The following is a 72,089-nucleotide window of genomic DNA, read 5'->3' as shown; positions in this document are numbered from 1 at the left end:
ATATAGTAATATATATATTATATATATATATTACAACAAACATGGTGCAGACTGTGCAGGTGTATTTGAGAGTATTGTGATTAATTTAAAAACTTTTGACGTTTACAGCACCTACCGTTTGACGTGAAATATTGTTTTTTAAAACGTATTACGAAACTGTGTATAAAAAACATATTATAATGAGAAACACCAAATCGATAAATGAAAATATTATACTAAACAAACACCGCGAGATTTTGGGCGTATCTATGTTTGTATATTATATTACATTGAACACGCGGAGGACAGGTCTTCGCACTGAAGCAAAATACGTATTGGACGACCCGGCGGCGTGTGATTCGTTATGCGATCGTTGGATATGTTTGTATTCCTCGCCACCTATTTTAATGTTATACTCTAAATGTATTTTCTCGGGGAAATCAGTCGAAGATACCCATATAGATATGATATTATACAGATACCCTATAGGTATTGTATAAAGGTCATTCCAGCGGTGCACGAAACCCTAGCGACGACCCGCGTGGAAAAAAACACAAAATGTGTGTTAACCCGCGAGCACTGGTCCTGTTTTTTTCCGCTTTCAAAATCACCCAGTTTTTTCGTAATAATTCCAAATAGACGCTGCCGCGGCACAAATTCAGTGTGGCACGCGCGGGCACATAAATCTGTAAGCGAACCTATATTATATATAAATATATGTGTGTGTGTGTGTGTGTGTGTGTGTGTGTGTGTGTATAAGTGATGTAAATTTTCGCTTCTAAACCTCACGGGCACAGGTGGACGAGATAATATTGGACGTATTTGTGGTATAATACGAGCTGAGTAAGTACAAAATAACGAAAAGAAATAAAGAGAAAAACAAAAAACGAAAACGTCACGCGATCGTTACACACATATAATATATATATATATATATATATATTGTAGGCGTCCCGTATCATAAAATTATATAATAATATACGATATAATATTATTATATTATTATTATTATGTTTATACGTATATACATAATAATATATATTTTTTATATTTCTATATGTGTATACGGTGTGTTTGACGTCTGATGTTAAGTGTCGCGGGCACGCACCGTCCACGACGACGCGGTATATATTATAACATTAACACGGCAGTCTTTTATTTTCGTTTTTATATTTATTATTATTTTTTACACATATATATTTTATTTTGGGGCCCACGCGCGACTGTTTTTTTTTTTTATAGTATCCACCAGCAGATAACTTCCCATTACGTGTGGCGGACGACCAGACGGGCCGGCGGCGGCATTTTATATTTTTATTTCGTTTTTTTTTTTTATTATTATTATTATTATTATTCTCTCTCCGCCGCCGCCACTGATTTTACTACCAATAATTCCACCTCGCGGCTGCCTGAGTGTCTGCCCGCTCTCAAAACGCGCCACTGCTGCAATATAATATATAAATGCGCGCATTATTATATATACATATATATATGTGGCATAGTATTATATAAATCGGTGCGTATGGGTCTCGTTTTCTACACGATCACAGCAGCCTCTGGGTCCGACCACTTAGGGCCACGACCGTTTATAACAACATTTATGTAAATATCGCACAATACGAAAATTATTATTATATTATTATTGGCGCGTGTTCCGTCTCCTCCCTCTGCTGCCCCGCACCCGCTACTCGGTCCTCGTACTCTTACCTACATACCTACCCATAATATAATATTATAACAAATGCCACGGCAAAATCTATAGACGTCTGACGTGTTTAACTACAATATATTTATACATTATAATATTATAATTCACACGAAATTGCGTTTTAATAATATATGCAATATAATATGCGCGTGCGAGAATAATATCTCTTCGATATACTTTCAAATCATATATTATTAACCACTTGACAGCTGCTGCTTTTAAACGTTTTTTGCATATACGATTATTGTTATTACATTTTTTTTTTTTTATAATTTTCAGTACGCTCCAAATACAAACTAGGTATATACTAAATGGTTTTTTTCCTCTTACGCGCACATTATGCTAAGTTTCGAATTCTTTATTCCGTCTAATTTACAACTAGGCATATAATATTTTCTTATAAAAGTCACGTACAGGGTTGCTACTCATTTTTTTTTTTATTTTTAAATAGTAAGTATTATTTTCAACTAAGTAAGTAATATTCTAGTAAAAAGTGCAGAGTATCATTTTCATTTAAGTGAGTTTTTTTAATCAAAAATAAAAAAAAACAGCTATCATATTTTTACTTGTTTTTTAAACTGTTTATTACTTACAATTTCTAAAATAATATTAATAAAAACAATTTTTATAAATATTTACAATAATAGTGCTATGATAATGTGGTAATTATTAAAGCGTATTCCATAATAATAGTTGTAATATATAGTCGTAGCCCATACGTGTTCATAATGATAATAAGATACTAAATTATTTATATCACATGATAAGGTTTTTTAATTTAGCATTTACTTTCCAATAAATATAGACTTTAGTCCCAAAACATAATTAGTTATAAAAACTTTGAATACTTAATACAGACACTTCACACTTATTTACTTACTATATCAAATAAGTGAGAAAAAGTGAGCACATTAAAAAGAAAGTGAGAATAGTGATAAATAGCAAATGCGTAAAAATCTCCAATAATTCAAACATCATAATATTAAGTTTATCCGCAGTCGGTTTTTGTTGTCTATATTGTATTGTTGTTGAATTTTTTTTTTAGATAAAATCAAACTGATATAAGAACAATAAAATAAAATACCTACGTGTACAAATTAAATTGATTACTTGGTTAATTAACCTCGTATCGAACTTATAGCTATTGTGCAGGTGGAGTAAGTGAGTTACAATGGTTCAAAAGAAAACTACAACTAATGCATATATTATGTTAATATGCATAAACGTAAAATTAATATCTTATATAGGTATTTTATAATTAGTAATTTGCCTAGCAAATTCTAAATTCTAAACAATTTTATTCTCTTGGATAAATGGCTAATTTTTTAATTGACATTATATTGAAATGATTTGTTTTATGCAAAGACATTTAATATAAAATATAATTATTTTAGACGGTCTTTAATACCAATTTAAGATTTTATTATTGATTTGTGGTTTTAAAGTAAGTATTCCGTATTGTGTGTAGCTATAATCTGCTAATATTATTTTCTATTTCGTATTGTATTTTAAAAACATCAACAAATTGAATGGACACCGGCATATCGATACCGGTACAAATACTGCACAGTGCACACCGTTCCGAAGACGTAAACAGCTTTAAAACCGCAGCGTTCGCTAATTTATTATCGTAGGTATCATTTTAACGGTATTTAGGTGTTTATACTGTTTGTAGTTATAATATATTTTAAAATGGTAAAATGCAAATATCTAAAGAATAAAACATTGGGAATCGCGGACCACGATTCCGCCACATTGGTCATTACTGATTTAAAATGTTGTAATCCATAAATTCATATTATGAGTTTTATGAACTGACGGCGGACATTTACTTTTGGCACCAGAACATAGACCAACCGGTAATCCATACAATCGATACAGTATATAGACGCACAAAATATATAATATTATGTTTATACAGGTTTAACCGTTTAATGTGATTATTTAAAACGTATATTGAAACGAACTATAATAATATACTATAATATTACATAGGCAATTAAATCATTTTCCGTTAACGATGTACCTATATGATTCGTGAACCGGCGACGATTAAAGTGATTAACGTACTCGGACAACAAACGCCAAACGGATGGCCAGATAATAATAATTTAAAAAAAAAAACATTCTTTGTATTTTACGCTGTTAAAAAATTTATCACAACAATAGATTTCTCGTACGCGCCAATATGTACAGTTATGCCACGTACTTACTCATTTCAAGGCTGCAACTCGCCACAAAAATCAACAATATTGATAATAATAATTTAAACGGATCAGATAGAAATTTTATTATTTTCCACACTTTGTCCGTTGCACTTATAATTTTACGAATCAACTATACTTATCAATGTGTACACGTGCAGGTTCTTTATAAGGGAAGTTATTCGTTCCCGCCGAAATGGTTGGTTTTCGTTTCCGGCAAATCTAGTCTCTTCTAAATATTATACTTTGATAACCATTTAGTTATTACCCAAGGCCCACCTCGAGGAGGTTGTTTTCTAAAATAGTTTTTTTTTTCATTATTGATTTTACGTATCGGCAGCTATGGCCACTAGCATTTTCTTAGGGGGTTATGGTTGGCTGAGGAACACGTGCATGTGGGGCGAAGAATCGTCACTAATCCCCGTCGGAAACTAGAGAAGGTTGGCCGATGCTTGACCGCAGAACACGTTAGTGACTGAGGCCAACCACCGAGCCACACCAGGCCCCTCACTTGTTTTTATCTGTTGATTTAATTATATCGTATGCGTCTATATTATTAGTTGTCTAGTCTTAATAATGCCATATTATTACAATTATAATTTACATAGGTGCTGCTTTCAAAAATTCCATACGAGTTATAGCTTTAGTTTTACACTTTTTTACTGCAGTTGACGTATGTTAATTAATTTGTTTTGAGTATTTGATTTAAAACTGTTTATCCGTCTACATTAGTTTGAACACTTGAAATTAAAATGTTTAAAAATATATTAATATTAGGATGCGATTTGTAGAACCGTTCGTTGAATTGTGCGTGCAATGATTCGCAAATTATATGTTGTTCTGCATAATATGAATTATCATTGACATTGGACCACACTATAAATACAGGTGGAAACGTACTATTTTCGGAATTATAATTTTTCTTTACAAGTCATGACGATTCTATCTTGGGGAGCACCTAAAATTCGGCTATTATTTATATAGTCGTAAAATATAATATTATATATTAATAATATAATAATATATAATATTTATGCGATTAACGGATTGAATGTGTATAAACGATAAGATTATAATATTATTCTTAACGTGGGGCAATAACATACTACGCCTGTTTGAAATGTCCTATCACTATTGAATTGCACAAATTCAACATGTCTGTTGTTTGTCGATCGAACGGAGAACAAAAATAAAAGAATAACATACGACCAATACAGTTAATTTCCGGAAAAAATAAATAAAAGCAAATCACAATAAGACTAATCATTGTTCGATATAAAAAAATGCAATTAATAAACTATTTAAATCTATTGATTATCGGATACCTGTACACTAATAATTGTGTCAAATTCTATGGCACGCGTATCCTCGTATTAATCACGCTATTCTCTAAGTCTTAAATACTATTGTTTCCTCATTCGACTTCTCGGAATTGCGATAATTATACATATTGCAGTTTCACCGTCTCTCTGCGTGTCCTGCTGATGTTGAACGTTATTGAAGTTACTGTACATTATATTATATTATTATGTCGTCGTGCGGACAGGGGCGGAGAGTTTCTCTCACACGCGCGACTTTACAGGTTTCATTATGGTTTTGTCACTGGCAGGTTCGAGCGCACATCTGCGCATAATATATTACCTATATTATTGTTGTTAAACAGAAATAATAATAATAATATATTCGACTGTAGATCGTCAAAGGTATATAGGTAGCCAATTAGACTGCAATTCTTGCGCGTACAGTTTCAACAGGTGGATCTGCACAGGCATACTTCGGTGCAGTGACATTATTACACCACGACTGTATAATATATTATACCTCGCACCGAACATCAGGTTTTACAGGAAAAAATGATAATAGCTCACGGTTTCACGTCCTACCCCTCCCCCCCCCCCACACTTCCCCTACTCGACACCGCTCATCTGCCACGTGTTTTCGCAATAAAATAACTACAGTCCGCCATTGATCATTATCGACGGACCCAACTGCGGCAGAGTATTTGACTGCTTCATTATTATATAGACGTTCAGTAGGTAATTATTTACTGCAGACGTACAGCACAAAACTAAATGTCATCTCGAATTGACCTAATGACCGGAACTCCGATAAAGCAATACAAACATCCTGGTTGATTCGGGTAAACGTTACAGGCGAATCCCCGATAAATAAACCTGGACAAAACACGGACAAATGGACTGATAGGAAATACCACGACGTCCAACTCAATTATCCAACGTGATCTACCTAGTACCTACACGTACCAATATTAATTCGTTTTGCCCTTGACGACAAACTAAATGTGTAACGAACTGATACGAAATTGTTCGTTTAAACAAATTTCGTACAACACAAAATGTCACAGTTCGACATTAATGTATACCAAACGTGTTGCAATAAATAATTTAAACCAACTTTTGTATTTCGTTGTTGTATTTAACCTATATTTAAGTTTGAAAAATCGGTATCTGTATATTTTGAAATCTGAAGGTCAAAAAAAATCAAAAAAAATACTAAATATTTATACCTACCTATTGTTTTTATTTATTCAAATTACGAGTGTAATATATTATAAATGTAGATCGGATTTCAACATTTGCACTATCATTAGGGGATATTGAAACTTGAGTACATCTCAATTTTACGAATTTTCAGAATTAACCGTAACCTAGTACGATTATATTTATCGCATTATTATAATATATTCGGCCTGCATAGGATATGCTTTTTCTACAAATATGCAAAGGAAGTATGAGTTTTTCCTGTAATAAAGTTTAAAATCAATAATTCATATTTATATGAGCGTATGCACCATGGTCCATAATCCCGTAGGTATATACACTTTTCACCTCAATTATTCATATTATTTCACGAAGTTAAACAGCTTAATATCTGTCTTAGGAATTACTCTGTTCACACGAATGCACATGGCACACGGCCACATTTGGTTGTAATATTAGAATATCCATTTTCAATAATGGATAAATTAATGACGTTTTATTGGTTTTACCTTCTACACCCAATCTTTGGCGGCGTGTCAAAGAATAATAACTTGTGATTCAATATATCTATGTAGTATATATACATATAGTATTTTTAAATTGAATTTAAATAAAACAAATAATAGTTAACTATCTATTAAATTTACTAAAAAAAAATTCTAAAATCAAAACATATAAGTAAGATTTGTTTTAAAACGTCAATAATTTATGTACCTAGTACTTACAGTCGAATAAAATTTCAGTTTGTATTAAGTCCACAGCACTTTTTAATGGAAATTTACATCAAATCTACGTGTAACCATAATCAATTACCTATATGACTAGAATCGGGTTTTATAAACTTAAGATTGTTTAGCATAAAACTAACTAATCACTTAATAAAGAATAGAGTAGGTACAAAATAATAATAATAATATCAAAACTGAATTGCCGAAAATGAAATTAGCATGCGTATTTGAAAGGACAGTAAGAGAAACACTCATTGCAGCAATTATTCAATATAGTCATATTATTATAATAGCATATTCAACAAACGATTATAATTATTATTCGAGTTCAATTTCTGAGATTTTGTCAATATTTTGTACGGTGATTTGTACTTCTTATTAATTCCCGATGTTGTAATACAGCTGCAATTTTCACGAATATGTAATATTGAATACTATATACGCTTAGAATATTTCTGTTGGAGCAGAGGCTATCGTAAGGAGTATTATATAGGCAATTCGTCATAAATTGTGTGATTTGTGATCTTTTAATGTTATAATATTATGTGGGAGAAGTGAAAATACAAAATTGTATTCAGCGTCACTGTCATTGCAAATCACACATTATCGTGACGTTATAGAGTGTTATTATTATATACGCATATTATACTTACAAGTTAAATATGTATCGTATCGGAGAGAAAATAAATATTCTAAGATTTTGATCTATTTATCGGACGAAGTATAGAAACGGTATCAGATATACGCGTACCTATATACAGATAATAGTGGTATATACCAGCTAGGTACACTATTTTGTTACAATCGCGGATCACCGCGCGCCGGCGCCGCTTGCAGATGACAGGGAAAACAATATATATTACTATCTTTGGCGTTTATTCAAACGTCGATTGTTGATTAATAATTAGTCTGAATTCGTACCTATACGTCAAATAATATAATGTATTATAATTTAATATAATAATAATATGTCAACGAAACGTTTATAATATGTTTACGCGCAGCAGCTCGCAACGACACTCGCTATAAATGTATACAGATAGATAATGTGCACACTCAACCTCGGTATCTGCACTTTGTCACAACTGTCAACTGTTATATACGCGTATATATGTATATACAGTACTATTCTCACCAGGGAATCACAAAACTGGTTGGTCGCGATTTCGTTCTTAGATTACACACGCCGCGACGTATGTGCAACGTCCCGTCCGTCCGACCAACCGACCGACCGACGCGCGACGATAGTGTCGGAGGGACCTACCTCGCATTCCGATTTTTTTATATCTTAAATTCCGTTTTTTTTCTCCGTTTTCGGCGACCACCGGATCACGTGAGCATATATTCAAAATGTAAATATCCCAAGAGCTTATATTATATTATGCCTATAATTTGACGTGTATGGTGTATAATATTATTGTATTGTCTGCAGCCTACATAATAATATTATATTATTATACCTAAATTATTATTGTTTATTATATTTAGGTTAAAATGATTCGTCTCCGCGCACGAGTCAGGTGTATACGCCGTATACTATTTATTTATTTACGGGCTTAATATAATATTGGCAAAAATGTATTTTAAAACCTAGTAGGAGTTACACATACCCAGTTTTTACAATTTGTTGTTTAGTTATATATTATGATTCAGCTATGATAAAAATAAAGCATACAAGCATTGAATAAAAAATTATATCATAGTTACTAGAATAAGTGTGGGTGCTCACTTCCAAGACCGCTAATCATCGTCCTATCAATCTGGTGGTGTCTATACCGTAATTTGTATTGTCAGCGGATTTGTTAAAAAGGAGCTGCAGACGGGAAGGAACTTAAAAATTTACTTGTAATATATCTATTGATAAAATATTTTATTTACTTATTTTATTCGTTCGAAAACATAACGGCCCCCGCTGAACAGGTTCGTGTGGGGGCCATATACGTTTACGGCCGCCGTTCTTATATTAATATGTATATTACACACAGGTGAGGTAAAATAATAATTGCAGTATACAGGTAAATAGAGTTTATAACCTATACGCGGAATGACGGTAGTGAAAAAATATTATAACGATGATAACGGAAACACGCGATTATTTTTACGGCAGCGGTGTATTACAATAATTTTCCGTCTTAAGCACATATGGGATAGGCACATAGCCCCATATATAGGTATAGTATGACATGCGTATAAGGTCTGCGAAAAATTACAGTGATTACGCCTTTATGTATAATACCTACCCATTTAATATTATGTATTACGTTCACAGTGGAAATAGGTTTTTAAAAACCACTCGTGCAGATCACGGGCCGTCTAGAAATTGCCGGGTAAAAAAAAAAAAAAAAATCGGTGTACACATATTAATTATAGGTGTGTGCGAAGGAGCGTTCTCTGTGCGGTCATCGTCGTCGTCGTGACGGTCGTCGGTCATTCACAAAAAGAATATAACGTATAACATATTATATTATATTGGATCGTTAAACGCATCAACAAACGCTTTTCTCGATCCCGCGGACTCGCGCACCTATATGTACCGGGTGATCCATTATCAACGTAAGACATTTTCATTATTTCAAAAACTATTAATGTTTTCGAAAGTATAAATGTAATTTTAAGCCGTTAAATAACAACATTTTTGCTATATATTTTTTCTATCGTTTTTTTTTTTTTTTTACATATTTTAGTGACGGAAAAACATTTTTAATTTCTTATTTCAAAGCAGAATTATTATTCAGAGTATTGTCCATATACAAAATCAAATTTCTGATAGTTGGTTTATTAGTTCCAAGTTATAAGTTATAATAGATTTAAGTAGGTTAGTTTAACTAACCTATTTAAAGTTTGTACGAGCGGAGCAGTGGAACAACGTTTGGCGGGGTACTGTAATAATATTGTACTACTCTACTTCACTGGTCTATAAACTTAAAATACTTATTATATGTAACTCATAAAACAATCATCCGAAATTCGATTGTTATACACCGAAGTAGGTACATACTGCGAAATATATTCTTCTCCGGAGTGAGGAATCAAAATGTATGTTAGCAAAAGGTAAAAAAAGTAAAAATTAAATAATTTCTCTAAAAATGTTGTTTTGTAACGATTTAGAATTACGTAAGAGATATTTTTTTCAAAAACGTTCCTAAATAATGAGTGTCTTGCGTTAAATGGATTACCCCGTATATGTAACACCCGCCTACCTGTGTACGAGTAATCGCAGACGTTAACGACTCGTTGATATCGGGTTAATACTTAATTTCAAACTCTATAAATTACGCGCCGTTATAGCAGGCAGGCACTTCCCTTCCGACGAGGTTCTCTCTCGAGAAAAAAATATTATTCATTAGTATACATACGTGACTTGGTCTATACGCGCAGTGTGGGCGAACGGCGGACGGACGTAAGTGTGCACATATTATTCTATTCCATTGGTGTGTTTTTCCTCTTTTGATTTTATCGTGTACGTACATCATGTACACGGTTAATTAATATACGTATGTACCTACCTATATATTAATGTGCCGTGTACGAGCGGTTATAGGTGTAAACGACGAGCGCGCGCGACCGTACGATTGTGGTGGTGATGATGTGGTTGTATTTACAAGTATATAAATTATATAATACATACATATTATTATTACTATTATACATATATTTATATTTGTATATATATATATATGTGTGTGTGCATGTAGATACGCAACCTATATCTGTAAATTAATTGAGTGGAAAAGAAAAACGATTACCGAGCGCGCGGGCTGTCGCGTAGTCTGCAGTCGATGATTATTATTATTATTTATCATTATCATCACTACTATACAATATAATATAATATTATATACCTACTACTACTTCTAGAATCTGCGATGTCTCCTATATACGGTGGCTACGCGTGTTGTCGTCGATGTACGCGCCCCGAAAATATAACATATCATATTATACACACTTTGACATCAAACGGCGGGAGGAATAAGTTGATTTTTAAAAGGCCAATGTTTTCGGAATGTTTACAATAATTATTCACGTCTGTGTTACACGCCACGCCACCACTGGTGTGTATAATATTATATATTATAGTGTGTGTACACATCTAAACCAGAAAACCAGTATCATAATAAAGTATACATAGTAAGTATGCCTGCGTTTGTTTTAAGTATACGCCCGGGGGGTCGGATAATATGTGGTGTGGAGTTGTGACATGGAATATAAGTATTTTTTTTTATATATATATTTCTTCCGGAGACATCGCGCGCGCAACGAAAATAAGAAAAAAATATCATTTCCCAAACGAATAATAATTAAATAGATATACCTCTGCCTATATACATTACACAGACGCCGCATCTGATATTGTATGCGTCGACGGTGTTCCGAAACAAAAACCATGACAACAATCGTATGCATTTGACTATTTGATATGGAAAAACGAGTGACCGTCGTATATATTAAGTAGGTAAAAACCTAACGCTGCGGCAGAATAAAAACTTTTGACCTATTCCGATGTACGCCTACATAGATATTCTTTAGGCGCTAATGCGTTATTATGGGTATACCTGTTACGTAATATTATGGCGTACCGAGTAGAATTTAAATTTATTGACGTTATATGAATTTATATGTCATTATTTTATGCGGGTTTATATATATACCTATGATAATGCGTTGACTGTGTAATTTTTTTTTATAATATCTAAATGTCTAATATACGCTATTACGATGATATTACAATTTTTTCAATAATACGGCTTAGAAAACCTTCAGAGATTGCCCACAACCTATGAAACCATTAATTAATGCTATAAAATTCTATACATTACATAATATGGTTAATTTGCCAAAGACGGATATCAAAACGTATATCATAAATTTTGATAAAAATGTCAAAACACTAAAATTCTGCATGATATAGGCACCGTGCGTCATATCTTCATGAATGTGTCACATATTTTGTAATTCGCAGAATCAATAATGTTATACATATTCCGTGACTTAGTGACAGTTCCTCGTGTAATATTGCAATGTAAGATAGTATATTATAACACCATTCTTAAAAAGAACACGATATAAGAGCGGACAAGGCAATTTAACTCCTCTATTCCGGATCTAAACTCCCTTGCACCTCAAACTCAAGACATTTGTTTCGTGTCTGTTTTTATTTATGAAGTATATTAGAACTTAGAAGTGTATTAAAAACTTCATTATGCATATCAGACACAGATATTAAGTACCTATTGGTGTATTATATATATATATATTATATTAAACGTACCTGATATGTATGCATTGAGTTATCAATTGATATGTATTTATGTGTGATAAAACTTAAGTGATTGTTTTTAATTGTTTTTCAACATCATTCTAACCGAAATGTGTAGGTAATACTCACGTTCAGTAGCGCATTTAGAATGGATGAAAGAGGCAAATTTTTAGAGAATTTGTACATAGACTTGTTTTTTATTTTTTGAATTTGATTGTTCCGTTATTGATACTATATTATTTATTATTGTCATTAATAACAACCACCAGCCACGAATAATTTCATTTGATAAGACCCTATAACTCATTGGCTAATTTATTATTCTTAACAGTTCCTTACGTAATGTTACATAGTATAACATAATACACAAATAGGCGAAAGTTAGCTTAGAGTGTTTTTTTAATTACTTATTAATTGCAATTTCTAAAAAACCAATTTGAAATTGATTTACAAAATATAAGCATAGTTTTAGAATTGATTGGACTAAGTCGGATAGCCAACTTCACGGACACCACTTAATCTGTTGGTAGCAAACGCGTGACTGTTAAAAGACAGCTGCTTTTAGTGTGCGTTTTTCAATGAACTTTTCTAGAGGAAGTAACTATAATTTGTTTTGTCCTGAAATGCAAAAATCTTAAATTATATTTTAGTAAGTTGGTAAAACCGGTATCTCGCGGTATTTGCCCTCGAATCGAATACAACTCGATAAAACTATAGACTTTTCGAAAACAAATATGACGTTTTACACGGATAGGTTGCATTTTAGCTCTCATTATAAACGTTCACAAACACTACACATAACGTATGATGTGGATCGGAGATCGTAACAACGGTGTTATTACAACTACCAATCATCTATAGGTACTATATAGCCGCTGCACGCTACCTATTAAAATACACGCTGACGAATGTTGCAGGACTACGCGCGGGTGCGGCAATCGGCTAAGAAGAAGAAGAAGAAGAAAATTATCATTATTGTGATAATAACTGTGATTGAAAACACGTAGATCTTTTTTTTCCAACCCGAATTTCTACTGCGTTACACGGATTAATAAGCTAGTGTGTCCCACGTATATAGATATTATTTATGTATATATATAGATGTATACCACCGCCTATGTATTAAAATTCATCGTCGTGGGTAAGTACAACGCGTGTAAGCCACTACGTGATATGATGTGAGTTACCATAAATTCGAAAATACGCGCATGGCAGCAACGAATTAATAAAACGATAATACGTCGTCATTAAAATATAAATTATACATTATATAGGTACATTGCTGTGAATATTTGATGCCAAATAATTACAATAACTCATTACGTACAAATGACACGCCCTGCAATGGGTTCTCGACTACCAAAATTTGTTCTCGAAATGTACACACGATATACTTAAAATATACATTATATATGTATGTACACACACCGTATTATATATAGCACGCGGGGATCGAGCTAAAAACGTATAAAACTCGTTTTGCGAAAAATGATTAAGGTGTAGTAAAATATTATTAATATATGGTGGATGACGTTACTCGAGAAGATTATAGACACAAAAAAAAATTTCCGGACCACTGCTGAGCAGCTCTCGTATATGTGTACGATAGAAGTAACGGACGCAAACGCAAAGCGATGTATAACGACCAGACACACGTAGGTACCTACCACCCAATCGCTACCAAACGGTTGCGGATAATAATTGTACTGACATCGCGGTTGCGATAAAGTATAGTATAATGTTATAGGTACGTATAACTTTAATTCGCAAAAGGCCACTTTCGAAAAATAGAAAATCACGGATTCATCGCGTTTTTGTGTTAAACCGATAAAAACACAGTATTATTATACGACGTCGCGACTTGTAGATCCTCGGTGGTGACATATTTCGTATAAACTACAAGGTCACGACCAAAAAAAAAAAAATCGAATGACAATGATAATTTCATTATTATTGCAGCCTCCTCTATACGTCGCGATTTCTCCTTGTAACTGTTATAAGGACTTCAAACATATAATGATTAGGTGTTAGATTATTATTTGACTTTAAACATTACGTTGAACGAATCGGACGCGGAATAACGGATTTATACTCCGTTCAAACCCGCCGGCGTTTGCAGTTCACCGCGGTAAGTGGTAAGTGGTAACTATAATATACTCACACCTGTAATAATTCCAGCTATTGTATATGAAGTCACACGTATTACGGTTACAGCGCTGCTGATTTCAATGTATTGCAAATGTATTACAGACTACAGTGTGTATAGATGGTATAATAATATTATTAAATTGTGATTAAAATGTAATTATTAACATATTGTAAAAGATGACGAACTGGTGTACAGAAATGTATTACGTCATTATATGTATTGGTAGAAAATTATGTAGATTATGCCAAAAACGTAAATGGCGGTGGTGATCCACGGGAAACACCCACCTGGAAAATCGTAACGCTTCACATTAGCTCATAATGATGTTGAACGAAACTACGTGTGACAACAATAAAATACAGTTAAGTATATCTAATTTCGTACCTTTTCGCTAGAACGTTTCGTCAAAAGCTTGAACACACACACAAATAAAAGATTCGATTTAAATCAAAACCACGTTCTTGAATATCTATCTTTTAGTCGAATCAACTACGCAAAGTCAATATTGATTATATTGACTATTATATATACAAAGTACAAACCATAATAAAGCGCTAACTCAAGCGCACGCAATGTTGAGAACTTATGACATCGACTCCCAACTCTCCCATAATGAACTGACTAAATCTTATGATTTTTTTTCAATTTGGTGTTACTGTGTTGTAAAGTCGTTCTATATAATAAGATAAGTTACTGCCGTCTGGCGTCTTCGTTGGAAATCCAGAAAAACAGTAAGAACAAATTGAAAAAAAAATAGTTTGTAAATTGAGTTACTTTCTATCCATTGGGCCATTGGGGAGTTGATATTATTCATAAAAAAACTCAAAATTAGTTGTAGGTATTCAGTATAATAATATAATATTTGAAGTTGATATGACAAAATACTAAAATAGGGAATGTTGTTTTAAAATATGGTTTCAACTAATATTTAGAAATAATCTTGATTTTATTTCGACTCTTAAATAATGTTAAAATTACCCATTCAGAGTGTTATTTTTAAAAAGTATTCAGTTCATTGTTACATTGCCATAATAGTCAATATGACAATATCTAATGTTAACTTTAAGTGTAATTTGTTTTTCAAAACCACGTTAATTTTGTTAAATAAATTTCATACCAAACAATGTACAACTGCAAGTTTAACAATATTTAGATATTTTCCATTCGGATGTCCAGACGTCTAATAACTTACCTTCGCACTAAGGAAGATGCGTACATGGACTCGGTATTCATCGGTGGCTACCATAGCTGACATACTATACTTAATAGTTAATACATATACAACAGTTATTGTATTACAATTTTGTAGGTTTAAGCACTTAAGATGTACTGATACACAGAGGCGGTTATCCTCAAATAAATATGACGTATTGATGAGGATAATTCTGAGGACCCACCCACCTACAAACCCATTTATTAATAAACACGAATTACCAATATTCAATCAGTGGGTCACATATTTTAACTAATTTTTGTGCGTAATCAAAATATAATTTATTAATATTTTTTAATTATTACGGAATTGAAATCAGTATTTAAAACGACATAAACGTCGTTTTACTTTTTTAGAATTTTGTGGTGGAAGGATTTCCGAGCGAACTCCAAAACTAAGCTGGATAGTTTATGGTATAGTTGAGTAACAATTTCAGCAAAAAAAATTGTCAAAAATGTTCGTTCTAACTAGGAAAGGGATTAAACACATTTTCTAAAGGACGTTTATGTTACTTCGATTTTTGAAAGGAAGGAGCTTATTTTGTCGACTTAAACCACGCTATAATATTTATTTAAATGGCAATCTTTACGTTGGTAGAAAAAAAATTTGTAAGATGTTACTTTTTTCAAACATAGGTGATGGCGACATTTGTCATTATGTTTTATAATAATAGTGAACCGTGCAATAAAGTCATTTTAGTGATACATATTATACCAAATACCTAACCTAACCGAAACACTTCCTCGTCTCCCTCCCACCAATGCCCTATACTATTTATGCCACTCGTTGGTATTACTTACTACACTGTGTAAGTTATCAGTATACTTATCACAATAATATGATTTGTGAATAATATGCTTATAAAATGTATAGGGTGTATATCCGTTAATTTTCTAGCCTAGTTATGAAGTTTGATCGTCAATCTTTCCACTGAAAAATTCAAAAACACGTAAATTACATATCCAAATGGTGAGCAACAGGTTTCGCCATCCTCTGGTTTTCTTTTGTGAATAGCAAGGTTGACATTTATATGAATTTAAAATTCCAGTTTTGTAATTCGCACTACATTCGTTTCACCTCAAAATTAAAATTACCTACATAATTGTTGCATCAAACACGAATTTTCATCCCTAATAATGGCGGGTATATTTTATTTGTGTTTGGCCACTCTGGAAATGGTCAGACGCCTAGACCTATGAATTCAAATTGAACAAAACTAATTTTAAAAACTTTTTTATGTGACGAGGGGAGGAGGGAAGAGGGAACTGATATAATTTCATACAAGAAATCTCCAAAAAAAAAAATTACTCTTGTCTAGATCTGGAAAATGTATTCAAAGTGCACGCCTGTATATTATGATTGTATTATTATGCAATCGTTGAGCACACGGAGTGGTCCGAATTCGCAGGTGGGAATATAGTCCATATACAATAGTTAGTGTACTTAAAATTTAGCCGTGGCCCATGGAGGTCCGCTGTGCGGGTTTCGTAATGCAAAATGTAGACGACCTGTATTTATAACATTATAATACGGACGTGTAATCGCCGTCGTCATCATCACCGTCGACGGCGTTTAATATGCACCGCCGCGTAAACGCCCTGCACCGGTGTAGTTTTATCTGGACAGATCATCTGCATCACAGCTCTTGACTATTACACAAAACCTGCACTATACTCTCGATACTATCGCGTACACTGTACGTATACACACACACGATTTTTTTTTTTACACGATAATGATTAGTATGCCTTCATTTATATATAGGTAGGTACATTGTCCATTGCATACTATTTATGTTATTATTTGTATAGGCGTAGTACACGGTAAATGTATTGTACAAAAATCGAAAAACAAATAACAATTATTATGATCTTTTCCTCTCGGTCGATGATTACCCATTGTAATATTATTATATCACGTTGACGATCGCGCGAGCATTGTAAACAAAATATTAATATTAATAAGTGGACATTTCTCCCCAAAACTCGATTTTTTTTCTCTATATCCCCGTACAATATACAACAATAATAATTGTAGTTAATCGATGGTCTTCTCTGCGTGTCGGCGCCATTAACATAAAACCTCCTAACCATCGTATTATATTATTATTATATTATTATGTACCTATACTGCAGCACACAAGCATCCGCACGTATAACGCGGCGCTACCTGCAGCAACCGCCGCCGACAAACCAATTAATATATATTATTATATTATGTTCTGTCGCATGATATTATAAAAAAAACATAAGTAGTAATAATAAATAATAATAATATTATATCGATATTATTATTTTCTAATGGTCGTGTTGTGCGGCGTATCGCTGCGATCCGATCTCGCGCAGGCGGTGGTTATCGATCCGACCGGAAACGATCGGCGGCTGGCCGGTGCTATCGATGCTGCAGTTTGTATACGCACGCGGCGCATAATTATTATTAATATTATTACCTTTATATAAATAATATTATTATTATTATTATCGTGTTTTATTCGACACGCGTTCTATTCCATCGCGTTTTCGGAAATTATCATAACATACGTTGTGCACACAGCACCAGATATGATAGCGGAGTAGTTCACCTGCGCTTTTAATATAATATTATATATTATATACCTAACAGGGCATCTTACTAATAGGTAACATGCAATATTATATTAATTACGATTAGAATGATCAGATAATTTTTTTTTTTTGTAAAAGCGGCACTACGTGTATCGCAAACCTCCTCAAAATTCGAGAAAGAAACGGGATTCGACGAGATGAGGATCAATGGTGGCGGGTTACCGGCGCAGACGAAGAAGAACCCCGCAAAGTGTACACTAGAACACGAAAAACCCACATAGATATAATAATAGAGGTCCGGATTTTTATGCAATAAATAAAGTCGAATATGCACATATTATATTTAATATACGCAAAAAAAATAGTCACGTATATAGCATAGAGATTTACGCTTAGAAAAATATCTATTTCGACGTCGCAAGCACCATCCATATAATATATAGAGAAGCGTATTTAAAACGAGAAATATCTTCAGGTGACAACTCTTCAATGCTTGGCTGCTTTATTGTCGTTACTTATTTCACCGTTTAATATTCCAGACATTTTTTTTTTTTTTGAATTTTGAGAATACTCTAGAATTGTTGGCAATAATATTTTCGATTCCTAGTTAAAGTTCGGAAAATTCTTTGCCTATTCCTCCTTATAAAGTCCCATTTTTTCTACTTGTTTGATGGATAGCATTACTGTAGTCTGCAAGTTAATTTTTTATTTAGTTATCTTTATAAATAATTCTTAAACATCTATATATTAGACCTTGTATCGTTTTCAATAAAAGAGTTGAAAACTTATTTGACAATCATCAAAGTTCTTACAACAATAGCAAGGAAGCCATCAAACTAAATACAAATATTAATTAATTAATTTTATAAATCAGAGCAAAATAAGAAAAATTTATTCACTATTTACAAAAAATGCAAACTCTTATGCAATTCAATAATTTTTACTCAAATATAAAAATACAGTATGATAACAAAATTTAAAAAAAAATGTATTATTTACATTTATAGTAAACTAAAATATTTTTGTAATAATTTGGACGCAATAATATTATGAGGAACTACGTTGAAATTATAAAACTGTGACATAATAACTGGACGTTCAATTAAAATCTGTACATTTTGACGTCCCAATTAGACCTACAAAATACCCATTACAATATATTGGGATTTCTGGACACACTAGGTATGATGCTCCGTGGCAGAGTGGGGAGCATTGTAAGCTTTATTTTTGGCTATAATTTTAACATATTATAATAATTTACATAGGTACTTAAAAAAGAAATATACATATTCATAAATTGAATATTGATTTGGATACTATTCATGTCGTAAATCGTAATATTTTTGAGATATTTTTTAAATTGATACTCTTAAAATAAAGAAGTAACGCCCATAATGTATAGCGTTTATTTTTTTTTTATTTTAACTTGTCGGTAACATTGATTGTCTATTTCTCCTCAAGCGTTTACAATTTAATGAGCCTATAATATATAGGATCGATAAGCAAAAACTGTAATATTCTACACAAAAATACATAAATAAAAAATACTGCAGTCTCGTATAAAAAATGTTTGAACGTCGGCAGATAATAAACGACGAATACTGATTTTTTCAATATTGTGATAATATCAAAGTTCAAATTACATATAAATATTTTATACCTATCAATAAAAAAAATTGTAGATTTTTCCCCAATAAATATAATAATTATCATTATTATTGTGACCTGTTGCGTAATATTTTAAAGTTTAGGAAAAAATCGTAAGTACCCCTCCCCTCATATCATCAAATAATATCAAGTACAAAAAACTTCATTGAAAAAGGGTACTATGACTTAAAAAAATAATGTGATAACAATATTCAGTATAGTCTTATATAATTCATAAAATAGTGTTACTAGGCTATTTTTGCTATCCAGATAATGTTGACAACAATAAGTCAACAATCAATAAATATTACACAACGGGAGAAACGTGAAATACTAAGGTATAGGTATATAACAATTCAAGATTTCTACTGTTGACGTATGGAGAGGTATAATGATACCTTTGGCATCCCCGCCAAAATTTCAGTTAGGCAAGTGCTCCCCTTACCCTCTCCGCTGATTGTGACCATTGACTTGTAAGACTGTTAAAATATAAAGTCCAGGAGAGGGGGATTTCTCCTACTTGCGGACACACTTTTGTAGTTGCCTCCACAGCTATACAAAGTATATGGTATATAATAAGTGGTACTGTGGTAGGCTGCTGTCAAGGGCACGGTACAGCAATATACTTGTAGGCATACCCGTGGTCAGGCACGGGTCTCATCAGGACGTGGGTATATGATATGATATAGGGAAAGAAAAAAATTCAAGTCTCCACATTTTTTTTCTTATAAATATATTTAATAGAACTTTTTTTTTCAATTTCGTCTCGCGTAAACAAACACAGAACGGCACAGACATAATATTGTTATTAGGTTCATATAATATTATAAAATACTATGATATAATATTACAACGGTACACAAATATGCAAAAAAAAAATTTTCATCGAAAAAAATTATATGGAAAAACCGATAGAAACATAACGTTGCGTTGCAGTTCTTACACAATTTCTATTGGTCTCTTCTCTTAACACATGGATTTGAGCAAAGCTTAACATTATTACGACGACGGCGAGGTTCGCACGTCGCACGTTAGTAAAAATAAAAATAGACATACACAGATATAGGACGACACATATTATTATACTACGCTGTACCTATATATATATATATATATATTTGAAAATAAAAAAAAATCGTTTACAGGTGCGTCGCGTACGTTTCACATAGGTAGTATTATATTAAATATATTATATTCATATAAATATAGTATTATATTATTTATATTGTAATGGAAAAATATAAAATGTATAATTGGTTTTTTTCACGGACAATATCTTTTTGCGTCGTTCACTATTGCGAAGAAAAAAAATTACAGTTTTCAATTGATATTATATACGGTCCGAATAGAAATATATAAGCGCGCGAGTAGTTTATATATCATATATATAAATAGGTATGTTTTAAACAAATAAAAAATAATAATAATATTATGTCCCTGTTTTACCGTTTTCCGTTTTACAATCTCGCGACGATTTTATAACATTTCGTTTCTATCACATCATGCACGTCTTGTATATTCTAATATTACAATAAAAATAGTATTGTAAATATAATAATTCAATCGTCCGTATGTAATATTTATGATAATACTCTATTCTATATAATATAATATTAATATCATAATATGACGTTGTAAATATGGTAATAATCTCGTTTGGAAAGAAAAAACTGTTGAACGATATGCGTTTTCGTGATAAATAATTTTCGTTTTTTATTCATCCGGTTGTAACTTTTATTGGGACAACAGAGCTATAAAACGCGTACACGTGAAAATTTTTTTTTGCTTTTTTACCAGACGAGCACACGCTTGAAACGATTACGAAAAAAAAAATTAATAATAATAACAGTCGCTTCGCATATCGATTTCACGATGTTTCTTTTTTCCCGTTGCAGAACGGTATTTCCCCGTAATCAGGTATATAATATATGGGGAGATATCGTTGTTAAATTTGAGCAAATATTCGCTTCGGCGCGGAGTAACAAAAAATTAAAACAATATACTAACATTATATACGATTAATGACGGATGACTGTGTAAGTTATAGCTGCAGGACGACCCGAATGCATCGAAAACCAAGCCGAAAATCTCGCGACGATAACAATGGTACAAAAACGAAAAAAAAAATGGTAATAAAAAACGAACTTACGTAGGATGGCACGTCGCGGTACATAATACATAATAATATACAAAATAATAGTATCACACACCCTGTTTACACTTGTTTAAAAAATAATTAAAGTAGAAAAAAATATGACGCACGCGGACGTTTGTGTCGTCGTCGATATACGAAGACTACGCGACGACGGATGATTGTCGGTTTACGAAAATATATTTTATACGAGAAATATTTTGTCGTGGTGTGCGATGAGACACGTAAGTAGTACAACAAGACACAGGTCGAGTCGTATATCGTCGACGAAACGAAAAAAAAAAATGTATACAAAATAATAACAACAACATAATACGCGAGTGTATTACGACGTTAGGTTGGGTATTATAATATAATATTATTATTATAATACTTATAACAATATTATGATGTATACGAAAAACATTTAATCGTTCCGGAAAACGAATAAACAATTAAATATAATAATAGTACATACAATGTATACCTATAATAGTTATCCATACGCATAAGACTTATTATTATTTTATCTTTGGTTTTGACAAAAAGCTGTGTGCGCACGATTGTAGTATGTATGTGTATGTGTGTGTGTGTGTGTATTCGTTCTTAAGATTAAAAAATGTACATACAAATACTAATAATATTATCAGCTACGATATACAGTTTAATAAATATTATATAAACATATTTTACTATTAAAATATCATTATACAAAAGTGACGTTAATATAATAATATAATAATGTCAAGACAGTCCGCTCGATGGACCCACCATACCGTTACTGCGGTTCTGATTTGCAGAGTACCTCTAGTGGGGGCGACATCAACAGTTGTCCGCCCGTGGGCGAGGTGGGCGACGGCGGGTCTAGGCCTAGCGCGGCGGCCATGGCCGCGGCGCCGGACGCCGAAGACGACGAGACCATCTCGTACCGGGAGTGGGTGCGCATGTGCCGAGTGATCATGTCCCGGCGGCACGCGGCGTACGGGCACTGGGGACACTTGTAGGGTTTCTCACCGGTGTGCGTACGCTGGTGCGTGCTCAGGTGGTCGGACCGCGAGAACACTTGGCCACACACGCGACACGTGTACGGCTTGACGCCTGTGTGCAGCCGCATGTGTCGGGTGAGCATGTCGCTGCGCGCGAACGACCGGTTGCAAACCTCGCACGGGTACGCCTTGGCCGTGCCGCCGGACGAGTCGCCGCCGTTCTCCGACGACGAGGACGCCGCCGTACCGGTGCCGGACGACGACGACGACGACGCCGAGGTCTTGTGCCGGGACGCCATGTGCTTGGCCAGCCGGTCGTGTAGGCTGAACATCTGTCCGCACACCGGACACACGTACGCCACGTCCGAGCCGACAGGCATTTCCTCGACGACGGGCGACACTTCCAGGTTGTACCGAACGGCCACCGACGCCTTGGTGGTGCGCGACGCCACGTCGCCCTTGACCACCGGCACGGAATAACCGCCCGCGCTCCCCGGCCGGCTGTAGTAACCCACCGACACCACCGACGTGGCCGGCGGAGAAGTGGTGGAAGAGGCGGTGGCCGGGAGCGGGGGTGACGGCATTGACACGGCGTTGGCGATGGTGGTGGAGGGTTCGGCCGCCGGCGGTTCTGGCGCGGTAAATGGCCAACAACCACCGCCGTTCTTCATTGACAGGTCAAGCGGCGAGTCTTGTGGCGGTTGAGATGGAGGTGGAACCGGCGCAGACGACCTGCTTCCGGAGTTCGGGCCCCTCTTCCGAGCCGGCTTGTCCAGCGGGTGCGGCACCGAGAACGGCCTCTTGCCCCTCCGGCTAACGGTTGCTGCCGCGGCCGACGCGGTCACGCGCACAGCCGCAGCTGTTGACGCGGTTGTGTCGTCGTTACCTCCGCCGCTGCAGTGTTCGGCTTTGGTCGCTTCGAACCACATAGGAACATCGGAGTCGGAATGGCTCCGCCGCTTCCGGAAAATGTCAGGCAGGTACTTGGTGTGCAGGTAGTGTTCGAACGTGTACATGGAGCCAGCCAACAGCGACGCCGGTGACATGGGCGTGACGGGTGGCTGCTGCGGGTTCTTGTCGTGGTGCATGTTCCGGTGCAGGTGCTGTTGCTGCAGTGGTGGCGGTAGCATCGGCGGTAGTGGGTGACGGGGAGGCGAGGTGCCATCGCCGCCGCAGAACAGGCAGTCGCACTTCGGGTACTTGAGATAGTGGTGCAGCGGGTGCGGCGGCAGCGTCGGCGGTGGGTGAAACTGCTGTGGCAGCGGTTGCGCGGTAGTGGGTGGGAGTGATGGGTCGTCCGGTCTCGTCCGGCTCGGGCTGAAAGGCGAGTCGGTGTGCGAGCTGCGCGGTGATCGGTTGCACGACGATGACCCAGCCGGGCTGAACGGTTCCTCGTAGTCTTTGCATGACCTCCGCAGCGACTCGTCGCTCTCATACCCGACACCGTTCGTGATGACCGCGTCGCCGTGGCCGCCGTCCACCACTACCATGGCAGTCACCGATCCACCGCCGTCCTTGATCGTCGACTCATCTTCTTTCACGGCAACGACATCGATGTCGATGTTGTTGTTGTTATTGTTGTTATTATTGTTGTTGTTGTTATTGTTATTGTTGTTGTTGGGCGAAGTCGCCTGGCCAGCCAACCTGTCCAGCACTTGGTTTAGGCGTTTCCGCTTTTTGTGTTTGACGACCACAGGACGCGTGCTGGGAACGTGGTGTAGGTGGTTGTTGTTGTTCGTGGCCAGCGGATGGTTGTTGTTGGTCTTATAGATCGTCGACCGGCTCGCCCTGTCTGTCGGCGGCTCCATTTCTACCTCAGCCATAGTCATTCGTGCAGCTAATCGAACAGACGTTCAATCACCGCAAAACGACGCACGACGCACGCGCACAAGCACGGTGGTGACCTGAAACAAGAAAAACGTAAAATTATAGACGATCGTCTTTTATCGGTGCAGAGAGCACCCCTTATTAGTTATTACTTATTATAATACAGATCGTTACATATTATTAATAATTCAACTTAAAACAAAATATGTTGTTTTCTTTCGCGTATAATAAGTCGATAATATAATTTATTTGATAAGAACACAAGCACAACCTTTTTTTTTAGGGTGTACTGAAATATTGAAAAACCTATTTTTATGATCAGGTGTTCTAACGACTCTGCGACTATCAAAAATTGTTTCAAAAAAATTGAGACGTTTTGAATAAACGCAAGTACGTATATGGACGAAAACCTCTTCAGACCCAGACTTTACATGTTTGTAGGTTTAGAACGAGTTTATCAGGGCCTATAAGGTCAATTAAAAACTTGATTTCAACTTAACATGGTTTTTTTGAGATGAAAAAAAAATTAAATACGTACATACAATATACATGCGCTATGAAAAATCTTAAATTTGTATTTATATGAGGATTAACTTTAAAAAATTCAGTTGTTCTAAAAAATGTATAATAAAATGTGAAATTATGCATTATCAGTAATTTAAAAAAAAATTCTGTTTTTGATTTAATTTAAAATATTAATAATATTAAATATAGGTATGGAAAGTAAAAAATAATTATTAAATCTATAGTATATGGCTCTTTTTTAAAATTCGATTTCTTTATATTTCAATTATTTTATTTTATTTTGATTTATTAACAAGAAAATATGCGTTACTATGTATAAAATCTTTAAATATGCAAAATCACTTAAATCTGATAAAATATGCTAAAATATTCAACATATACGTTTTTGGATTTGAGTTGAAATGTATTATGAAACGAATTTGTGTCGAATCACATTTATAATATGCAAATGAATGGAGTTCCGAGCCCTGATTATTATTATTAATATTATCATTATTATCGTTGTACAGGTATTTTCTGACAGCGTGATATAACGTCGGGCCGAGGGAGGGCGGCGGCGACACAGAGAATAGCTAACCCGTTCACCGCCGAGTGGAAAAAATTGCGCGTAATACCCGGTGCGACGGGCGGTTACGGCGGCGACGTTTGAGGACACGACGCGTCGTTAATTAGTGCTCTCGCGAGCTTGGCAAGGACGCGAGAGGCAATAATAATAATAATAATAATAAAAATATTATACATTTTATATACCTATACACCTATATACTAATATACTATATACATAATAGTCATAATATACATATATATATATAGTATTATCATTATTATCGTGTGTGGATATATTATAAGAGACGCGTTTATTATGTATTGTAATATATATATATATGACATTACGCAACGTCGTTACTGCAGATTGTTAATCGACGAGAAGAAAAAAATCGTTGGCAATAACACACACACAATACATGTTTTTATTATTACCTACATATTATTATTATATTTGATTATATACAATATTATAATGTGTGTGTGTGTGTTATATACAATTTCCCAACTAGGTGTATATCGGACACAGCGGGGGAGTCTCGTCGACCGCGGCAAAATTGCGTGGAGGTATAGTGCGTCATTTCGCTGGCACAGACGAGAGATGACATCTCGTTGCAGCAGATACCCGTATTATAATAGTATCATTAAACTTGACGTATTTACACCGATCGTGTGGAGGCCTCAGACAGGTGACGCCGCCACATTTACTCCCACAGCGACCGTTCGCAGTTTTATTCTACCGACAAATTATCCCAATTTACAGTTTGCAGCTTAAAAGTGCAGCATAACGATTCGCGCGAATTGGACTGCGAAATCGCGTATAGATGAAGAAGTTAAATATAGAAACGATATAAATGCAGGTGGGTAGACGCGATGGGCGTTTCTCGTCCGAGGAATCTGCAGTGAAAATGATTGTATAATATCCGTCGAACTGTTAAAATATGTATCACAATTCACAATATCGAAATAATAGATTGTTTGGCGGTTGCCCTGCAGCAAAATAGAATAAATTTTTATACAGTGAAACTTCCATACAACGACCTTCCATTTAACGACATTTGCTGTAAAATAATTTTGACCAAAATAATTTAATTCTATTTAACGAAATTTTCTATAATACTCATTTTTTCATTGCGCCCGTAAGACTTCTTAATATGGAAATTTCACCGTATTATGTGTTAATTCTTAGTTACTATTAACTCCTCTCAAATCATTAAAAAAAACATCTCATCGCATATAGGTAGCTGGTATATGCAGCAAGTATAAGTGCACGTCTCGTTTATAATTGAAAGAAAATAGGTATCAACACGCTATATACACTTATCGCTACAGTGTCGAAACAGCATCTCTCTATAGTCTCTGCTGAAGTGCGTGTACCTGCAGAAATAGATCTGCGACCGACGGTACGTGTTTGGCGGCGAGCGGTAAATAACCTTATTAAAAATCGATAAAACGTCCGAAATCAATATTGGTCCGATTTTTTATTAAACCTTTCGTAGGCTCTTTGAGATCTGAACAAATCTAAAACCCCTACCCACTGTCATAGCATGATATAAATACGAGTGTGTACGACGACCACGGTTGCGTCTCGGTGACATTTTCTTTTTGTATATAGGTATATATAAATTTTTGGTAACTCGACTGACTGTATATACCACGACGTACCACCTACGCACGACGTCTCGCAGCAAGTAGTAGTACTGTTGTAGTAGTAGTAGTCTGTAGTACTGTAGTAGTTGTAGGTAGTAGTAGTGTAGTAGTAGTAGTAATAGTAGTAATGCATGGAAGCGGTGCGATCGCAGTGTTAACGACATTTAACCGGTTATGCGGAGGATTATGGGAGACGATTTTGTTTGTTTTTTTTTAAATTTTTTTTTATTAGGCACTGTTGACGTTTAATTCTTGGTTTTATTTTATAATTCGTTTCCAAGACGCTTTGACTGATCCGATACAATAAAACGATCAATAACTGAAAATTCGTCTCGACGACGACCGCCGTATGTGGTTATTATCATAATATCATATATATGCGTTAACCTAGACCATTTTGTCGTGAGCAGCAGCGACAAAGACGACAGACGGCGATTATGTTCATAAATTTCAACAAAAAAAATTCGTTACTCGCGACGACGACGGTGACGATCGCATCGACGACGGTCATCGATTAAAACTACATTTGCAACTATCTCTATATATTATAATATAATCCGTGCTGCGACGTCAGAGACGTTTGTGTGTGAATTTAAAATATTTCCACGTATACCTAACATATAATAGATAAAATATGTGTGTATATAAAATATATATTATACAGTTATTGGTACGAGTTTTGTCGGCGAAATCGAAAGGTCGTTTAAAATATCGCCTCATGCGTCACAATGATTGAGCGCTTTTTTTGTATAAATATACGAGGCGCGTGTATTTCGCGAGGAAAACATACGACTATTTCATATTATTATTTTACCTTCGATAAAAAGCACATACTATAATATTATATAGGTGTATATCAAATCAACGGTACCGAACGTCGTCCGTGGCGAACTACATTTCATTACACGGCCATTAGTCCAAAACGTATACGATGCTATATATATTAAAATGTATGATAAATGCGAATCTGAATACCCTGCCCGCAGTAAGTAGTCGTATAATATGACGATGTATATAGGTAATGAAACAATTCGTATATACGCTCTATGTTGCGAGTTTTTCCAAGTCCGAGGTGACCGCCGCGTGTATATAGGTATCTCGAAAGCCGCGTCGTTATTTAATTGACAAAAACGGGATGCACGAGAATAAAATTTCGAAAAAAAAACCGGGGTCGTACAACGAGCGGTGGCGCTCAAACAAGTTTCATGACGACGGCGGCGGCGACGTCTGTATCATACATATTTTATACGCATATAATATGGTGTATAGATTTTCGGTCACTTACCGGCTACCACACACGACGACGGAAAAGTCCGGTTGTCCTACGTTTCAGAGATGTACATTTGAGGAAGGCTATATCGTCATGACGATGATGGACAAAACTATACACATAATATTATTATCATATAGGTAGACCGCGAAGACCTGTATGCAGTTTACGACGGATCGACGAACGCACCGAAACGATATAAAGACGTATAAGGTGAAAAACGATAATATTATTATGTTATACAGTTGTAGTTGTTCGGCGACGATTAATTTAAGTATTTGCAATGTATATTTTATATTATTTCAGTGTCGAGCAGTGTAAACGGAGAGACGCGTGCGAGTTGCTCTCGCGCTGCCGCTCATCGATATACTACAGCGATATCGTTTTACGGGGCGCATAATGTATATATATTATATATGGATTGTGTTTACTCGCGTACTATAGTGCGCAGTGTACGGACAACGGAAATACTACTTACATAGTATTATATAAGCCGCGTTGACGGGGTGGTAAAAGGGGAAAATATTAAATCGAGCGGATTTACGAGGCGCCACGTGAACTGCGGTACGTAGGTATAATATGTACATCAGGACCCGGGTGAGGCGGTCGTCCTTGACATTGGGTCGGTAAGTGTGCTCTGCGCCAGAGCGTTCGCGGCCTGCAATATAGTACAGTAATCGATAAAATACGACAAGCGCGCGTAAAACATATGACGACGAGGGTAGTTTTCGCAGAAACATGGCCGAGGGAGCGGTAGAGTGGTGGCGGGCGCGCGCGCGCCTGTATCTATGTGTATACCTGTTGCTGCGCGAGCGCTGCTCTCCGAGCCAACAGGTTAACCACCCGACCCGCCGCTGCCGTCGCTTTCGTGTTTTCCGATGACCGTGAATCGCGACGACGTTTCGATTTCTACACACGCGACACATATATAAATTATCGTGGCTAGGTCATCGACCGCAACTGACACCATCTCTTCGACACCAACCCCCGCTGTAAACCATTACCACCCCATCATGACACACGTAAGAATCGATAATGACGGCATCGCGATAATAATAGAGTAGGTAATGTGTGTTTTTATAACACATAAACGACCCAGTGGTACGCGTTTTTTCCGTTTCGCAGCATCCACGACGAAATCACACTGCACGCCCGACCCGTAAATATAGTCATCGATCAGCCGAATGACTGTTCAAGCATAAATTCATTCGGAAGCTGGCTCGTCTTATAAATCCTATGGATCCTATAACTCTTTGGCGGATATATTTTATCGAAGTGGCGATTGGCGACGCGCAATACGTACCTACTGCTGCAGTTACACGACGACACACATGCGCAAACAACAGGCCGGTTTTCGCGAAACGCGTATACATACATAACATATATACAAAGACAACAATTATTTCAAATTTGAGCGTTATTATATTATTATGATTGTTGTTGTCGATGTGTGGGCGTAAGTGGGCGTAAATTGTGGGAGCGTTTCGCGCGTAGGTCGCGTCCTAAACAGAGGACGGCGCGTGGGCCCCCCCTTGCTCGAATGCAGTATATACTCATTTTATATACTCCTACGCCACTGTTTTCTAGAGCAGTTCGCGCGGACTCTGGTCAAAATACGACATAATAACCGACGGCGACGGCTTACGTCTCGTAATAAAACCCGACACGCACTGCACAGCGGGGAGCTCGCGGTAATAGAGACTATACCATACGGTGGGGGATGATGATCGATGTTATTTTAGAAATTTATTACCTTATGAACGCGAAGACCAAGTGTCGTGGCGTATATTTTATTACACACACAGTCGTGGACACTGTTTGATCTGCACCAATCGCGATATACCGACACTATATAATATAATGTATAAATACGTCATGTTAATATATATTATAGGTACCGTATACTCGACGCGCGTTACACTTACACCTCATGTTATTGCAGCAGAAAAATCAAAAATCCGATACGACAAACGAGTCCCCGTGATACGTAATAATTTATATTATTATACAATAGCGCGTAATAAAATTTAAAAAAGAGGGTATCGGCGCTGTGGAGATATCGCGTATATTATGGTTTCGTAACACGCGCGTTGGGCAATCGCAAAGCCCTCGTACGTTTACTAAAAGCAATATAGGTACACCTATACTGCAGGCACGTCAACCACCGTAGGCGTATATACAATTATTATTATTATTAGTAGTAGTAGTGGTAGTAGTAGTACAATCATATTATCGTCTCCTCTCATCCCTCTGCGGCACTCGGACCTCTTCGGTTTTACACCCCTTCGCACGGACCAAATACTTACGCCCTCCGTCACCGACGCATCGTATTGTGTGTGGGGCAGTGTATGCGTATAAACGCGTAGTACGTGTCATCGTCGGTGATGTGCAATAAGGAAGAATGAACCGCACGTGCTATACTACTATTGGTCGCTTGCGTCCAGACGGACTAACGCCGACCCACTCGCGCACGTACCAAAAACTCAGAGCCCCTACAACCCTTTACTCACGACCACCAGACAGTGGATACGGATTGGGCAACCTTCGGGATGCAGTGACGGAATCAGACATAAACTACACGGACCTCTGCAGACGTACAGTAATCTTGTCCTGCGATGATGATAATAATGATTACAATTTATAATGTGCAGAAGCTCCGTCTTTTAATATTAAAATTACTATAATAAATACGTTTTTTTTTTTACATTGTAATTATTTACGTGCGCGTTACATATTGTGGGCGGTGTGCGCCATTAGAATTAAACCAACAAAAAAATTGTTAAAAAATGTCAACACCGCCTTTGATATAGTTTGGTCTTTGGAATACACTAATTATTATTATTAGTATTATTGCAAAATTACTTCAGTAATAACGGTAATAAAGCAAAATGCTACAAGCATAGGTGCACACCGCGTAAATGTATACCGCATAATATAGCGATAGCGACGACGGGTCTCTGGCACAAATCCGTTTTCTATTTACTCCGATAAATTAACCGATATTAAAACCATAACTCCTGAGTTTCGTTTTAAATATAAACTAAGCGTCTATACTCTATACGTGTACTACACTGTACGCGTTATATTTTGTCGTGTCAAAAAGGCGAGCGTACATTTGTGCAGAATTAAAATATAGATAATAATAAAAAATACAATTGTTTTCTTCAGTAAAATGACCTACATTATTCATTACAAAAGGACTAATAATTACGAGTTATTTTTCTTTAATATGTCAAAACAATTTAAATCCTACGCGATCTATAATATTTATAAACGTTTAAGCTTATAAACTCGAAACTAAAGAGTTATATTTTCAAGGTGTATAACAACAAAAGATAATTATGATAATATATTGTTGAAATAATTTAATTGATATTTTTGGCGATGACCATACAGTTATAATTGTTGACATTTGAACCCTGAAATATGTAGTTACATATTTACGGAAGGTAAGTTTAAAAATAGAACGTAAAATAATACATCAGCTACCTCATAATATAAAGAATATACAGGCCGTAGAATTTTTTTTTTTAATTAACCTGTATAACTTCTGAACGGAAACGTCATATTGGAATTTATAAAAAGTAAAAAGAAAAACTAATCGTCTGGTAAACAATATTTAAAAATTATGTATTTTTCGACAATGAATAAGTAACGGTTTTGCGCAACACAATGGCAGGATGCACCTTTTTTCTTTTTAATTCACCCACCAAATCTGTTCAAAGGTCATCGGTACATCCTTGGCAATCATTAATTATTTATCCTTGAAAAATATTCAACATTTGAACTCGTCTGGCGCAAGCACGTTCAGTTCACCTCCCCCATTTCACATAGTATTGTACACAACAAATATAAATATTCAGCCTTTGTGTATGTATTATTTAACGTTGGTTTTTTTTTTGTATTTCAAAACTAATTTCCTGGAGGCTTAGGTTAATTATTTTAACTTAGACGAGGACTTTGGATTTTCCCGAGTAAGTTTTTTTTTCATTACTAGGACTAAATTGTAACTTACATTTTATGTATATAGAATTATAGATATATACAAATATATATATATATAAAAAAAAAAAACGGTAATATTTTTCATATGTCAATTTTATTTTTCCCGAGGGACGTCAATAAAAAAAAAAAAACATTCTCTTTTAGATAATAAAAATTATAAAATAATAAATTTTGATCGTAAAACAGTGTCCGGCGCTATTAAACTTGACGTCGGCCGTAAACGATTTGTTTAATAAACATACCTAACATAAAATCATAACTACTATTATACGATTCATTTATAAATTATTATAAGTATAACCGTATTATAGGGAATTTGTTAATACCTATATGTCGAATTAATGTTATTCAAGTAATATTTTATAAGCTTCAAAGTTTACACGTCAATGACAATCTCATCTTACGTACGTTCGTATTATTTTTATATATTTATAGATTTTTCAATTACCTACCATTGCATAACCACGCTGTGAATAAAGTTGGAATAAAGTCTACAGGATAAATATTTTAATACAATCGTTTATAATTTTCCAAATTTATGTCAATTATGTAATAATTATCATTTTTTTCAACAATGAATATTATTATTATTATTATTACTAAATCATTCGCCTTGTGAAATTTATGTCCGGAATTGAATTTCATCGGTCGGACGAAATTCACGACGCACGCGGGTGCGTTTAACCTGGTGTGGAGGGGTAACTAAATTTTTGCACTAACGCATTTTCTACCGGATGTGCCATTCAAACAAATTAATGTTCTTATTTCAGTCATCGCTTTATCCAGGCTATTATACTGAACGTAATTATAATTAAAACGCGATTAGGACATCGGCGACGACACTTATGCACACAACTACAATATATTATTATTAAACCGAAGAATTTTGACCACACCGAAACGCGATAGACCTACGGCCTTGCATTACCATATTATATACACGGACAATCGATTTTTCGAATTCATCGGTCACTAATGGGTTTCTTATTACAATTAATAATCACCGGTTTTCCTCCGAACTTGATTTATTAGTTATAGGTCGACATTTAATTGAAGCCCTTGTTCGACACATCATGCACACACACACACACACACACACACACTAGCATACACTACTGTTCTAGTTCGATAGTAATTACATAGGTCGGTATGAATTTCAAAAAATCAACGTGTTATTAAAGTGTCTCGGGTAACGAAAAACGTCTTAACAGTAATATTAAACGTAAAGTTTAAACATTTTTTCGACGCGTAATCAAATAATGAAATATACCTACATGTGCACACAGATACACAAACACACGCACTACCCAAGTCATACATTCGGCGAGACCGTCGGAATGTCGGGCGTAAATGTTTTCGATACACAAAAAAAATTAATAACAACGCCAGTGGTAAGACAAAAAAAAAAAAAACAATAATACCTCGTAAATATTATTATTTTAATAATAATAACACTGGGATGAATAATAGGTATGCACGATAAAGTGCACACCGTTAAAACATCGGTAAATCTTTTCACGGCGAAAACGACCTACGTCGGAACGACGACGACGACGATGATACTAACCTAACCCACAACAATATTATATTAACGATAAAAAACGATTCTGACCTGCTGAAACCTGGGTTTTCTTTTCTGTTATTTATTGACGACACGAATCCGACGACAGCAGAAAACGTGCGATTTTCGAGAGCACACGGGCGATACTTCACGACGGCCGTTGCGGTACATCGTCGCGAGAATATTGTTTCTATAAGGTAAGTCACAACTTCGCGTAAAGTATATTATTATCTCGTGTATCGTGTATAAAATAATATGATATTATAATAGCATTATATACTGGAGAATAGGAAGAAAAATGCACAACGAGAGACCGCACACAAATCCGATATTTACACAGCGATCGAGAAAAAAATCGTCATGGTAATAGTAAAATATTATTATATTATTATTATCATGTGCGTGTGTGCTCGCGTTTACGTACTGCGGCGTAAGTATAAAATAAAAAAATTGATAAATATAAAAAATAATAATATATAAACGACGATGGCGGTAATAATAATAATATTTTTGTAATATTATTATAAAAAAAAACTAGCGGGCGCGTGTTGATCGGGGGCTCGGCGTTATAAAACTCGATCGTGAGACACGTGATCGTTGCGCGGGACGCGTACACTCGTGAAGATGACACACGACGAACGTCCGGACCGCCACTGGCTGGCCGGAGAGCTCCGCGATCACGTCGCCGACCTATACCTGGCGCACTCGTGACGTCCGGCGCTCCGCTCCGCGGTGACGGCCGGCGCGCACACACGCGCACCGACGCCGCCGACCGCGCACGAACGGACACGAAACGATAGCCACCTCCGCCGCCTCCGCCACCGCCGTCGACGACGCCTCGGCGGCTCGCGGTCGCACGGCCGCGACCTCCCCGAAAATTTCGCGATGATATTGTGACGTGCGATTATCGTTGTCTTGCCACGTGCCCACTGTTTTACTACGGCGGTAATCGTAATATTGTTCATTTATTTTTTAACGGCACGCCAATATTTAATCGACCAATCGCGTTTGAGAGAGACTCACGCACCACTTATTGATTCATTAAAAATATATTATGTGTTTGGTGATTGCTCGTGCGGCCCGACATTGTCCGGTGTTATTATTATGATCACGTCGGCACGTCGCAATAATATTGTTACGAATAATAATATTAATTAATTGTTATTATCGTCGACCGAATTCGGTTTTCTCAGCGATCCCTTAGATACCTAGAAGAAAAATATTTGTTACAAACATATTGGGGGGGGGGGGGCGAATCTCGTGTTCTAGGAGACAAACACCACACCGAATGCCACTAGTTGCACCATGAATGTCGAGCACCGCTCCCCCGCAAACGAGTCGTACGACACCTATTATAACTGGATCACGGTTATCAGAGTCGCCACGCGCTGAAGCCTAAAAATAACGCATTGACGTAACGACCGTATTATAAATTGTCTCTCGCGTATCTTGTTATGTAGGTAGATTTGTACATAATAATAACGTGCGCCTGTATTTATGCCTATATTCTATTATACGTATTATTATGTTTATGTATGAATGTGGAATACGATAGAACGAACGACCATAGCTGCAGCTGAGCATACTGCAGGTATTTTTCGAGTTTCTTTAGTTATTTTGTCCGGGACGACGACGTTATCTCCTCGTACCTACGCGTATTATATAAAAATAACCGATGCCGAGGCAATCTCGTGCGATTATTATTTTTCCCGGCCATTACTCAACCGTTCCATCGATTACACGTTATAGACGTTATAGTATTATCGAGTATAAGCGAATATAAGCGCGTCACGGGCTCCGGTAAACAACCCTTACGCACTCCAACACACGGCACTGTACAATATAAAAATTAATAATACATATTAATTATTATGATAGGTATTCGATTTTATCCGAAACGATCGCGTGCTCACGGTCGAATAGTCTGTGAAATTTACCGCCGCCGCTGTTGTTTCTCGCAGCGCTATTACCTCCGGTTGATCGCGAGAATTGCGTTGTAAACGACAAATAACACGATAGGTAGTAAATAACGATAGTAACAACAATAATGGTAAATGCGTAAATGGCTTCGGATAAGCCAGAGGCGTGATTAGGTGTCGTCGCGATGTACGAAACACAATACGAGCCACGTGTGTGTACAGATGACCAATTTCCCGGTAATATTTCCAGCCGGAAAATTCGATGGAGCGGCCCCGTATTTCCATATTCTACGATTTATCGCCGCAAGGCACATAATAATAATGTACGCCTTGGTTTCCTAAACTAAAGTCGCACCGTGTTGGTTCTATCGATTTTATCCTGGTTCGACGACGGCATGATAATAATAACTCGATTATATTAACGTCATAGTTTAGTAGTTACAACAGAGAAGGGCGAGTGTCGCACGTCGCACGTGTCGTGCTCAAAACAACAACATTGATCAAAACGCAATAAAAATTCTCTACTTATCCTTTACCACCCACAATTAAAAAAAATATAATTGCGTACAATTATAATACATGACGTAAACACGGAGTCAGTGATTATATTATTATGAATAGATTATCGGAGTTTCGTAGGTATATGGCCACGTGATAATTTATTAATTTGTGCTGTCCATAAATTATTCAATTTTCAATTGTTTTTACGTTTTTAAATGGTAATCCGTTCTTAATGTAGTAGACAATAACCGATAAATATCGAATATTAATCAACTATCGATTGAACACGATTCAAACCTAACCTAATCTAACCTACAACGTATAAACATAAAAATAGCTGCTCCGTTGCTCTGGCTTCTGATGGTTCCATAACGTTTGACAAAAATCGAAAACGCAAGATATTGACTTCGAAACGTTCGTAGATAATAGGACACGCGCGAGCGAATAAACCAACTGATGGAATGGCGGGGAGTGGTGGGTTACACGCGCGCGCGTGTATCGTCATATTATACACGCATACAACAATAATGAAATCGGAAAAAAAATCGTAGGTAGGTTTATTAATAATCGTTATTTTTTTTTTTTTTTTCATTATCCGCTGCGCAAGACGTAGTATGCAGGCACCAGTGTATAAAATAATATAAAATATCAATAGGTGTTATCGTCATCGGCGGTACTTATACCTATAGAATATAATATTATATTATACGCTATAGCCCGCGCGCGCGAGCCGTCGGAAAAGGAGACGCGTACACAAAACCGTTACGAAATCGATTATAATATTATTACTTTTGTCGGGAAGCGCGGAAAAATCGACCGAAAGACGGTGGAGGTGGCAGCGGCGGACACACATTGACTCACGTCCCGACGCTGTCTCAAGTTTGACTCGCACGTAAAAGAGTGACGACAAAAAAAAAAATAATAAAAATGATATTAATAACAATAACAATAACAATAATAATAAAAACGATTTTCTTTCGTCGACCGGTCGACGTGTGCGCGAAGACGCGAGAGACGAGAGGGTGACGTCCGCCCGTCCGTCGCCGCGCCGGACCGCGCGCCGCCGAGACTCGTGCCGCCCACGTGAGTCGTTTTTCGTCCTCCCCCCCTCGCCGAGAGACAACGGGCGGCGGCGCACGGGACGCGATAGCACGTGCCCGTCCGTCTTCTATTGTACGCGATCGCACGTATAATATATGTACACAATATAATAATAATATAATATAGGTAACCCCCACACGTGTATACACATATAACATTATATCTATTATTATTATTTATTATTGTCGTGTCCGGGGGTTGGTATATTATGTATGTATATAATATGGTGCGAGGCCACCCTCGCTTTTGTAACGCACCGGGTCGCGTGTTTAACAAGATTTCGCGCCGATACGAACAACACGCAGCCGCCGCCGCCGCCGTATATAATATGGTAGGTGGTTCATATATTATTATATACGTTCGTGATTTATTCGTTTGGCGTATAGGTCGACGACGATCGGGTATCGAATAGCCGCGTGTGTTTGTTGCCTTTTTATCGGTTTCACATGTACACGCTAAACGGTAAACGACCGCGGCATCGTCGCGCGACGGGGTGCCATCGTCGTCGTCGTCGTCGTCTGGTCGTCGGCGACGTCCAAGTCGATAAGTCGCGGTCCGGAAGAGTGGTCACTACCGTGTTGTAGTCGGCGGTCGTCTTAGAATAATAATATATTATTATTATTATTATTATTATAAAGTGCGGCCGCACTCGCGGTAATATACGAACAATACACGTAGCCTACACAACTGCACGTCTGCACCCATTTTATACGGGTGTAGTACATAATATTATTATATTATATAGGTATGCATAAGTACATAATGATAATATGAGGTGAATGACGAAGACGACGTACTATAACGACCGTTATTGTGCCGGACCGGTGTACGTGTAATTATTTGTTATTGGCTGTTTATATAATATAATATTATATTATTATAATATGCGAGGTGGTCGTATTACACATACTTATACGTGTGTGTGTGTGTGTGTGTGTGTGTTGGGTGTCGCGTTATAATAAGGGCGAGCTACGCGTTGCTTATATTAAAAGTCGACTGACGGACAGACGACCGTTTTTTTTTTTTTTATTATTATTTATACGAAACAGCGTCCCAGCCGGGAGAGAGAGATTGTAAAACTGTCCGAGTCCGATGCCCGAACTCGTCGTCTGCGGATAACTCGCGGCGAGAACGACGCATATTATAATAATAAACATATAATGACATAAACAATACGATCGTTTACAAGCGCAGCTGCTCGCGATGAAATTTTTTTTACAAGGGCGGTCCGAAATCGGGTAGGTATAATATTATCATAATACACGACGTCTTGTTTTCCTCGTGGTAGACGTTTTGGACGAATTTCGTCGGTTTTTTTTTACGGGGGTCTCCTGATAAAATCGCACCCCGTAATATTATAATATAGTGCTCGTTTTTTTCCATCACGAATTCGTTGGGTTGTGGTTATTTAATATTTTGTGTCGCAATGTTCGTGAAATCACAAGTCACTCAAGTCACTGCAGTTGTATTGTAATAATATTATATATAGGTACATACTATGGAAATAAAAACTCTTTGATATTCACTGCTATTTTGTATATACTCCATAGGTACTTATATAGGTTTTATGACGTTGTTGTATATTATAGTTTTCGTGTCAACAAGTAATTAATCATTTTAACTCGTAGGATTAGAAAAAAATACCCATTAACAACAATTATTTTAAATACATTTATAATCGCATATTCATGATGGGTAGAAAAAATCTCTATTTTATTCTGTCATGCGATGCCAACACAACCGCCCACTACAATATTCTAATTAATAAAACCACTTCAACCATTTCAAAGAAAAAAGTAGGTACATTCATCTGATGCCATTATATATTTAGATATAGTATTGAGAGTATAGGCAAGTACTTAGGGATATGTGTTAGTTCCAACATTATTGGAATAAATAACATGTCACGGACCGCAGCCGTGGAGATAAGACGACATAATATCGTCGCCGTCGTATAAGGATACTTAAAAAATAATAATCAATAAAGACGACCGCAACGTATTGGTAGAGAAAAATGGAATTCGTGGTCTGGACGCTTGCAACGCGCGAGAACGCGTGTCGGATAAGCACTCGGATTCTTATCAATACGATCGCAGCACCAGGACCGTGGTATCTATTGAGGGGTGTGACGGACGTAACAATGCGGTTCTTTTATGTACGAAAAGAAAATAGCTTTAACGGTTTTTTTTTTTGTAAGAAGAAAAACAAATATGTATTTACGTATTTTAATCCGTGTCTGGTACGCCATCTGAGGATAACAGTTTTTGCGAGTCGTGGCATATACGCCGTATACAAAAAAAAACCTCTTAACTAATCGTTGCAAGTATACTGCGGCTAGTATACAATACAACTTATAACTATATATATAGTGTCCGTGTGTACTTAGCATATACGCTTGTATGCATTATATACACACAAAATTTCTTTTTCGAAAACATAATATAAACGCGCGTGCTGTATCGCCGGAAAGATATAATCGTGATGTTCAAAATTTGTTCGTATCAACATGTTTATCTCGCCTATATTATGTTTACTTTTTACTTTTTGTGCATTTCATTATAATATCATATACCCATAAAAACCACTCAATGTGGTAAACGTAAACGGGCATAATGTGAAGTGGGTCTTAAAGTCTCTATATATATAAGCTGCAGTTTAGCATCTACGGTAATGCGAGTAATCAAACGCGAGTTCTAAAAACGTTTTATTTAAAATTTTAATTATATTAAAAGCCGTTTAGCCGAGTTTAGTTTTAACGAGACGATCCTAAGCTTAGTATACGTAGTTGTACTTATACAATATTATAGATTTATAAAATTTTAAATAGGATATACGCACGTGTATAGGTATTAGGCATCGTATATAGTAATATAATATAAATCTCTTTCTCGTGTAAAAGCGATTTATGAGAAACGGGGTTGATCGATCATCACCATCACCATTGTGCAGGTAGACCGTTATCCATGTAACAAAATCTTATTTTCAAAATATAGTTATGACACGTGCGACCGTTTTTTTTTTTTTTTTTGGCGCATTTCGTCTTGAACGTCTCGTCAACAAAGACCCGACCCAAAGGAGAACAGCTGCACCGCACGCCGAACAACAATTGATGACGCCCCGTGCGGCTGTTTGATCTCGTAACAACCCAAACGAAATTGGATTAGAAATTATATTATATGCAAACACCGTAAACGGCATCGTACACATAAAATATAACAAGACCTTTTCTTATTCATTGAATTTCCACTCGATTTGATCCGACCGGTCCGCAAGAATATATAAATTGCGTCGTACACCAATATATAAACTACCATGCGTCCCACTACCGGATATTTCTGTCCGGTTTTGTTATATTATTTTATAAATTCTAATTAATATCACTATATTACAACGTGTCTAGACTGTTATCTTATACAGTGGTCGGGCACTCGGGCGTATTAATTTCAACTTTCGTTTTCATATCGAAAATAGATAATATAACATTATAATAATAATATGTTATCGCAGCAAAAAATTGTGTCTGCTATATAATAAAAACCGATTTTGATAAAATTGTTGCCGTCTATATCTATAGTATATCAACTTGGTCGGAACAAAATGTATGGACTGTATAAATAGTTCTATAAGTTTCAGCGAATTAAATTACAAAATTATATTTTCAATTTTTTATTTATTTTTTATGACCCGCATAATATTATATTCTGAAGTATCTCGCAACGAATATAAAGTGATCATTTTGCAAACCCTTCCCACGAATCAATAGATTATTTTTTTTAAAGTACGTTTCAAGAGACGATTGTAATAATTGTATCGTTCTATAAACTTTAAACTACTCACATATTATATACTCCTAAAACCACTGCAACATGAATAGACTCGAGAATATTACAAAATCAAAAAGACTAGTTGTGTACTTGTAGGTATCAATATTTGATTGTATTCAATTGTTACTATGCTATTACACCGTTATGGGACTTAAATATAGAAATATGACTATTAGCGTTTTCAGCGAAAAAAAAATCACGCAATAATGTGCACATTTTTTTTTGAATTTTGAAAAAAATTTAATTTCATAAAATATTTTTTTATTGTATAACACTTAATGTACCGTACAATTTGAAATATTTAAAAAAAAGCTTATTAAATTTACTTGTATACAAACTAAAATTACTACAGATTGTAAATATTCATGTATTTTAAATTTAAAAAAAATTGAATATTAAGTTTGTTTTATTATTATTTTAAATTTAATTTAGTATTTACCAATTCATTTTCTAAAAACAAATCTTCCCAAATTAATCCACACCAAAAGTTTAAATAGTAAAAATATATATATAAGAAACGTCATCTTTATAAGTATAACCAGAAATCCTAATAGTTTCTACTGACACTGCGGAATCATTCCTATAAGGACAATAAAATAAATTGGTTTACACCCGATCAATCAATCTTGAAAGAGTAACAATATGACACTAAATTTATTAATTAACTTGTGATCATAATTATTACACACTTTATTAAGATTTGAACATTTAACAAAAGGTTTCTTTATTAAAATTACAATTTATTTTAAATATTCTTTTTCTATTTAAAGTTTTTGATAATTTTATAATATTATGAGAATGACGGATCATTCGATAAGAGGACGTCGTTGTACCCGAATTTTGTCTTCTCCGCCTTTTAATATTCAGGACATTAAAAAATGTATATATACGAAATAATCCATTTTTATCAGTTTTTATTTTAACATTAGAGTGATTTGACCTATTAACAATTATAAAACTTAAATGTAAGCATATTGTTCAAGATCCCACTGAGGAATTTTGGAATAATATTTTAATTTTGAAGCAGTGTGATGAAAATGTCATAAAAGATGTACAAAATTTTTTATGGAAAGTGTCAAAATTATCTATGTATAAATAGTATAAAAAGAATAGTTGATACTTGATACGTAAAGCTAACCTTTAAAAAAATGGTTGATTTTAACATATTATTTTGATACTTATGTAAAAACAAGTTTACATAATAATGTGTATACCATTGACTGCAAACAAGGCGTGTACAGTGGACTAAACGTACCTATTTGTATTTGATCAATGTGTATACTTACTGTATATTAATAACCAATTTATTAAAAAGTAAATTGAATTTTAGAGGTATTTAATGGTTATTATAATATTGTAATGTAAACCGTAAGGTTCGTGTTGTGTTTGATAACACTTTTAATATAGGTATAACCACTAATATTAGTATAGGTATAACCAGTTGAACGGATATCTGCAATGTAATTTGAAATCGTTTAGTGAACATGTGCGTATTTGGCCAATTAAAATTTTATATCTATCTGGTGAAGATTTTATAGTTTTGCAAATTTTTCAACACTATACTGTACCTTGTAACGCCCTACGCAGAGTAGGCCGAAAACGGCGGCGCCCACGTGTGTCGCGAGGTCAAGTTCGGACGACGTGTAATATTCGGCACCCGAAAAACTTAACGGTTTATTTATATACCTATTTGAACTTGGGTTCAAATCACGGGCTCGCGCTTTGAGAATAACTCGGTTGTAAAACTAATTGGTCCGGTCGGTTATTATTATTATTATCAGCATCATCGGTGCCGCAGCGGCGGATTTCGTACTCAAATTGAAATAAATGTTCTCGTCCGATATAATATAAAACGTCATAAAAACCGTACAAAAAACACAAAAAAATAATAATAAAAATAACACGCGTACGTCCGTCTGTCGCGCGCAATCCAGTTTCGCATAACATAATATTCCGGTTTAACGTCGAAACCGATAAAAATAAGTCCCCACCAAAAAGTAAAAAATAAATAATAATAATAATAATAATAATAAATAAATAATAACAATAATAAAAAAAGGAATACAACCAAAAAATAAATCAATTTACCTTGTGAAATCGTGGCGTGGAATCTCGAACGCAGACAGACGCCCACGAGACGTGTCGTGGGAGAAGATCGACAAAATGGAAAAAAAAACAACTAAATAATAATATCGTTACGAAAAAGGCGCGCACTGCAATACACAACTCTTAATATATTATTATATAAATCCGAAACGACGTACGGATAACGTATATTACAATATTATTATTAATTCGCGAAGTTTCTTAACGTGAAGAAATAAAAGAATTTAATAAAAAAGGATTGCGATGTTAACAATATTATTATACCGAGATAGGTATAACGAGATGTTGCACGCAGCACGGGCACGATACGATAGTGTTGTGTGCAGTCGTCCGGATGACAAAGCTCGGTTTTTTTATTTATCTAAAAAAATCGTTTTCTCTCTCACGCCGTATATACATAAATACCTACGTGCATATATAATAATACGATTACAATGATAATAATGTTATTACGCGGTACACTCCTGCAACAGGTCGTTCGGTCGCCTGTTGCTGACACACTGATCCTTCTTTCGGTTCCGCCGACGCCGCTTTTACTCGCGGGCGTCGATCGTCGTCGTCGTCGTCGTCGTCGCCGCCGCCGTCGTCGGGTCTTCCCCCGAAGGGCGGACGGACGGACGGACGTCCGCTGCGTGTGGGGGGATCCCTGTAACCGGTGGGCGGAGTCGTCGGGTTAACGTCGGCCGTGGTGGTGGCGGCAGCGGCGGCGGTGGTAGTGATGCAGAGGGGTGGGTGGGGGTAGTTGATCACACACACACAATAGTATATATTATAACGTATTATATATATACACGTGTGTGAGGGTGAGTGTGCGTGTGTGCTCAGCGTGGCTTACCTGAACGCGTTTAGATGGTTTCGTACATATTATATTGTAGCGAATGTTCGTTGCCGAAACCGCAAATTATTGTTACACACACGAAGACATTATAATATACATATAGCTATACGTTTTAGTGTTTTACGGGTTTGTTTTTAAAATATTATATATTTCTGTTATAATTATATCGTCGGCGGGATTCGGCCCGGGGGCTCATCATCAGCGGCGGCTCGATGGCCGCTCGAGTTTCAGACCTACGTCAAAAAGAAAAAATATCATCCCCGACTTGATGATAATTGATAATAATTATAACATTTATCGACCCACCGCCGCCGCCGCTAATTGCGCACGGCGGCTGCCGCCTCGCATCCTCTATTTATATACGCTCTATAGATATATATATATAATATATGTACACGGACGCGGGCGAAAAACCCGTTAAAACATCGAAACAACGACTCCGGCGTCGTGGTCGGAGGTGGTTGAACAACGACTTCGCCGCCGCACGGACTCGGAAAATGATGTAGTGGTTTTTTTTTGTTTCGATTCTCTTGGGACACAATTTTTTTTTTTTTTAATAATAAACGCTCGATCGAATCGGGGGTATACGCTGTAATTTGCCCGTAGAGTCTCGCCGCCGTACCATAACGCCCGGTATATATATTTTAAATATTATATATATATATATGTAATATATAGAACACGCTGCAGTAGGTAATATATATACATAGGTTTATAAGTAAACGGCGCCGCACACGAAACGTATTTAAAACCCTCGGGTTAAAAGTTATTCCAGACCCCTAATTATATTATATATATATATGAACGATGTCGGTCATTCCTAGGCCTATTATATCTAATAATATTATACATATTATAATATATTTATTATTATATTCGTTTTATATTTTTTTTTTCGTTTTAAATCCAGAACAATGTACTTATATGTATATAACTATTATTTATGTATACTTATAAAGTGATGTGGGTAGGGGTACCCGGGTATACGCACCACACTCGAATGCTCGTAATATATGCGGTCGATTAGTCGATATGTCCATCATAACTTAAAACATTATAATATAATACGTACATTCTATATAATCTTTTACATATACATAAGGTGTACTATGCAGGGATTCCGAATAATAAAATATAAATAATAAGAATATATTATAATATATTTGGACCGCATTTCGCCACGGGAGCTGACAACTATTAACATTCTGACACGATATACTTTTTGATTTTTGACACGGTGTAATTTTATCAAAATAAATATTTCAAGGAGATCTGGAGAATTCCGGCTACTGTGTCTTATACTATACAACGCAACTATATATTATAATAATGTTCTGAATATCGGTAAAGGGACAATTTAAAAATATTATTATTTTAATGTAACTATATTATGCTTATAATATAATTCTGCAGACATGCAGAAAAGTTACAACACGGAACAATGATATTAACACCCTGTTTAATAATTTAAATAAATTTTAACCACCCTGGCGTTGGCTCGTATATAATATGCCTTAAATAGGTTTTATTCAGTACTTATGTATTTGCTAAAATTATATCAAAATTAAATTCCATGAAAATAACAAGAACAGTGCTAAAGAAAATTACTAGAACTGAATAAACACATAGTTAGGTTTACCTAGTTAACATAATTATTACAATTAAATTAAGTTATTTCATTTATAAAATAGTCCCACAGAGTATACCTACATAATATAACAAAAATGTGTAAAAGTTTAGTACATTTTGATATTAAAGATATTTAATTACCTACTTGTAGTTGCAACAGATATACATTTTTATGGTTATTACTTATTAATTATTATGAAAAAAAATGAACTCTACTAGATATTTCTTTTCCGTGAGTAAGTCATCATCCATCGCAAACAATCGGACGTAAATGTTATGTCTTTATTAAATTTCTACACGAGGTCGTAAACTATTCTGTCGGCAAATTAAAAGAAAAAAGGTATAAAGTGTGTAATTTGCAGTAGGTATATATGCGAAGATGAAGTGCAATATGATTCTGCATACATTTTTCCCATGCACCCGTCGGCCTCTGCTTTCTCTATTTATTATATTAATTCTCCGTCCGGTAGATTTAAACGAAAATTATTTCACTAAATTCGATTCTAGTCTATTGTTGACCTATAAAATTATAATACTTAAAAAAAATAATCATATACTTTTAAAAGACTATAAATCATCGGGACGTACGTACGTACCTCCGTGTATGCGGTAATTGATTGTTTTTGCATCTCATGTACAGGTTAATAGCTAGTTTCGGTTTGTACGACAGCAGTGATGTACAACCGGATCGAACGTGATCTCGCTATAAAAGTTTTTTTTTGGGAAAAATTAAAAATGTCCTAGAGGTTCACGAAATTTATGAAAATGCACCATTTGCCTCAATCTCGCGCATATAACGTCCCTTGGTACATAGTTTAATAAAAATATAATATGTATATAAGTATATTATCTATGGATATATATTATATTATATTATTACGGATCTATAATAATGGACACCTCCTACTCGCGGATAAATCAAATATATACTCTGTGCCGAATAATAGGTCAGAATGTATTTTTTTCAGCATAAATAAATCAAGCCAACGTACCTATATATGTATACGACGCATATACGCGTGCCCATATACATATATAATAAATGTTAATTTATCCATATACATTGTATAGGTGCATGGCCGCAACATATTGTTGTTCGCGCGAAACATGACCGATGACCAAAATACCTGTACAGCACCTATCTAGGTAATGTACGTAGATATTATATATATATACCTACCTAATACGACACGAACAATATGTGTGTGTAGACTATAGATAGCTTCTCAAAGTCGTCGGGGGGGAGGGGGGGGACGTGAGGGGAATATACATTTTTTATATTATAATATACACGAGTGATGCGAACAAGCGTGGTCCGACGTTTGAATACCGTTCATTGTTTGAAACGCGATATTATTTTTCGTATTTTCATTCTTTTAATAATTGAGATTATAATAATGCTCAGCAGAACAAACGCGGTCGAATAAACGAGTATATTATGTACAATATAATATATATATATACTCGATATAGTCGGTCATCAGTCAATTCCACACGATATAATTATTATATTACGCGCCTACATGCGTTATTATTATATTAATATATTATGCATTATTATAACGGTTAAAATATACATCAGCATCATCACAGAGTGCAGACTGCGAACGTTGCAGAATTATAATAAAATATTATGTTATTAGACGTTTGAATTGTTTGATGAAAAGGTATGAACCAAATTACGTTACATAATATAATATACATAATTTCTGCAGTTTATGTAAAAAAAAAATTCGTCCGGGATTGACAATAATAATTATACCTAAACTGTGGGTAATAATATATACACTACAATATTAAATATTTGAATATTATTATTGTACACGCATCGATCGTCAAAAAAAGACCATAATATTATATAGATAATAATATTATTATTATTGTAATATTCTTTGGTTTCACGAGTACCTATATATTGTTTTTTCGTTCGTTTTAACACTGACGAAGCGTTCCGAATTTCCGATTTATATACCTACTTATACATATTAATATATTATACAAATATACAATATATAGGTTTTGGGTTTTCTATATAGCCTGCACGAGTATCGTAGTTTTATTCTTATTTATGTACACAAAACACGCACACGGTCATATAATATGAATATATGATATTTAAACGTATGCAATATTATGTTATAATGACAGGATCGACCTGCAGCTGCACCACCGATTGTTCGATCTCTGATGCAATACCTATAATGAATTAAACAAAACCTCGACGACTGCTGCGTCGAGACGCATATTTATAACTTCTCCTATAAGGGATGTTTGGTTGTGTCTAAATTTTAAATATATAATATGAAATCGACGTTATTTAATGATCACCAATTACGGTGTGATGTGTGGTCGGGCCTATATTATAGTCCGTATACAAACATTGTACGCAAGTGCACTAGGATGATGATACTGTCTTGTTAAAATATTTCAATTACTTGTATATTGCAATATTATTATAATAATTTAATGCATATCCCTAACATCATATTATTATCTAGAATTTTGAATCAGCAGTACCCACCCAAGTATCTATAGTAACAGACAACAGTTTAAAGTTTTCAACAGTAAGGAGTGTTGATGTGTCATAATAATTGAATTGCTTATAATATTTATGTACTATTTATGTATCTAGAATTTTGAATCTGCAGTACCCACCCAAGTATCTATAGTAACAGACAACAGTTTAAAGTTTTCAACAGTAAGGAGTGTTGATGTGTTATAATAAATGAATTGCTTATAATATTTATGTACCGCGTGATTGCATCTATAGGTATACAATTTAAAACTTTACATATGGGTGTGGTTGGGTTTAAATTTTAAAAAGGTGAAATTTACGTAATATTTTACCAATGACCGCTAATTTCGGTGATATGTATTGTGTAGTTGGGCCTATATAGTCTGCTTATATAAACACTAAAACAAGTGTGCTGTATGCAAACGCACCAAGATGATACTTATTACTTGTATTATATACTGCAATATTATTATAATGTACGCGGTTCGCTCGCGTGTGCCTGTACTGCCTATCCCCAACATCAATATATCATAATATCTAGAATCTAGAATCTACATTATACCCACCCAAGTACCCATCCGTAGTAACAGTTTCAAGTTTTCAACAGTTAATGAGTGTTAATGTGTTATTACTAATAATAATAAATGAATAGCTTATAATATTTATGCACACTCGATGTGTGTACTGACGAGTATATCGTATAATATATTTTTTTCTCGATAAATACTGCCGACTTGAACTCGTATTATACACGGTCTCTAGTACAAACATTTTGATCGCATCAGACTAACGACAATCGTTTATATTCACCATTTGACTGCTACATTACGTATATAGGTACCTAAGTGCAGCCATTACGCAGCACCGACAATCGTAATATAGCAACGGTTGACACGCAGATCGGCAATCCCGATTGTACAAATGATAATTATTATAAGGACTCCGGGACCCGGGCTGAGCGTTTATATTTGTAATATATTATATCTTATAATAATATATTGTACGGTGTAGGTACATAATATATTTGTATTATTATTATTATTATTAGGTATCGAAAAACTCGAGCCGGCTGCAATCGCTCGCGCGCCTCATCCTTCCAACGTTTCGTCTACCCATTAATATTCTGTGTATTAAAACAACGTCTTAACAAACGTCATTTGCAGTTTGTAATCTTGGCATGCGTTTTACGTCCGTAAAGTAAAATATTATACGTACACCTCTTATCTCTCATCGAAATTTTGCTTTCCAGTATTTTTTTTCTTCTTTAGGTACCTTCGGTTCATTCCGTATATTATTATAACCTTTGCATCAACAACACACTCGTCTAAATCAGTTTACACACACACACACACACACACTTGCATGCAACACATTATAATATATAACTATTATCACTCGGCCCTACAAACTAATATATATTTATATATTTCTATTAATGTCGTATTACTCAATAATTTATTACCGATGTACGTGGATTTATAAAAATCCAAGAAATAAAAAACTATATACGTTGGATTTTGTTCCATAATAATATTATTCCAACCCGGTGGAAATTAAGTCGATAAACTATTTATACTTATTCGGTACAACTAGATTTTTTTATATTACGATAATAATATTATATACCTACGTAGGTACTACGTTTTAAAGACGTTTTTAATCAATTAGAATAAAACACTAATCGGCGCCTACACGTAACAGGTCTTTGTAAAATAAATAAACACGCGCATACATTTATATTTATAAATAAAAAAAAATATTATATAGGTATACGTTTTACAAACACACGGGATAGTCGTTTTCGTAAAAAAAAAAAAAAATGCTTCTACAAGAGTAATGTTTCTATTATCTACGGTAACACTAGTTTATTCATCGCAGTAATAATATAATATTATAATAAACTTTAATATCGCGTATTGTTTGAATTCGTAACTGCACGTTAAGTTTCACGCTCTGCGTGTGCTTTCGAGTTGCATGCATTTTAATTCGTAAAAAAACGTCGAAACGGAAAAAAAAACGCGAGCATTTCATGAACACCGTTGGGTAACGTCAGTTAAAAACTTATTAATAATAATAATTAGACTATCGGGATTTATCGCACCTCGTGTATCCATATGACGTGTACGTTTATTATCCTATGATATTATTATACCCCACGTACTCAAACTCGACAAAAATTAATAATAAACACAGGGCCTAACAAGACTTAATAATATTAATAATAATAAGTATACCAGCTATGCCTTATAAATTATAATATACCTATATATTATCCGTACAATTCACATTATAATGTAGTTCCCTACAACAGGTGTCTGTGCATTTGCAGCCTTGCTTACCTCTATCGGCCCTATCCACATATAATATTATTATGTCTTTATATACCTACTTATATATTTGTTATGCGATTGTTGGTGCTGCAGCGCGAGCGAATACGAGGAGACCATGACCATCCCAGAAATAATAATAATGTTACAATATTATTACCTATCATACTATATACATACGACCTAGTCTGATTGTATCTATAATATAGTCTATACGTTTAAAAGACGACGACGTCGACGTGTTATATACACATATTATATTAATATTATTGTGTTATAATAATAAAAATAATAATAATAATAATAATAATAATGATTGTGATAAGCCCGTGTATACGTATATCATGATGCGAGATGAACCCGGTGGTAGGCCTCATCGCGCACGTTTTGGTTTCTAATAATTAATTAGATACATTAAATATAATAATATGTGTACGCGGTCTTATATTATAGACGCTCATTGACGTCATATGGACGAGCACCTTTGACCCGCGTCTGCCGTCCGTCCGTCCGTCCATCATCAATTCGACATTACTCCCACACGGCACCCTCACCACCTCTCCTCGCCACGGCCGTCGACGGTATACGCCACTGCTGCTGCCGCCACTGTCTGCCACTGTGGTTTTCCTCCCTCCCCGTGTCAATATGATAGTGTATTATATACATATAGTCATATAGATATTTTATATTAATGTTCTACACTATATAAACCGTTGACGTCAAATTGTTTACGCGAATACCGAATAAGGCCAAAACTTATCGGTTATTTATTATTATTGTTATTACGCGATTATTGTTTACGAAGAACATTATAATATACAATTAACGATTTCAGTGCACTATTAATGGTTTTTTTTCTCTCACACAGACGCGTAACTCGGACAAGACGCATACATGTAAAATCGTTTTTATGGGTTCTATTTTCTAAGCGTTCCTTCAGTAAAATCACGCACCACAAGAATATTTTAAAGAATGCTATTGTTTACGTTTTGTCTTTTGAGGGTTTGACATAATATGCAGATTTTGCCTAAATGTCGTCTGAATAAAATATGTAGTATACATTTAAATGTGAAAATTGTTTTTTATTTATAAAATAATAAATCCTTCCGGCTAATGACTATAATGTTGAAACCGTAATAAATTAATTTAAAAAAAAAATAATAAATTTAACACAATTCCTCGAACCCTCAGAAATATAATTTTAATTTCCTATAATTTTTTACTAGCCTCTAGCCACTAGGCCACTAAGTATAGCGGTGCTCAAAAAACCACGAAAAATGATTTTGAGTTAATGTATTTTGTCTATGTTCATAGTGCACTGATATCTTCACAATAAGTAGACGTTCGAGTGCACATTTTAATTAATATTGTCGTATGCAATGCTTGCACATCGTTTATTTTACGAATATTTAACGTATATTTTATTATTGTTCGGTTTCCTCGGTGCACTGCGCTGCACAACAACTTGTACGCAGGTATAAGTGTATAACCTGCAGCCACATCGATATTATACGATCACAATTACATAGTACAATAAAAGAATACGTCATATTATTGTATTTTATTATGAGTTCAACCGGCTGGTTAATGCATATATTATGAAATTTGATAATATTTAACCCTAAACAATAATATAACACGTGACGTGCAGCCTTCCACTCAGTCCCGTCCACTCAAAACGAACAAACGAAAATATAGTTGCGGGGAAAATTGATTGCAAATAATATTATTATAATCCCACAAACTGCTGCAGTGAAACAAAAATGTCTTTGATTTAAGCTGGAGTATTATAAGGGGGTTGGGGGGGCTGACTTAGAGGGGATAATCGCCGGTCGCACGGCGTGAGTAGGTATGTTTTGTCGACCACTGAACCGTGGTTATTTATCATAGGGTTACGGGATCAATTCCTCAATCCTCGCCGAGCACGGTTTGTTTTATGTTTATGCTCAATAATCACCATTGTTATTCCAAACACAGCGAAGTCTTGATATAAAACCATTTAAAAAAATCAATTATTTACCATTTCTTGTGGTTATTTTCACCATAACGTAGTTCAATTCGAAACCAATTTACAACATTATATTATGCGAACATTAATCTTACTATACGTTATAAATTATAATAATATATAATAATATCTCAATATAGGACTGTATTCATTAACATAATATTATTATTTGGAGTCATTTTAATAATTTTTATATTGAGAGGTATAGGGAAATAAACACTTATGACTTGGTCACAAGTCGAAATCGACGTTCAAATGCGTTCGACATCGACTACACCTACATTTGTAATAAAAACTACTTATTTAAGATTTTTACGTGTGCACGTATTATATTATATCATTGTCGCGATGCATGCATGTACAATATACCATTATTTACGACATCATATCCAAGTACAGCACTCTGTGATATCGTAATACATTGTACTTGTATGGGACGCGCTTAAACCCTCGTGCGCGGACAAAGCCGACCAAAAGAAAGACCGTCACGCGCACATAATATCGGTCGGTACTATCAATTTATTATTCGGAGGCGCAATAAACATATTATTATAATAGATAAGTCGCTGCGGAGAGCAGCCGGTTTCGCGGAGAAAACGGTGGGAAAACGGCTCGCGCGAATCGAGAGAACATTATATTGTACGAGAAGCGGTGGCGGCGGCGACGGCGGCGGCTGCGCGTCCCACGACGGGACGAATATAATATTGTTACGTGATGTCGGGGGGCGGCGCCGTCCCACCTGGAGACCGTCCGGCTGTGGGAAGAAGAACCTGCAAGAAGCCCACAACGACTGCGTCACGTCGTCCCGGTGCGCGCCGAGGATAACGGCGCGCACACAATGCTCGCGCGCTGCGTTCCCACGACTTTTTCGGGGGCGCCCCCGTTTATCCCGGCCCGGGACGGCGTCCGACCCCTCCGCGCCGCATTGTTGCAGTGTCTAGGGGGTCCCGTCCCGTCCGTGGAACCCGGTCCAGGTGACGGACGCCGCCGCGGCGATTGTACTCTCACTCTCTTTCATTATTATTAACTTATTTTTTTCCCTACAGGAATTGCGTGGCCGCCTACTTGCGCGTGTGAAACGTGTCTTTCGGGGAAGATTTCGCAAGCGCGGTTAACGTAATATATATTATAATTATATAGGTACCTACCACGAGGGGATGTGCGTACCGCAGACAAAATAGTAAATACATATTATTATTTTTTACAAATTATTATAATACTATTTTACGCAATGGCTATAAAAATATTATACGACGTGATGTGGTGAGAATCAAAGGCTAATCGTTTTGTACAAACGATCATTTTTGAACGGCCTTATATATATATATATATATAGTGTGAGAACTTGTATTTCGGCAGTGCAAACGAGCTGCGATCGTAGAAATATTATCAAAAACTATAATAACGAAAAGTAACCTATTAACGATTGGAAAGCAAACAGAAACAATAAGCAGTGTCGGGACACTGATCAGTGACCACTGCAGACATTGAATTTGTTTTTCAAGAATAAATTATTTTGGGACAAATAGAAAACGATTTTGGATAATAATTAGTACGACGACATTGAATTTAATTCTAAACGATATGTTTCATAATGTAATCAAATATTTTATTTTAGTGCAAACAATAAACATTATATAACTCGTAATTCGTATAGATACAACGCAATGTTTTCTATACTGTGTAAAGATAGATTAATGCAAATCACTTTGTTCCTATGTATTGTGTGTGTACTAAACGGTATATAATATTGTGTAATAAATTAAATAGTTGTCTTATATGTGGTCAAATACCTATAAACCTATAATTTTTATAACATATTTTAATGTATTGTACTTAACAGGGGTCATCAAATAGCGGCCCGTGGACGAGCTTTATCTGGTCCACCTGCAGACAAGAAATTTATTATTCTTTTGATAGTGAATCAAATTAAGTTTTCATTTCATATTTCACTTTCTTTGGATAAACAAGTACAATCTGAGTTTTAATGGCACCCTAAAATGTCCTGAATTCCTAAAATGACCATCATAAAGTATTAATTGCTAATCCCTAGCTGGTATAAAGTGCGTAAGAGATAGAAACGTTTATAATATCCTTCCCGCACCCCGTGTGACAAGGTCTTAAATATGCCACTGATGGTATCATATTATGATACATTTTATAGACGCTCGTATACGCACGTGAAACATTTTTTTTTTACATAATACGACCTCACGCATTCCAATGAAATAAAAACAAATCGTTATATTATATTAACTTTGTGGTAGATACAGATATTATTATATTACTGGAGTTTTAATTTTTTTACGAGCGAACGATATTATACAAACTTGTACGAGAGGAGTTGAAATAAATATTTATTTTTTCCACGTGGTTTTTGTCACGTCCGTTTGCGTTTTACGCGATAAGATCAGCTCACAGACAACAGCCATCCGTTATGGTCGTTCCGCTGTAGCTCACACGCCCCCGCAGCGATTAGGCCGCCGTCAACGTTTATAAAAAGTAATCGCGAAACGCTTTACCGACAAGCACTCCGTCAATTAGATATTATTATTATTATTATTATATTGCAGTGTGTGCGCACGTTGAAAAATTCTAAACACCATGATTTTACTCGCACACGGTGTACTCCAGCTCTACCGTATTGTTATAACGATAAGAAAATGTGTCGACCGTCGAAAACTTCGTACACTCGAAAACACAATATTATCCATACGATTCTAGATCGTGTATTATATTATTACATTAATATAGATATATATATCATAATATTATATTTAATTTGGTAAACGTTGTACTCGAAATGACCGCAGCCTGTGCAGCGGGGGCGCCCCTATGATTTTCTAGTATTCCAAATTGTATTAAGTGTTATAATAATTGTATTAAAAACTTTTGTTTTCAAAAATGTTTTTATATTATTATTGCCTATCGGCGCGCTATCGCCTATCTGTTGTATTTTATTCAACACTTGATTTTTGCACCGTCTGAACCGATTTTCTACAACGGGAGCGACAACAGACCGCGGTCTGAGATTGCTGAAGTGTCAGCGGCGATGGTGGTCTAAAAATATAATTTCTGATTCATCGTTGTCCTGTGCACATGTATGCATATATATTGGTTATATGCTGATTTCGGGAGATTATCGCGCAAGTTTGGGGTTTCGTCTGTCGAAGTAGAAATATTATTGATTATTATGCCGAGAACGAAATTTCGAGACAAAAAAAATGAGAAAGAAACAAATAACTAAATAGGCGTGCGCGCTTGCACGGTCATTAGCCCGGCGGAGTGCACCGAAAATGTGTACCGAGTGACACGGTCCGACTAATGGAACGGCCAACAACATCCAGTTTTCGCGACGCGTTAATAATAATTATTATATTTCATCTGGCGAGCGCTGGTATAATATAATGTATAATAAAAAACGGGCCCCGGATAACGTTTAGGTATATAATATAATGCGCGTCGGACAGATTGAAATGTACAAATCTTGTTTACTATAAAAATGAACATTATAGATTTCGTGTTTTATATACGCACTGCACATAAACACCGCATAATATAATATTGTAGCTGTTGACTTAACAGTTCTTTCCTAGAGTGTTAATCATATTATCTCATTTCCCTGTTGTATTGTTGAGCGCGCTCGCACACACACACGCACGCACGCACACACACACACACACACACTTTAGTTGTAACACCAGTTATATAATTAAGCATAATAATAATATCTACCCATTTCTATGACTTAGTGTAACGGGTTTCATCAAAAAAAAATTTAATTAAGTCATTATATTGGCTAGTCATTCTATCGGTTTATTATAATATTATATATTATTATGTTATTCTAAACTAGGTGGTGTGTACCGGTGTATATTGACAATTTATATTTATATTCTTAATAAATAATAACACATGACATACATTATCGTGATAATTGGTAAGTGGATATTATGTCCTACGTATTTTATTCGTCAAGTAATTATGTTGATGGTACCATAACCATTGTACTTTAAACCAAGTTACCGAACGACGATGCTTTACCGCGTCTACACTGCTACTGAAATTTAATGTTCTACTTATACACTTACGGTTTAGATCGCAATCGATAATATTTATAATATGACGTACTCGTCAGCACTGCCCATCGACGTCGATGCGCTTTCACGAATAGAACAGAATCATACAATTGGTGACACTGTTTGCAGAGTTCTGCTCTAACTTTGGACGAAACCATGATTTCCCATTAATCTCAGAGGAGCGCTAATAACAGTGCGGCGTGCGTCTTCGATACACTCTGTTCTCGGGGATCACGATCCACAGGCATTACGATCAAACGTGCAGTGGGCTTTGAATCTAAAAAAAATAAATACCACAAATAATAAATAATATTCATTGTAAAACTTGTGATAGGTAAAACAGCTCCCTGGCTCCGCTCGGTAAAATCTAAAATTATCCGACAAATCGTGTACCCATCACGATAATATTATACCATGATGCCAGCTCAAGAACACACCGCGCACCTCGATGCGGGCCGGCAGCAGGCCAAGTTATAACAATAATAATAATGTATGTATCGAAATCATTATGATTTATCGGTTGTTCTATATAAACGCGGGCACAGTGATTATCGGCGCGGTATTGCATTATTATATTGGTTTTAATGGCACGTTTTTTTATTTTTCTAAATAAATCGTAAACATAACATTTGTTCGTAATTCGTATGCAGTCGGACGGGTAGTAGGCAACCATATAACTAGTAACTATATACCTACCCATAAATAGCGAAACGTTTGAAAAGTTAATATCGCCACCGCCCCGCACAACCGCAACCGTTTGAAACAATTGCGTTAGCGAAAAGCTTTTAATATAGGTAGATAGGTATACTACGCGTTTAGATCGATACTATAATTATGTATAGGAAAAAAATTAACGATTATTTACTTCACCGCGGAATATATATATATATATTAATAATATTATTATCTGTCTATATGTAAATATATGAACTAAATGCGATCGTATATTATTGAACCTATATACATACATTCGTTTTTTAGATATTGTTGTTTTATACTCGCGGACTACGCGAGATCTGTATTATTATCTTATGAATTATGACGGTCGACCGACTCACGTTATATACCTATAAGGATATAACCTATTACCTATATAATATTATATACATATAGATTGCTGGTATAAAAAAATACATAAACATTTCGCAATAAACAACCGCCGTACACTACCCTATAACCACCGACTCAACTGCTCAAGGACTAGGACGAGACAATATTATTAATCTAATAAAAATATAGCTGCGGTATTCTTATAATAAAGTGTAATTTTCTGTACACGAATTAAATATAATTTTTAGATATATTTGATATCGAGTTTATTGGTTGGTTAAAAAAAATATGAACTCTATTGACGAACGTAAAAAAAAAAATACGAGTGCTTGAGAGTTGAGTTATACTTGAATCGACCGACTAGAGAATCAATTAGGTTATATATCAGAAAAATATTTAAATAATGAAAATATTTGCAAAACGAAACGTGTCAAGGAAAATTGTTATGCCCTACACATGCGTTCGGTAATACTACCCCAATTCATACATATAGATAAATAATTGATTAAATTAAATAAAATTAAAAGCAAGACCGATGGTCCAAAATACGTGTGATAAATATACTGTACCTAAAGATGTTAAAGTGGTTATACATAAATATGTAAATGTATGATAAATATACGAAAACAATTGGGAGTGTAGTCACTATATATATAGTGACTAGTCTCTAGTCATTATGACATTTTATAGTCACTATTATATAGTCCGATAAAAATATATTAACACTATCTCTACTGCGATTTGTGTAATGTTTATAGTGTAGGTCTAAAGTCTTGGCTAACCGTCACCGAGTGTATTGTTTGGTTGATGTTAACTTAATGAAATCATCTTCTACTGACGTGTTTGTACATTTAATATTAATCATATTACTTGTTTAATCAGTTGACACCTCTGTAAGTGTAGGCAATAGATCACTACTATTATGGTGTATACAAAAAGTCACCAAATGGCGGCCCGCGAACGAACTTTATCCGGCCTGCAGGCAGACAATTTACTATTTGTTTTAATAATGAATTAAAATCGGTTTTCTTTTCATTAATTTTAATTTACTTTCTTTGGATAACCATATAGTACAAAGTACATTACATTTTGATGGGGGCCCAGAAACTTCATAAACTCTCCAAAAACATTAATTGATGATCACTGGTCTTTATTATAATATACCAGCTGATGCACGAGGTCATTATTTTTTGTACTCATATACGAATAACAATACTTGACTACGCATTGTCGTATCATATCATACTAATTAACACACATAATACATTAAACACAACATAAAATAAACATTATGCAGACGATAGCATTGATATAATAATCGAATAATCGAATATCCTATAGTAGATAATATTATTAAATTATACTGTTGACCAGTTTACCCTCGTAAGTTCGTCCCCGAAATATGTCGTAGCGCGTATTGTGCTACTTAAGCGGTATTGGTTTTTTTTTTTTTGTCACAAAGTTAAATATTAATTAGATTCGTTGAATCAGATTATCTGACGAAATCTCTCTTTACGGGAATCTATCGGGTTTTTTCACCGTTAAATTATTATTATAAAACCTATCCGTTATCCTTCGCCGCACATAAACGCCATAAACGTTTTCGGCTGTCCGACAAATTTACATACAAATAAATAAAGTAATAATAAATATACCGGACTGGTTTGAACATTTTCGTGTATAAGAGTATTTATGTGTTGCGTTGCACAACAACGATGTCGATGTCGTTGTACGAATAACTGATTTTTTGGTAAAATAATCATACATTTGCCTGATTAGTATTGAATTTGGAAGAATTTAAATAAGTAACCTACCTGCAAGAATTTCGATTGAAAAAAATTGAAACGATCACCGATGAAATGTACAAGTGAGATCGTTATAATACTATATTGCGTTACATAAACACTGCACTGTTGGCATACGTTATACATTTAATTAACTATGACTATTGTTTTTCGAAATGTTTTAGGTACATATCTAGAAAATATGCGTGTGATCCAAACGCATTTAATTACTGATTAAACATTAGAAGTCTAGAACGATTTAATATTTGTATGTATTATAATATTTATAATAGTATAATATGAAATTACTATTATAGTGCTGCAATTAAATATTATTTATTTTCGTTTTTCACGCAGTATTGAAATTCTTTGACTTCAAAGAACACAGACTGAACAATAATTGTTCTTAATAATTATTATTAAATCCAAACAAAATTGTTATGACTTTGAACTTGAAAAATTTGTATTTAGAATTATTAGAACTCTAAAGCTAATAAAGTAATAACTTATAAGTAATCACTATATTATGTAGTTGAAACTGAAACTGAAAGACCATAATATTGTCCAACTCTGAACTCGCGTTCAACAAAATTATCCACCGACCACCATTATCGTTGGCTTGGTGCTTGATTATTGTTTGACGTACAATTATTGCACTAATTCATTAAATTGCTTATAATAGTGTTTAACAATACTTTCGTTTGAACTGAAAGGTAAATAATATTACGTTTTGTTACAATAATATTATAATAGTCTACGAAAACCAGCATTAGTTCAGTTTTCAACCCATTCTTTAAGTCAGGGGCAATGACGCCAGTGCTGCAGTATCGACGCGTGTACAATCGTGATTCTAATAATTATTGTAAATTATCGCAGGTATAACCGTTTTCATTTTTCGTGCGGTCCACTTGCTAATCGGATTGTATTATAGGTACAACATTAAAATAATATAATCGTTTTACGCGTAGTTCTTCGTATATCCTTATAATCGCATTATAACAATTATTATATTATACATATAGTTACGCTATTTATAGTACCTGTAATCGACTAATCAACGAAAACATAATTAGAATATCATTAAAGTAAGAAGAATAATAATTTGATATTTCAACGGAATGCAATGGTCGGGAAAAATACTACGAAATTCGAGTCTACTCGAAAGTATAATATTATTAAGTATGAATGATATTAATTATTATAACTTTGAGAAAATAAACCCCTGCGAACACTGCTGCTGTCGGTTTCGCGGGACTACGCGGCGGCGTTTAGAGGAATTTCCAGAGAAGTTTAATTAATTAATAATAATAATAATAATAATAATAATACCTATAATAACGATTTCGTCTACGTCGGTCGTGCTGATACTCTCCCTCTCCTTCAGCGGCCCACGATAAATATCTGACAATGATACTCGAGGGTAAAATATTTTCAGAGTATTCACAATACTCATGAACAATTTCAACAGTATACTCGGAACAAGTAATCCGATTTTTCGGTAATTTCTGAAATATTCGAAATAATAAATAATTTACGTTTTTGTTTATTTATCTAATTTAATGACATACTAAAAATTGTATAACGTATCGAAATCAAACAATATAGCCTCAGTGTAGAGCTGTAAACTAATATATTATCTTATAAATTATAATATTATATTAATATATCTTATATATCTAATATTTTTTTTTGTGTTTAGTATTGATCGATGGAATGTCATAAATGAAAAAAATTGTCGGAGCTAATATAAAGAAGTGATAATTATTATTTTAAATTTTAAAGGAATCCGAATACGAATACCACCCAAGAATGTTAAATTTAAAAAAATTGCAAGCATCGGTCGGCCGATTCCACGTCGAGATGGTTTACGGTCTGTCTAATGATAATAATAATAATAATAATAAATAACACAACCCAAACACGTATCCATACAATATATATTAAAATCGAAATACAGCCATCGAGTTCCGTTTTGCTAAGCTCCGTTTTACGTCTCCCACGAAGATTTACCGATTTAAAACGGCGGGATCTATAATACTCTTATCTCAGCGGGGGTCGGATGGGGCGATCGATGAACCTCACCCCCCCTGCCACAACAGACCAAGAGGAAGAGAACATTCGACAAACGTTTCGTATTAATGTGTTATTATTATTATAATAATATGCGAACGTCTTGTAATAGTACATTATCGTTTTTCGTCGATTTTTCGAATTTTCCGACGAAAAATAATAATTACATTATACGCAACGTATTATTCTCTCGTCCCTCCTGCAGATTGCTTTGGCCGGATACCATACACCCCGTCGCACTTAAAATTAACGGGACACTCTTATTACATTATAATATTAGTTGTATAGTCGAGAACCGTGAGCTAAACGCGTGAAGTCTAAATTACCTATATATTTATATAATGTGCTATACTGCAGGTATATACAGTATATACACTGTACCGGTGTCATTGATGTAAAATTTATATGTGACATGAAATTTAACGAGAAAAGTGTATTATAAATTTATGCTTACGCGTATACGATTTACGACGAAACCGGAGGGTTTATTATTAAATCGAGAATGCTCGTAGTAGGTATATTATAATCTATAATAATATTTTAACATAAGTAAGTATGTGCATAATTTAATAAGTATAATAATATGCAACTTTATATAAAACCGAGATAAGTACGATTAGGTAGGTACGTAATTAAAAATACATAATAATAATATGTGCAGTAATATGACAGTAATGTCCGTATAATATTATAGTTGCAGTACATATTATATATTATTTGCATTGTTGCACGCAATTCGCTAAAAATATTTGTATTTGTTTTTAGTATGCATTGCGTTGCACGTTCAAACAATGTCTTACAATACCCTACATCATACAACGCTGAAACGTAGTCATCTATCTACGAGTATATGAATTAATATTATTATGAATGACCATATATTATACAGTTTGATTCACCAAGCATACTTGCTCCTATTTTTCCATTTAATAATGAATCTATTGAAATTCTGATTTTTGGAATTTTTAATTGTATATGATACAAAGACGTCAGTTTCAAATTCTCGAGATTTTTTGTACTACTTGAGGAGTAGGCAGTACAAACCTCTGTTTTCCAATGAGAGAATCCCTCTTTTCTACTGTAAATTATCTAGAGGATAATTTTTCTGACAATTTTGACACATCAAATTCCAAAATCCTAATGAGTAGTTTTTCAATTATTAAAATGTATTAAGGATAGAAAAAGCCCTTAAAAATGGTTTTACAATGATGTAATATTGGACTTAATATATTTGTTATACTTGGAACATTTTTATAAATAAAAAATGTGTAGATTAATATGAATTAATACAATTTTCAAATTACCTTAACCTCTACTATATATCTTCCAAACCCATTGTCATGGAGCTATTATCCTTATGAAAGTTAAATAACTTACAAGCTATTCATTCGAGTTTTAACTGTGATACGTCAACATTTTCATAAAAATGATTCACTAAATAATTTAAAGTAGACAATGAGGGTTCCCATTTGAAAAATAGAGTCATTTTTCTCCACAGAACACTCCCCAAGTAGTAGAAAAATCTCAAGAATTTGAAAATATGGTCATTAAGTATATTTGGAAATTACAAAAATCAAATGTTGAATAACTTATCAAAGAATAAAAAGGGGGGTGAGCCTGCTAGGCGAATCACCCTGTATGTATTTTAAACGATTTCATCGATATTTTACCCCTAACCAGTTGCACTACATATCCCTTTTTTTTAAACACGAGGTGTACCCCTGTAACGCATTGTCTCGTATACAACTATTGTATGATATAATATAATATTATTCATTATTACAATGTGCCGCAAACGGGAGATGCCGAATTACATGGTATAAAAATCGTGGGGGTTAGGTTTTACGGGAACCACTGCAATTCACCATGTGCCACGAATACTTGGAAGTTAGAGCCCGCGATACGCGTAAAAATGCGAGTGTTCGAAAAAAAGATTAATATTATCATTATGAAAACATACCACCAACGGACCTCCGCATGATCATATTACACATAGATCGTCATCATTACTTCGGAGTACATATTCTATAAAATTTAATATTTTTAATATTCTGTAACGCGCGCATAACAACAAGTGTACAATTATTATTACAACGGTTGTGAGATTTTCAACGAAACACAATATTATTATATTAATTATTGTTGGTAGCAATTGTCTATACATGAAAATAATCGACCGATGTTTTGCGTAGTAAGAATATTAGATATAGATACGGAAAATTGTCGGCGTAGTGCACATGGCAAATCGCATAACACATATTTCAAGCTACGGATGCAAAAACGGGTATGTTGTATATTATAATATATATTATTACACTACATAATAATATATAGGAGACATGTAGATATTTTTTTTAAAGAGACCGGCGAATTAAAATAAAATAAAATAAACCATTTCGATCGCGTTGGAGTCGTGCCTCGCCTTCCGAGTCAGCACTCGGGTCTCCGCCGCCGCCGCGCCGAGTGTTGCGTGGGCAGTTGTTTGATTCTCACTAAATGATCACATTATATTATGCCTGCGTAAAAAAATACACACACACACACACACACACACACTTATAATATGTGTGTATATTATAATCTATACACGTTGAAGGACAGCTCAAATCGGTAGTTTGTCGAATGTTTACATAAGATTAATCCAAATCCGGTCTAAGAGTACCACCTATGTATATATTATAATATGCTTGAAGAGCAAAGGAAAAGAAAAAAAAACGAAATGTAAAATAAATATATGTATAAATGTATAATATGTTATAATGGAAATATCGAAAGTTATAATCGACGACGTTTATCCGCCCCCGAGGGCGATACACACAGCTAGTTTTTGGACTAGTAAGTGTAGGACGACAGCTAATTGTCGGGACGGCGGCGGCGGCGGCGCGCGCATTGTTAAGCCGAGACACAACTGTGTTATTACAATTATTATTATAATATTATCATTATTATTGTTATTATTATATATTATATTTTTTTTTTAACGGGTGACACGAGATCGTGCACTATGATTGCATTGTATACACGTATATTATATTTCTTGCGCTTTTAAAGATAATATAGGTGTACACGAATATTAAAACCTTCGACGAATTAATCGTACATGTACGATCACGTAGATGGTGTTCAGATTATCTGCGGAGGACATTATTATTATTATTATTATAGTTGTTATGAAATTGTCACCGCAAGCTGCAACGCAATGCGGCGATTGGCGCGATTCACGACAATATAATATTAATATAGTTGCACACATAATATTAGGTACTAAACATTAATATTTTATTTTTGTGAATACTGGGCAGAAAATGGATAAAATTAATTATTCACACGTTTTAAAGCACATATTATACATAGTATAATAATGCAGATATTAGTAATATGATCATTAATTTTGATTAAAAAACACTGCACAAACGACACGACTTAAAATTCCGCCTGTTAAGTTAGGTTATATTTGTCCTATGTTTAGCATCGTTTCAAAGTTTTTTTTTTGAAAACAAGAGCTGGCGAGATCAGAAAAATTCTTTTGGATGTGTGCATATTATACGAACTATAAATTATAGTTCACGGGCCTCGCCACTCCGGGGTGAAACCAAAAAACATCCTTTCGTAAACGTAAAGACGATAAACGAACACGTGTTTGATTATGTTTTCGAAACAATACGTGTTTTAAATGAGCTCTAATCGAACGGCTTTCTTGGCCAATCCCGCCCTCGCATTCGGGCTCGCCCGGAATTAAACGTTTAAACATCTCATGCTTCATTATGTTGAGCTACGTATATAAATGTAATATAATAACTGAACGCCTCCCAAACAGTCCTGTACGATGCTCAGTGTGTTAAAGTATAATCTATATTTTTTTTTCCGTCGGACGATTAACTATTTTGTGGGTACATAATAATATTATAGTATATTTTTTACAATACCTACCGTATAGTAATTCTGCTTTCGGGACGATTATTATTATTATTATTACTATTATTTATAATAATATATTGTGTTGATATAAAATAAGTAAAGTTTATAAGAACTCGCACCGACCGACTATACATAGTACGTACATAATATAATACATCACCCGACGGAACACACGGACGTATGTGTATCGTTGTTACGTGATTTACTGATATGTTTTGATAAAACAGTAAAATAATATATAATATTATGCACAATATATACATATATTGCGCGCGCGCGCTCGCTCGCTTGATCGTGCATGTGTAAGATACTATAAATCACGACAACACCTACAATATAATATACATTATAATATTATTATAGACGAAGCTACACACACACACACACACACACACACACACACACACAATAATAATATAATATAATAATAATATACTGTGCGTCTGTGCATGACTCCCGTCTATATATTATTTCATTCGCGTGTTAAATTGTGGAACAATTATAAGTAATTAAAAGACGATTTAAGAATTGAAACGCTTGTTTGCTCGGCATTTGCCAAACATACAGCATAATATTATACACATACACGATGGTGTGTAATAGAAGTCAATTAATAATATATTCGTGTGATATTCTCGTATGACACACGACTATTCAGTCTATAATACAGTCGACTGTCTTAGTACAGATTTTTTTGTTTTATTTAAACGTATATACAATAATTATACTCAACGTTAAAGTAATTACAATAATAATATCGTATGTTATCCGTACTATATTGTTTGGAATTTTAGAACGAACGTTTCGGTGTACCACAAGGAAGCAGCTGGAGTATTATGTATAGGAGGAAATAGAAAGTAAAATGTTTCTAATAAGAATTAAAAAGTACTTACTTATACATAAGAGTTTAAAATACGATTTGACGATACATAGCCTATAATATACGTAGGTATTGCATATTATACAGACGTTTGCGTCGTGTATCTACTTCAAGATGAAACATCATATTATAGGTACACGTGATAGCGATATAAAGACGATGAGCTGTGTATAATATAGGTACCTATATAATATGGTCAGTGACAAGAGGTTATAACTTAGAAGTTATAAATTGTTTACGAAGCATATTACAATACGGGTAGGTAATAACTCGATATAACCTGATACTTATACCTTACTAGTTATATACATAATATTATACTGTACGTAACACGTATATTATGAATTATGATATTCGTTTCAATGAATGTTAGAACAATTTGTGATAACTGACAACATTAAAATTTGTGCGGGCCTATGGATTTTAAACAGCCGTATAAACATTAATGAGTATCTAAAATGAGTCTAATCGGACGTCTGGATGTCTGAAACGAGCTCGCGCGTGGTGCAGTTATCATCGCGTGTTGTCAAATCTTCGATCATTTCATATTATAATCAATTATGATAATTATAACAATAATACAAATATTGTTTTTCCGAAAGTACGTGAACACGTGTACACGTGTCGGCGTTTTTGTCACGAAAATCCGATAAAGTTCGTATACCGACAACTGGCTACTAATATCACACAGCTATCGTAGTTATGAATTAGGGATATTATATAATATTATAGTCATACACCATCCGAAAATGCGTTTTTAATATCAAATTTACACATACCTACATAATATAATATTATATTACAGTATAATACGTCTTATTTAAACGAAATTCGTTGTAATAACAATTTTCGTGAATAGAATAATATACGTAAAACTGGTTTACTGTTGTGCCCCTTCGCCAACACGCACCCCTATCATCATCATTATCATCATTATAAACATCATTATCATAATCTTCGTAGTCGTCGTCATCGGTATCATCATTGAGAATAATATTATCTCGCAAAATAATATGTCCCGTGCACAAACAATTTACCTACATTAAAAAAACACACCGCGGGCACGAGTTTGAAGCAAAAAAAAAAATAACAAGTGCCGAAATTCGATCGATTTTGAATAATTTGAACTTTAAAATAAATTAACGGAAATAATTATTGTTTTTTATATAATATATATATATATACGGGCGTATAACTACTTACTCGGTAATTATATAACACACATTTATTTATGTGTATATAATGTGTTTATGTATTATGCATAGGTATATTATATTATTAATTGGTTATACATTTTATAATATTGGCCTTGAATTTTTTCTCAACACATTTTATTTTAGAGCCGTAGAGAATTATTGACAGAAAAATTATTAACTACATTGACGTGTTCATTTTATGCAAATGATTTGCATTTCGAGAAAGTTGCGGTCTGCTCTAATTATGCATTTAAATTAAACGTGCGTGTATTTTGTGTACGAGTAAATGATTCATTTTGTGCATGCGATGCTATTTATTATTATTGGTTGTTTGACCCACCGTCGTAATGACGTAATGGTCATTTAGACGTATATAATATTTTGATAGGACAAAATAATTTTCAATAAATTAAAATCCGCTGATTGTTATCTGGAATAAATATTGTTTCACGCGTATAAACATATCGTTAAGAATTATAAATGTAACGTTATTTTTATAATGATTATTACTCGAAAACCGAGAGAAAATATCATAATATATATTATTATATAATGTGAAGTGTGAACTATGAAGGTATACGCATTAAGCCATTAAGGTATACGATCGGTGAACTAACTTATAGTAAAAAAGGTTATGCGAGGTTACGTAAATACTATAATATTATGGTAAAAGAATAAATTTAATATAATTTATAGTGTTATTATTATGTACTTAATATTTTCCAATAAATCTTTTTCAAAAACAATTCAACTTCTTCTAGGAGGGGAGGGGCTAACGCCCTTTAATCTCCTCGGAACCTGTTAAATGTAGAACCTACCTATACTATTATACTATCTGCCAAACACCTAAATTGAAATATTTTTCGATTCGTATATGTAAGTATGTACATAGTTATATATATAGTAATCATCGCGATTATTATTTCATGTGTATCTTATTTTATTAGTGGTTTGGTGTGGCGCAGTGCGTGCACTCAACTGCGGAAATGCACCGAGTGTACGTAACGGCCGGCGTTGCTAGTTCCCGGATGGGTGACCACCCGGGATTTTTAGCGACGTACGTATCCTTGCCACACATACAAAACGTCTTTTAAACCGTTCTCCTCCCCTTTCTAACAACCTACAAACAAAACAGCTAATGGCCTAAGTTGCCAGGCTCAAACTCAATAAAAAAAAATTTTATTATAGCTTTTTATTGTGTACATTTTTAATTGGTTATATGTAGATTTGTTTTGAATATATGAGATAAAAAAACGATGGAAATCTATAGTTGTTGAAATTCTCTGTTATTTTCGTAGGTACACTATTTGGTTAAAACATATTCAATGACGACAAGGGCGTAGTTGAATCCTTTTTTTTTTGGTATGGGAGGAGAGTTACATTTTTTATTTTATATATATAGAATTATTAAGACAATAAATAAATTTCGTTTTTCGTTATAATATTTTTGTTTATCATCAATACTTTTGTCAGTCTATATAATATGATCGTATTTGTATCGATTTATTTTTTTTAATAATGAAAAAATTATGTTGGGGGTTGAAACATCCCCCACCCTAAATACACAATCTAATGACGATAGTATATTATGGCTGTGCTTTGTCGTAGTAAACGACCCTGTCGCAGCTTTACGGGCTTATTCAATAATATCTAATAATATAATATAGTATACCTATTGGCTATTACTAGTAACTAGTATAGGTAAGTAATATAATATATTATAACATAATATTATGTACACTGCCCGCTCGGATCGATGGCATTTTTCATTATAAAATTGTAATATATAATCTATATTCTATATACATATTATGTAAAATAACTATACGTATGAAGAGTATATTATACTTTTTTTCAAAAAAATTATGCCGTCCAACTCTCTTGGGCTTTGCGTGCAGTCCGGTCACCGACAGACACACGTAAGGTATATAATATAATATGTTATAGGTACGAGTGCATGGTGCACATACTACCTATATATAAGTACCCACGTAACGATATTAAACGCGGTGTACGCAGTATAATAATATATAATATTATGTACATCATGATTACTAATTGTATTATTTAAAGCCTCTCCCCCCACATTTATAATATGACATTTTTTTTATGCAATTATTTAGCATGCAATTAACATGCATTTGTACGTCTACTTTCGTATCTAATTTGCACGCTTTTAAAACTTTCCGCGTGGGGCTGGAGAAATATTTTTTCCGCCAAACATAACTATATTATATTGTAATAAGGTCAAATCAGAATCGATTCCTGTGCCAATGTTTTGCACGTATAATTAGAATTAATTTTCACATTTAACTGTTGAATCCGCGACTGACAGCTGATATAACGATGCCTGGTGTCCACCAAACACGGTAACACAACCATTTAGCCGTGGTCAAGATCTAGACCTTCTCTGGTCACCATATTTGGGCGCGTTTATATAATTATACGAAGGATATGGTATAATGTGTGTTGTGTAGGTATAGCGCGGTAACACCGCGCGCACGAATAATGCGGTAACTGCTGGTAAGCGATACGCGGCTACCCGTTACCGCGAAGTATACCTATAATAATACAATATGTGCGTATATTTATAGGTACTGCAGTATCGGTTAATAAATCAAACACATAATATATATTTCACGCGCGCGTTACGAATTGGACACCGCCGGCGTGTATTTATATTATTATGCGGATCCGCGATACATATTATAATAACCAAAATAATAATAATAATAATAATAATAATAATAATAATAGTAATAATAATAGTAATAATAATAATAATAATAATAGTGATTCGCGTACCGCTATAATGTAGATTATACTTTATAGAAGTACCAACTAAGTTCGTGTGGATTAGTATAAAATAAATAGGTATACGGGTTGTTTCGTGGCAACGGTTTATATATTATTATTATATTCTTTGCACAGATCCCCCGCCCTCCTGCAATACCTGCAGCAGCAACGAGGAAAAACATGTTTTTTTCGTACGATTTTTTTCTCAACCAAACGTATGGATCGCGGGTGAAAAATATCCCGTAAACAAATTATTTGCGTCCTGAACCCGCCGCAAACCGGTCGGAGATAACGCCTGAAAACGGAAATTATTATTCGTCGGACGACGGACATTTCTAGCGGTTTGGTTCGTCGATATACCTGCCAAATATACAAAATATAGATAGGTTAGGTACAACAGCTATAATACAAGATACCCAACAATATATATTATGTAATGTGTAATATACTATAATATTATGTTAAAAAATAGTAACCTCGACCAAAATATTAATTAAATAATAATAATTATCGTATATGGGTGCCCACTGTAGGACATGTCCCCTCTGAAAAACAATAAAATATTCTAAAAAAAATTCATCAGTCCTTGATTAACGAGGCCACACATGCCTGTTTTATTTTGGCTTAATAATATAAATGTAATGATTTTGTGATTAAAATGTGTACTTAATACTATATAATATATAATGTAAATATTTAGGTAATTGTTTCATGTTTGTGATAGTCTCGGTGATATAACCACTAAGTATAAAAAAAATTAACGTCCAGATTGAAATTATTCATCTATTGAAGATTATTACAGTGTTCATATTATTTATTTCGTATTTAGTCTCTATGTTATAGTCTATGCTTACGTAACAACATAATTAAATATACTAGATTTAATTAATTTTAATTTTGTTGATTGTTTCCAATAGCGAAATAGTAAAATTGAAAAAAATTGGTAAAAAAAAATTTTAGGATAAGCCGATAAGTAGGTACATAGTTTAAAAATGAATGGTTTAATTTGGTTGAATTATTGGCTATTAAAATTAAATGTTTAGTCCAATGTAGAATATTTGAATGTCTTGCATTTGGTCCTTACAGTTTTTGTTGCA

At 34.7% G+C, this 72,089-nt stretch overlaps 1 protein-coding gene across 2 annotated transcripts; it reads right to left on the bottom strand.

The window, feature by feature from the left end:
* Window positions 1–20,665: 20,665 nt before the first annotated feature.
* Window positions 20,666–44,423, bottom strand: LOC132944461 (protein glass). Of its 2 annotated transcripts, none has more exons than XM_061013817.1 (2): window positions 43,885–44,423; window positions 20,666–24,971 (listed from the first exon to the last, which is right to left on the bottom strand). In XM_061013817.1, the coding sequence occupies exon 2, from the start codon at window positions 24,894–24,896 to the stop codon at window positions 22,860–22,862; it is 2,037 nt and encodes a 678-aa protein (XP_060869800.1). In that variant the 5' UTR covers window positions 24,897–24,971; window positions 43,885–44,423; the 3' UTR covers window positions 20,666–22,859. The 2 variants fall into 2 exon arrangements, with proteins under 2 accessions (XP_060869800.1, XP_060869802.1); XM_061013819.1 differs by lacking the exon at window positions 43,885–44,423 and adding an exon at window positions 34,503–35,224.
* Window positions 44,424–72,089: the final 27,666 nt, after the last annotated feature.

This window comes from Metopolophium dirhodum, chromosome 5 (genome assembly GCF_019925205.1).
Source record: "Metopolophium dirhodum isolate CAU chromosome 5, ASM1992520v1, whole genome shotgun sequence".
NCBI classification, from domain to species: domain Eukaryota; kingdom Metazoa; phylum Arthropoda; class Insecta; order Hemiptera; family Aphididae; genus Metopolophium; species Metopolophium dirhodum.
Note: the sequence above shows the minus strand (reverse complement) of the source record. Positions and strands in the feature narration are given on the sequence as shown.

Excerpts from the sequence above, each read along its gene's own strand:
- LOC132944461 (XM_061013817.1), bottom strand. The coding sequence starts at position 24,896 with ATGACTATGGCTGAGGTAGAAATGGAGCCGCCGACAGACAGGGCGAGC.